General features: G+C 36.7%; 4 protein-coding genes and 1 pseudogene across 8 annotated transcripts; 3 read left to right on the forward strand and 2 right to left on the reverse strand.

The window, feature by feature from the left end:
• Window positions 1–3533: 3533 nt before the first annotated feature.
• LOC147556469 (AP2-like ethylene-responsive transcription factor AIL5) lies at window positions 3534–7632 on the forward strand. The gene is made up of 8 exons (XM_086664377.1): window positions 3534–4145; window positions 4562–4644; window positions 5015–5023; window positions 5129–5217; window positions 5550–5623; window positions 5760–5810; window positions 5925–6001; window positions 6678–7632. Exons 1-8 carry the CDS (start codon window positions 3613–3615, stop codon window positions 7289–7291), a joined length of 1530 nt encoding a protein of 509 aa, XP_086520503.1. The 5' UTR covers window positions 3534–3612; the 3' UTR covers window positions 7292–7632.
• Window positions 7633–19436: 11804 nt separating this feature from the next.
• LOC147556470 (uncharacterized) lies at window positions 19437–48000 on the reverse strand. Of its 5 annotated transcripts, none has more exons than XR_015235394.1 (17): window positions 47772–47984; window positions 47645–47676; window positions 47456–47567; window positions 47257–47354; window positions 39614–39710; window positions 39353–39442; window positions 39197–39259; window positions 38999–39073; window positions 38799–38864; window positions 38643–38720; window positions 38226–38336; window positions 38023–38100; window positions 37772–37891; window positions 36213–36256; window positions 36086–36140; window positions 21342–21401; window positions 19437–19912 (listed from the first exon to the last, which is right to left on the reverse strand). XR_015235394.1 is itself a non-coding variant. In XM_086664378.1 (16 exons), the coding sequence occupies exons 1-15, from the start codon at window positions 47808–47810 to the stop codon at window positions 36098–36100; spliced, it is 1149 nt and encodes a 382-aa protein (XP_086520504.1). In that variant the 5' UTR covers window positions 47811–48000; the 3' UTR covers window positions 21166–21401; window positions 36086–36097. The 5 variants fall into 5 exon arrangements, 2 of the variants coding, with proteins under 2 accessions (XP_086520504.1, XP_086520506.1); XR_015235393.1 differs by having other exon boundaries at window positions 19437–19899; window positions 36086–36143; XR_015235392.1 differs by having other exon boundaries at window positions 36086–36143.
• Window positions 19519–21034, forward strand: LOC147556471 (uncharacterized). The gene is made up of 2 exons (XM_086664381.1): window positions 19519–20189; window positions 20281–21034. The coding sequence occupies exons 1-2, from the start codon at window positions 19629–19631 to the stop codon at window positions 20854–20856; spliced, it is 1137 nt and encodes a 378-aa protein (XP_086520507.1). The 5' UTR covers window positions 19519–19628; the 3' UTR covers window positions 20857–21034.
• On the forward strand, window positions 29431–31847 carry LOC147556472 (uncharacterized). Its single transcript, XM_086664382.1, has 4 exons — window positions 29431–31087; window positions 31166–31293; window positions 31372–31447; window positions 31534–31847. Exons 1-4 carry the CDS (start codon window positions 30295–30297, stop codon window positions 31845–31847), a joined length of 1311 nt encoding a protein of 436 aa, XP_086520508.1. The 5' UTR covers window positions 29431–30294.
• A 6489-nt stretch (window positions 48001–54489) lies between the features above and the next one.
• Window positions 54490–55305, reverse strand: LOC147556473 (replication protein A 70 kDa DNA-binding subunit A pseudogene; annotated as a pseudogene).
• Window positions 55306–72089: the final 16784 nt, after the last annotated feature.

The following is a 72089-nucleotide window of genomic DNA, read 5'->3' on the forward strand; positions in this document are numbered from 1 at the left end:
ATCAAAAACATAAATGAAATTTTAAGAGAGAAAAAGAAAATAAACATCAAACATTCGATTGATGATTGATAATGTGATCTTACGAAATATCAGAAACAACAGAAGATTAAACATAGATCTAAAGAAATATGATATTATCACTGGATGCAAACATAACATACTAACTTTGAAGGAATCATTGAATAAGGAATAAACATAAAAATTTTAAACAGTTATGAAAATTTTAGAGAGAGAAAATAAACATCATACATTCGAAGTTAATGATTTAGTAAACAGATCTTATAGATATGTATCATAAATCTGATACGTTTTATAATAGAGCGAAATAATTAGGGTTTTAGTTATAAGAAGAAATATTAGATATTAACAATGGTGTTTATAAAGATTTCGAAAGTATTAAACCTGATAAATGATGAATGTGGACAACAATATAATGTAGAAGAAGAAAATTTTCTGAGTTTAATGGAGGTTTGTCAACTGAATCGGTTTTAGAGAGATCAAATAAAGAGTTTCCGTTACTGAAAATAATGAAGATATCCTTACTTTGAATAGAAACATGATTGGAGAGAAATAATATGAAATAATATTTATTGTAGATATTTGTGTTTTCTCTCTAGATGAGACCAAATGGACTAGATATCCATTTATATTATTTTTTTGGTTTTAAAACCCTTTATAGGATTAGAGAGGATTATATCTACTATTAGGACCCGTTTTTTGGGGTATAAGCCCAAAAATTCTATTTTTAAAGGCTTGATTTATATTTTTTAAATTGAGTTATTCAATCATTGTGCGTAATTATGTCTATAAATTGATTTTGTTTTTAATTAATATTTTTTTGCTAATACAAATTAAAAAATTAAGTGTTTTTTTAGTGCATATAATTAAGGAACTCGCCAACAACTAGTAGTCCAGTTGGTAAGTGTATATACTCTGCAATGTGGAGGCCCCAGGTTCGAGTCCATGGAAGCACACATCGAATTTGAGTATAAATAAAGTAGCTTTTTTAGTTCCATTTCATGGAAGCAAATATTGAATTTGGGTATAAATATAGTAGTTTCTTTGGACTTTATACCATTTAATTCGTCAGGTTTTAGACCATCTAATTTTGTCAGCCCTAGATTAGTAATATTTTGACAATTATCGAGCCTATCAGATCGTATCAATGGATTAATGTCTTTATAATGACCATTATGGTCAATATCCAAAAAGAAAAAAAAAAATTAAGAACTCAAATAAGTTTTGCTTTAGGCCTACGTAAACTTGGTCTATATTAGAGTGGCTGAGTGAGGGGGTACATAAAAACTCTTTCTATTTACGATCATGTCTTCTTGTTGTTCTCCTCATCTTTGGCCGTCAAAGTGGTCAACTCACCTTTGATAAATCAATCAAGAGAGAGAGAGAGAGACAAAGAGGAACCGTTGAGTCGTCCCGTAAAAGGCTTCCACCACCTGCTTTGCTATTTTGTTTTCTTTAGCAGATGATCAGGTACATTATTATGTATTCTATTATTGTGCTCCTCAATTTAATCACAACACTTCAATTACCAAGGGATCACTAGATTCTCACCATCATTGCTCAATTATCCTCTTATCCTGCATTCAAATTTTAAATTATATTATTATTTTTTTCCATTTTCTTTAAATGGAATACACTAGTTTATTGAATTTGGAATCTAAGGCCAAAATCCCAAAGAACGTCCAATATATTTCCGCTAACAAAGAAAAAATGCTAGTGGGAGGGTGAGAAACCTCTGAGTCTCAAAAATGAGTCGAGACTTACGAGATCTTTTAACAAGAAATATTTGTAAGGTGTGGTCAAAGAGAGTGAGGCATCCTCGACACAACAATGATTTACATAATAGTTAGATTGTGGAAAGAGCAAAAAAGAGAATGGTCGGATGAGTAAAACCCTTAGCATGTAATTCAACGGAAAACTTGGTAAATCATTGTCAAAATGTCTGCTTTAAACCGTACAATGAATTGTTAGACCGACAAACTTAGTTATCTCCGGATTTTTGAAAATCAAGAGAAATCGCCATATATATTTCCTCATCCAAGTCACCTTGTTAATTTTTAACTTAATGCAAAGCCTATCCTTTAATGGAAGCAAGAAAGAGAAGGGCACGCACTGTGCAAGTTTATCAATAGGAACAAGTGTCTTGACTGTAGTCGACGCTTTTTAATTGGGTAAAACTTTTAGCAGCAAGTCGCGCCTTATATCATTCAATAGAATCATCAGGGCGATATTTGATTTCGTAGACCTACTTACTACCAAAGGGTCTTTGTCAAGTTACAAAGAAGTCAAAGTCCAAGTATTAATTATTAGCATCAAGAGCAGAAATCTCTTTAGCCACTCGGTATCACGTCAAATGGGAAAGAGAAAACAGTCTTATGAGACATTGGTTCTTCAGTGTGATGATAGAAGTGTGAGAGGTCTGAACCTCCCATTAGAAGGTCTGAGATTGGCGAAGATGATATAATCAACCAACAGATTCCAAATTGTGTAAATCAAAGCGTCAAAACTATGTGGGTTTCTTCTTTGGTGTCATTTCTTCTCTGGAATAAATTTATCCCATCAAAGGTGTCATTTCTTCTCTGGACTATTATGTTAGATGGTGTCCCAACTATGGATATGATTATAAAAAGAGGATCCATTATGTCAAACAGATGTACGATGTGTAAGTTAAACTGTGAAACCTCTTCTCACCTTTTTCTTCTTTGCCCATTCACATCTAAAGTGTGGGATTCTACATATCCTTATCGTCCTTTCGGCATTAATGTCCATACCATTTCTCAAGTTCTTAGTAACTGGAAAGTTTCAAAGATTACAGATAGAAAGTCTTTTATTCAGTTGTGTATCCCTCCAGCCATCATATGGACAATCTGGCTCGAGAGGAATCACCGAGTTTTGGAGGAAGAAGACGATACTGAACAATCCGTAGAGAATAAAATCGTCAAGGTGCAGAGCATAATTTACTTTTGGGCCTCGAATTAGGATTGGATTAACAATACTCAGTTCAGTCAATTTGTTACTAATTGGGATGTCATGGTCAGGTTATAAGCCAGTTCAATTGTAATCTTTTGCTTTTTTTTGTTGTCTTAGGGATGGTTAGCTTCCTTAGCTACCACTCTGCTTTTCTTTGATCAATGAAACTATTTTGCATTCTCTAAAAAAAAAAAGGCTAATGTAGTCGGCTACGCAGACGTTGATCCCGAATAGACCAAGAGGAGATAGAGGTGGGTGGATCGAGTAACTAGGTGGGTTAATTTGCATACTCTTTCCTTTTTTTGAATACTCTCTCATAAAGTATAAAAAAAATTGCCCCGTATGATAAGCGGTCACAAAGATGAACACAATACACTTTAATCATTTTTGTATATTTTTTTTTTTGTTAAAGGGCTCATTTTTGTATATGTTACTAGTATTTTTCTACAAACCTCGAAATTTGTGCAGGTCTGTGTTCTTACTCTCTTACCTCTATAACTGTGTCCCCTCCCTCTCTTTCTCCCTTCTCTCCCTCTTCACATTCATCTCTCTCCAAACCCTCCCTCTCATCACTTACAAATTTCCCAAATTGCTTTCCCACTTCATCTCAAAACTTCACCTCAAATGGATTCTTCACAAAACTGGCTAGGGTTTTCTCTCTCAAATAACAACACTCATCACTACCAACTTGAATCTTTCAATGACACCCCAACTACTAATACTTCTCATTCTAGTACTACTGATCTATCTATATTTAACTTTGGTCCTAAACTTGAAGATTTTCTTGGTGTTTGTGATACTAATACTACTACAAGAAGTCCTGCTGATATTTATCAGTTTTCCGGTGATCAGAGTACTACTACTACTACTCAATCTGACACACCTACCACCGGAACCACATCACTCTGTTATGATTCTGAGCTCAAAAATATTGCTGCTAGTTTATTCTTACATGGGTATTCTATGAATGAACTCAATCATAACCCTAATATTAGTACTAATACTCTTGATCATCATCATCATCATCATATGGAGACTATAAGCACTACCCTCCCCACCACAGCGGTGGTGGCTGCACCGGTTGCCACTTCGCCGGTTTCCAAAAAAGCTGTTGATAATTTCGGACAACGAACTTCGATTTACCGTGGAGTTACAAGGTAAGATAATTTTGTTGAGTCGACTCAGCCATATAACCGGTTCAACTCAGTGAGTTATTTTGAGAGTTTTGGATCGGAATCAGAAGTCTCGTGGGTTTTTTTGGGGCTAAAATAAGACATGAAACTTTGTTGTTTTGAGAAATGATATTTGGGACGAAAATGAAACCCACTTGAGTCTGATAGCTAATGCGACTATTGATATGAGTGTTTTTTCTTCATACGAACGAGTCAATGAGAGCCGATCACATCAATTTTTAGAAGAATTCTGTCTTATTTTCAGGCTTAAAATCATTTTTTTATCTGTCATAAGGAGAATTAAGAATTGAAGTCCACAAAACTCGTTCATGTACCGAGTCAACTCGGATGGAATGAATCAAGCTAACATGCGCCGTTTGTATAATATTTGTTGTTTTCAGGCATAGATGGACGGGTAGATATGAAGCTCATTTATGGGACAATAGTTGTAGAAGAGAAGGGCAAAGTCGGAAAGGACGTCAAGGTAATTTTCAAATTTTAATTTAGACTTTATCATTTTTTGCTAATGTGCGCCTTTGAGGTGAGCAACGGTTGACATTTAAGGATATGAATGTCAATCTGAGCAAGAATTGAATGAAAAATAATGTACGATAAGGAATGTAAGGATTTCAAATCCCTAGACAAAATAAAGAGTACGAAAAGTTCAATCTAACGGTTAATATTGACTGTCAAGCTTAGTCATGGACACCCTAGGGCTCGCATTAGATTTTGTCACAGTTATTTGACTATAATGCGCATTCAATGTTTTCCTTTTTCTGATTTCTTTTTATTTCTACTTTTGATTGAATGTTGGTGGTGAATTGACGGATATACCCTTGGATTTATCTCTACAGTTTATCTTGGTAAGTCTTTTAATTTGAAGTAAATCATCAAATTTTGACTGTCTTATATTGAATTGAGAAATTGATTAGTAATTAATTTTTTTTTATCATTTTGAATTAATTTAGGTGGTTATGATAAAGAAGATAAAGCGGCTAGAGCTTACGATCTCGCAGCTCTTAAGTACTGGGGTCCAACCACAACTACTAACTTTCCGGTAAGTGTAGGATATATTTCCGAGATTTTAGTGACCTGAAGCGAATATAACATGATATACGTAGATAAGAATATGGCGGCACTGAGGTTCTTGAAATAAATAAAATGTTAACGTTCGAGGCCATTACAAATGGACTCAATCTTTTCTTGTAATTCTTATAAACATATTATTTCATTAGTTGCTAGGTTGACGATAAATAAGCAAACGTGACAATTTATTCGAGAAATATCAAGCTATCTTATTAACATTTCTAACATTTCGATAAATATCAAGCTATCTTATTAACATTTCTAACATTTTACTAATTATTAAACAAATGTGATGATTTTTAGGTTTCAAATTATGAGAAAGAACTTGAGGATATGACAAATATGACAAGGCAGGAATTTGTTGCTTCACTTAGAAGGTACACACAACACACTCTCTATGTTTGTATTTCTATGTAAAGCAATGGATGAATGGTGGTGGGTAGATGAAATTTAATGGGTTAATGAAGGACTTGAGATTAATATGAATCTATTGGTACTTCTTCTTTTTGACAGAAAAAGTAGTGGGTTTTCTAGAGGAGCTTCAATTTATAGAGGAGTGACAAGGTATACTACCCATTTTGTTTCAATTTGCTTGAGTTAATATGAATTAGCTTCTTGTGTGTTTTTTTGAATTGGTTGTAATGGGTCTTCTCTTGTTCTCTCCTTCTCCTTCTCTAGACACCATCAACATGGAAGATGGCAAGCAAGAATTGGAAGAGTTGCAGGAAATAAAGATCTTTATTTGGGAACTTTCAGTAAGTTATTCTCGATGATTAGCCAATTTCAATAACTTTAGAAAAAAAAATTTCTTTTTAAACTTAGCATTTCCGATTCATTAATATACCACCCTTATACAACAAATTCTATTTGTGGGGTCCAACAATTAGATAACCTAATGGAAGATGAGTTTGATGACAACCTAGTTATTCTATGATTTTATAAATCTAAAAGTATAAGTAATTGAGAAAAGTAAAGTTGTATAATTTGTTGACCATAAAGTTTGTCAAAGTACAATAAAATGCATTTGCATAAAAAAAGAAGAGAGAGTTGTCTCCTTTGATTCACTCTCTTAAATCTTATAAGGAGATATCATTTCTTTTTGAGGAAGTACTTAGGGTAGGGGATCTAGTAACATTTTTTCGATGGTTGTCGTAAACCCTAGTGAGTTCAAGCGGAACTAAACCGGTGACCGACCTGTAAGGAGTAAACTTACCGCCACTGAAATTGGTACTTAGAGGGTGACATATTTCCTCATTTAGAAACAAAAGCGGTCCCCACCGTAGTCAAACTTTGAAAAACTCTTTTCTTTTAGTGATTCCACATCAGCTGGGCATTAAAATGCCCAAAAATTTGGGCCCTCTAGCATCTCCCTATCGTATAAATTCCTAAACATCAAATTAATTAATTTTTTTGTTTTTGTTAATTAAACAGGCACCCAAGAAGAGGCAGCAGAAGCTTATGATATCGCAGCAATAAAATTCAGAGGACTTAACGCAGTCACCAACTTCGATATGAGTAGATACGACGTAAAAAGTATAGCTATCAGCAATCTTCCAATAGGAGGTATCACAGGAAAAACCAAATCAACTACTTCCGAATCGATTACAGATACTAGAACTAATGAGTTTGATCAAGATTTCTCTTCCATATCAACAACAACCTTAAGTTTTGGTATTCCCATTAAACAAGATCCATCATCTGATTATTGGTCTAATCTTGTTAATGGTGCTTCTCAAAATAACACTAGTTTCCACCATTATCAACAATCTTCATTTGCAAATGGGTCAGCCATGGATTTATCTTCATCATTTGAAAGTAGTTCTGATCCAAATAATTATCATAACAGTAACAACAACAACAGTTTGTTCTTTAATGGTACTAGTGGATGTCTTCAGAATCACCAAGAACAAGAACAAGAACAAGAACAAGAGGGTTATAGTACAAATGGTTATGGAAGTTGGGTAACACAATCTACTCCTGTATGTCAAAATGGTAAACCTAATAATCTTTCAGTGTTTCAGACACCCATTTTTGGGATGGAATGATAAGAAGAGTGACTGAGTGAGAGAGAGAATTTTCATTGATGAAGAATCTGACACTAGTACACTCTTTAGTAGGACAGTACTGTTGCTAATGTAAGCAGGTTAGCTTAGGTTAAGGGTTTTAATTACTTGAAATAGATCTGATGAAAGAGTGATAAACTGACAAAAGGAAAAGAAAGAAATGGGTTGATTATTAGGGCAAACTAGCAGAGATAGCTGACAGACTAACAGAAATCTTTAAGTTTATTCAGAGTACTACTGTTCTTGTTGTATTCTTTTTGTCTTTCTTAAGTTTTACTTTGCTCACATGATCAGTATATTATGGTTATAGTTAAATTGGAAAAGTAATCTTTTTTTTTTTTCTTTGTAAGATTATCACCATGTTAGTATCAGATTGGAACTCGGAGATTTGTTGTTTGGAGTATAACTGACTTGCTGTTTGGACTCTCTTTTTTCAAAGTTGCACTTTGGACTTCCTATTGACGGATGAAAATATTCCGTTTTTGAAGTTATGCTTAAGAAAATTCCCACTTTACCCTTAGGAAAGTTCTACTTACAAAAATTCATCACACTGTAAGATCTGTCGCACACTCTTTCAACAGAAAAATAAAATAAAAATAAGATGGGTGCTTCTAAAGGCACCGGATCAAAAGGCTGTTAGCATCCAGAAATTTTGTTGACTCGAGTCAACGGTTCTTTACTTGAGTTCTCTATAAGCACCAGTTTTTAATGTGGGTGACGTTCACCTCTTCTTCCATCTTCTTCATCCAAAACAGAAGTAATCTCAATTCATCTTCTAGTTAAACTAGAGGAATCAATTATTGGTATAGTTCATAATCATCATCGCCAACGAGACGCTGTGGATTCTCAGTGAGTTATTGTATTTGCCATTGCTCCCCCAAGTCTATTTCTCTCTTCATCGCGACAACCAACAACCATTACTGCACCTCTAAGCCACAGAGCAAGTAAGTAGAGCTTAACCCTTTCCTATCTTCATTAGATTTAATGATTAGGGTTGGTTTTTTTGTTTCAAAATTAGGGTTTGTTTATTCTTAGTTCCGTTCTTCATTTTTTCAGATTTAAAACACAAATCTGTAGGAAGATGGAGAAAAGAGAAGAAGAGGCTTTAATTGATTTGGCTAGTCCCATTGTCCAAATACAGTAACTGTTAGAAGAAGCCCTATGAGAAGAACAAGGAAAACCCCTGCTACAAATGCCCCAATTGGGATGACTCCATCTTCAAAATATTTTGCCCTAAAGAAGTATCTAGATTGCCTATTGAAGATATCCTTCAATGTGAAGTTGTTTCTCAAAACCCTATTCCTTCTCCACCTTCAAATAGACAGACTTCTGAAAGCATAAGAGTTTTTATTAAAATAAGACCCACTTCATCTCTCTCCTCGCCTATCAATGGTTAGAACTCTTTTCCTTTCTCCCTCATCATCAAGAAGAACTTCTTCTTGTTCATTAGACAGTAAGTTCACTGCAACAACTTCTTCATCAGCTAGAGATTCAACTGGTAGTTCATCAACTGATTGTGATTCATCTAGACCTAGTTTTGTTGTTGATCTTTAAGATGAGTTTAAGAAAATCAAGAATCTCACTTACCCATGTCCACAAAATCAAAATCAAACCAAAATGAAAATCAATTTCAGAATCAAAACCATCAAGTTAAGAAACCCAAGTATTTTTCTCTTTCTAGATTCTCCTCTGTTTTTAAAAAAGATCAAACAAAAAACAGAGACCAAGAAAATCTTATTACTGATCAATCTTCAATTAATAAGACGAATTCATCATCATCAGCAAAAGAAGTTATCAGCAAGTATCTGAAAAAAGTGAAACCTTTATATGAGAAATTAGCCAATCCGTAAGTATGTGAAGAGTAACGGATTGGCTAATCCGTGACTTAATGAAAATGGGTGGATTGGTCCAGTCCGTCTTAGGGTACCATTGTTCGGCCCGAAATTCTAGTTGGATTTTGTGAGAGATGAATGGAGGGGTTAGGGTTAACTCCACTTGACCGGTGCCTACATAATTGGACGGTGTTAATAGAGAAAGGAACGGTTGGGCTTGGTGCTAACAGAGATGGATGCTAACAGCCTTTTGGCTCGGTGCCTTTAGAAGCACCCAAATAAGATTTGTCACGCCCACTAATATTACTTTATTAAACACGTTAATCACCTCTTACCCCTTTCTCTCTCTAACTTCTTCTTCTTAAAAAAAAAATGGTTATTTCCCTAATGGCCCCCTACTTTGTGACCAGCTTCCCGCCTGACCCCCTACTTTACGAGAAATACCCATATGGCCCCCTTCCGTTATAACACCGTTACTCTCTCTTTTTCTCTCTCTGCCATGTCACGCCACATCATATGTTACGCCACCTCATCACCTTCTCCGGCAGAAGTCGCCGGCCGGCGACCTTCAAACTAAAAATAAATTTTTTTTTTTTATTCTCTTCTTCTTCTCTCTCTCCTATTTTCTCTCTCTTCTTCTTCTTCTTCCTCTCTCTCTCTCATCTTCTTCCTCTCTCTCTACACACTCCGGCGAAGTGTTTCCCTTCGCCGGAGTACCTCGATCTGTTCAAAGAACAGACCTACTCCGGCGAAGGGTTTCCCTTCGCCGGAGTGTGGAGAGAGAGAGAGATGATATTAAAAAAAAAAATTAAAGAGAGAGAGAGAGGGGAGGGAGAAAATAAAAAAAAATGTTTTTTTTTTTAAATATTTTTGAAGGTCGCCGGTCGGAAATTGGCCGGCCGGCGACCTTGCCGGGGAAGATGATGATGTGTCGTGCTAAGATGATGTGGCAGAGAGAGAAAATGAGATGGAGGAGAGAGAGTAACGGAATGTTAAAGATAACGGAAAAAGGGGGCCATACGGGAATTATTGCTAAAGTAGGGGGCCAGGCAGGAAGCTGGTCACAAAGTAGGGGGCCATTAGGGAAATAACCTTCTTTCCCTTTAGTTGATTGAAGGGGATAAAGAATTGGAAATGAGCAAGCACTATGATGCAGCAGCTTCAGGATACTGCCGTGACAACGTATTCTTTTGATGATGACGAAAAGAGGCAAAAGTTAATACACAGTTAATTGTCCTGATTAGTTCTACATCTGCTACCATTCTTTTTAGGGTCTTCCCTAATAGCCCCCAATTTTGTGACCGGTTTCCTGCCTAACCCCTACTTTATCAAAAATACCCAGATAGCCCATTTTTTAGATTCCGTTATAACACCGTTACCTAGTCATCATTTCTCTCTCTTCCATCTCATTACCTCTCTCTGCCACCTCACCTTATCGCCACCTCATCATCTTCACCGGCGAACGTCGTCGGACAGCCAATTTTCCCGCTGGCGACCTTCATTAAAAAAAAATATTTTTTCCTCTCTCCTCTCTCTCTCAAAATTTTTTTTCTCTCTCTAGATCTGGTTCATATACCTAGTCATCATTTCTCTCTCTTCCATCTCATTACCTCTCTCTGCCACCTCACCTTATCGCCACCTCATCATCTTCACCGGCGAACGTCGCCGACCGGTCAATTTTCCCGCTGGCGACCTTCATTAAAAAAAATATTTTTTCCTCTCTCCTCTCTCTCTCTCAAATTTTTTTTTTCAGAGACCTTCAAGAAGGTCTTAGCCATCTACCGTGACTATTCAACTGACTAAGTGTTGTTGTCGATCTATTCGTTGAACGAGTTTGGATATCCAGAGAGGCATCTTCATCATTTCTACTACCCATTTCTACTATAACCCACTTTCACAAAATGGGCATTTGATCTCTAATCCCATTACTTTTTTTTTTAGAAACCGATTACATTGTCGTACAATTTGCATTGAATACATCAAAGATGTGATAAGCTTGCTACCCGCCCACTCAAACTCTAACATGACCTGGCCTATAGCCCACTCAAACATAACCTGGCCTATAGCCCAACTAGATAATGGCCTAAAGCCCAACTACACTACCTTATTTATACCCTAATAATTCCAATTCAAATAACCAAAGAATCCACCTTCTCTGGGATTCGAACCTGAGACCTCCAGGGATTTCTAGAGTTTATGTCAACATCTTGGAACCACTTGGGCTACCAACTGTTGACTTCTAATCCCATTACTTGATTCACCATTTCTGAACAAACATAACACCAATACCTAGTAGCTGGATGTTCACTCATTTTTACCTTTGAAACCTTTGTTTGCAACTTCAAGTACCCAAGAACAAAATCAACAAATAACCCTAGATTCTATCTTAACAGGTGATATAATCTTTGAAAATCAACCCAAAAATATAACAGAAACTATTCAACAATAATATATAGTCAAACCAGTTCCAATTAAAGAATCAAAGATCAAATATTTAACAAAGATCTAAGTACCAGAAAGGCTGAAGCTAAGAAATGCAGAGAGAGATGTCAGAGCTGTGAAAAGAAATCAACAAGCAGAGATGAACAGATGATATTGTTTGAGAGGAAATAGAGAAAACCGAGATATGGATTATAGGTATGATTTTTTTAATCGAAGTCAATAGGGGATTCATAGCTTAGGGATGAAAAGAATAAGGTCCGAACCAGATTTAGAGAGAGAATTTTTTTCTTTTTAGAGAGAGAGAGAGGAGAGAGGAAAAAAAGTTTTTTTTTTTTTAATGAAGGTCGCCGGTCGGAAAATTCGCCGCCCGGCGACCTTCGCCAGTGAAGATGATGAGGTGGCAGAGAGAGTTAATGAGATGGAAGAGAGAGAAATGATGACTAGGTAACTGTGTTGTAACGGAATTTAAAAAAGGGGGCCATCTGGGTATTTTTGATAAAGTAGGGGGCTAGGCAGGAAACCGGTCACAAAGTTGGAGGCTATTAGGGAAATAACCCTTCTTTTTATTTAGGACCCTTTCAATTTTATCTCAATGAGGGGTCCCTGAAACTCAATTCTCATGAAACAGAAGGTAGATCTTCTATTTATCCATCACCCAACATGCCTGGGACGTTTAATGTCATGGTACAAGATAAAAGGAGAAAGACGCACAAATATAACTGCCGTAAGCAACAACTTGAAGATCATATCCTTCGCTAAGATTACCGAAAAAATAAAAAGATATTTCTCCCCTTCAATCAACTAGAAGGAAAGAATTTAGAGAGAGAGAAAGAGCTTTAGAGGGAGAAAGGTAAGAGGTGATTAACACCTCTAATAAGATAAGTTTAGTCTAATAAGGGTAAAGTGGGAACTTTTTTGAGCATAACTCCAAAAACGGAATATTCTTATGAGATTCCGTCAAAAGGGAGTCCAAAGTGCAACTTTGGAAAAATGGAGTCCAAAAAGCAAGTCAATTATACGAAAGGGGGTCCAAACAGCAAATCTCCCTTTGGAGTTCCCCCAATTTTTTTCTTGTATTTGTCCTAAGTGCATCGCTGACACAGTTGCTTACTCTTATAAATTAAATGAGTAAAATGGTTTCCTATTTTTGTGTTTTCTAAAACGTTTCTCTCCGCAGCGGAGCGAATTTGTATTTGGTGGCGCCGCGCTCCCCTTTTTGGTACTTCATCGTTTCAATCTGGTAAAACCCTTGCCGGATCCAGCGAGGGTTTCATCTCTCTCCCTCTCTACCTCAGTTGGTGGTGGTGTGATCGGATCCTATAGCCCTCAATCCCCAAAATCTCATTCATTTCTCCTTCTTTTTATCCCAATCCAGTCGGAACCCTTAATCCCCAAATTCCTGACATAATCTATCTGATTGTGATATTTAAGTACCAAATCCGAAACCCATTTCAGTTCCACTGATTACAAATTCAGAGGTTTTAATTCTTATCCAAGTTATTCGAAAACCTAGATATGTACCTTCCCTGAATTCAGAACCCTGAAATCAGAACAAAAAACCCTTACCCAATTGAATCATAACCATCTATAAGTTGATAATCCTTCTGCACTAACAAAACCATAACTGTTTAGTGGTGGTGGGCTCGTTTGGTGGTGTGTTTAGTGGTGGCGTGTTCTGTGATTCGGTGGTAGTGGTAGTGGTAGTGGTAGTGGTGGCGGTGGTGGTGATGGTGGTTTGAAGAAATTAAGAGGGACGTGCTTAATGGTGGTGGTGTGTTCGCGGCCTTACAAAGGAAAATCATTCTACTACAACAATGACAGTCAAGAGGGATGTATATTAGTATTTTCTCTATTATAAGTTAACATAAAATTAGTCTTATTTTGTCGACCTTTAGGGTCTTTTCATTCTCGATCTTTAGGATCTCTTTGTCGACCTTCAGAGTCTTTTCTTTGAGTCTGTGTCTAGTCAATTTCTTTCTCTTCATGAAACACTTTACATTTAAAGGTATGTAACTCTCATGAAGTTTTCAGAGGAGAGAAATAAGAATTATCATCCATGTAACAATGTGATTTTATCACTTATGAACGAAATATGGTTTCACTTGGTTTAAAAAAAATGACAGTTTTTTCAAAACTAACCTTGATCATTCTTTTACCACTATGACTCATCAAGTTAAGAATATTGTTAAAAATCCTTTGCGCCTTTAGCAATTCTCTTTGTTTATCACGTCGTGGCATGTAAGTTTGCTTTTATAAGGGAAAAATTCCGAGGGGGGGGGGGGTGGCGGTAGTAAAAAATACACAACATTTTTGTGTAATTCAATTGTGTTTAAAGTAGTAAAATAGAAGGGTATATATTACTGCATGGACGAAGTTACGTGCTTATCACATCTTTATGATGTATCCCCCTTCTAAAGGCCAAAATCTGGAAGAGTTTTTTTACGTAGAACGGTGTGCTTAGAACCCCCTCCCCTCATTTTTTTTTTTTGAGTTAAACCACAATTTTCATTCATATGTAGGAATTCAATCCAATACATTACATGGTGTGGAGACTTTTGACTCCTTTGAGTACAATATGAGATTTACAAAAGTAAATGATAACATTAAAGTAAATGAGGGTTTCTCGCCTCACTTCTATAAGACTAATTGGGAAACGGTCAAAGCTGATCTTATTGCTCTAGTGTCTGATTTCTTTCTTCATGCTACGATTCCTGAGCAGGTTAATCATACCCATATTTGCCTCATTCCCAAAACCAAATCTCCCCAGTCAACGTCGGATTATAGACCTATCAGCCATATGAACACTACTTATAAAATCATTACTAAAATTCTGGCTAATCGTGTCTCAAAACTATTCTTCCTGATATCATTTCTCCTTTTCAGTCGGCCTATGTTCCAGGTAGGCAAATTACTGATAATGTTATTATCAGTCAGGAAATTACTCACTCTTTTAAGCGTATTAAGGGTTCTAAAAGTTATTTTGCTCTTAAATTCGATATGTCCAAAGCTTTCGATCGCATAGAGTGGCATTTTCTGGATTCTATTATGAGTCGGCTGGGTTTTTCTACTCACTGGATCAATCTTATTCACACCTGTATTTCTACCTCCACCATGGCGGTTCTCATTAATGGTCGTCCTGGTCCGACTTTCAACGTCAGCAGAGGCATTAGACAAGGTGATCCTCTTTCTCCCTTCTTGTTTACCCTGGTTATGGAAGGCCTTAGTCGCCTTCTAGAAACTCAGGATTTGTCTGTTCCTTTCAAAGGCTTTCCTATACCGCGAACCAACATTAACCTTAAGCATCTCCTGTTTGCCGACGATTGCATCATCTTTGGGCAAAATTCTCTGGAGAACATTTCTGCGCTTCAGCACATCCTGGATATTTTCTGTTCTTCTTCTGGCCAAATGATTAACTTTGACAAATCAACTATCTTCTTTTCGAAAAACACTCATCCGAAATTCAAGCGTATTATTATTCGGAATTTGAAAGTTCGTCAGTCCTCGAATCTTGATAAATATCTGGGTACTCATCTTTTCATAGGAGCTAATAAACAGAAACTTTTTTCTTCCCTGGTTAACCAAATCCAGAATAAGTTGTCTAAATGACAAACTTCTCTTCTCTCTCAGGCTGGTCGTTCTATTGTCATCAACACAATAACAGCGGCTGTTCCCCGATACCAAATGCAATGCTTTGCCATTCCTAAAGGTATAAGTAATCGCATTGAAGCTCTTCAAAGAGCCTTCTGGTGGGGAAAACCCAAATCTATCCACACTATTAACTGGTCTGCCATATGCCTTCCAAAAAAGTTGAGAGGTCTTGGTTTCCGTTACCCAATTCTTGATAATCAAGCTTTTTTGTGTAAGCTTGTCTGGCGTCTCAATAAGAATCCCAGTTCTCCTTGGGCTTCTATTCTCAAAGCCAAGTATTTCAACAAAGATCATAAACCTAAGTTGGCTAAAAACCATCACTCTTGGCTTTGGAAATCCATATCTAATTATGTTGAGAAAGTGTCCAATTTGACCTTTTGGGATATTAATAAAGGTACGAATATTAATATTTGGCAGGACTATTGGATTCCTAATCACCCTCCCCCCCTAACCAATAATCTTAATAGTAATCTTACGAAAGTTCATCAACTTATCAGAAATAATCAATGGGATACAAATACTTTATACCAATGCTTTAATCGTAATATTTGCAATGCAATTTTAAGCATTAATATACAGGATCAGCAGGATGACATTGCGAGATGGTCTCTTACGAAATCGGGTAAGTTCACAATTAAATCCATGTACTACTATTTACGTACAGAGCACTATCCTTACGAAATGAAAGAATGGGCTTTTATTTGGCATTTGCCAATTTTACCTAAAATCAAACTATTCCTCTGGAAATGTTGTACCAACAGTTTACCTGTGAGAGATAAAATTGGCAAATATATTGGGCATATTTATAATTGTGAATTCTGTCAAAATCAAGAAACTATGATTCATGTTCTTCTTCATTGCGATTTAGCTAAGGTGATTTGGCTACACTTCAATGTTATTACGAGTAATATCAGTAACCTTGTAGACTGGATCATCTCATGGAAAGATATAGAAGACCACATAAGTAGTCGTTTTGCGATTATACTATGGAATATATGGAAAGCACGATGCGATAAATGTTTTGAGTCTAAAGATCCGGTACCGATGATAATCATTGATGCTATCAAAAGTAGTACTTATCTTCAGCAAACACAGAATACTCATAAGAAAATTGAAAAGGTGAATGGTTGGTCGCCACCTGTCTACCCTTTTATTAAAATTAATGTAGATGCTTCCTTTATAGCAGCACAGGATGAGGCGGGGATAGGGTGTATTATGCACGATGACCAGGCAACTTTCCTTGCAGCAGCAGCTTTCACTTTTCGGGGACAAAACGCTGAAGAGTGTGAATGCGGAGCAATCTTCAAAGCTCTTCAATGGGCACTTAAAAAGAAGATAGTTTACATTCATATTGAAAGTGATAACCTTAATATAGTTCAAAAACTCAACAAGGAAAAAGTAGAAATATCTTGGCAGTCGGAAAAGATTATAGAGAAAGTGCAACAGCTGGAGGTCAATTTTACAAAGGTGATATATACTCATACCCCCAGAGAAGGCAATTATAAGGCAGATCAATTGGCTAAATGGAGTAGAAGAAACAAAGGAACATGGATGTGGCTTTCCTTATTAGATCTTCCGCAGGATTTGTATGAGTTGTTTTAGTTTCTCGTTTTGTATCTCAACAAAAAAAAAAAAAAAAAAAAAAAAAACATAAAGCTAAATGAGTTCAACATTACAATAAAAAATGAAAAGATCCTAAATATCACAAATTAGAAGACCCTAAATGTCTTAAACTTTATTATGCTTAAATATATGTTGGAACGATGAGGTTGTTGATTGAATAAGATGTTGTCATTTTTTTTTGAGAGCAAACCATTCTATTAGATGGAAAAAACGATTACAACAGATATCAACAAAAAGATAATCCATCTCCCACAATCCAAATTACATTAGCTTGCATAGTTGGTCTGGTTTTCAGAATAGACTGCCAAAAAGGTGACGAAGAGGCAGGTTTTGGTGATGTCCAAAAATTTTCATTCTTAATATACTTTGCTCTAAGTAGTCTACACCACATTGCTGAAGTCTTGGTTATAATTTTCCATGTCGCTTTGGCTATTAGAGCTTCATTGGCTTCTGCTAGCATTCTAATACCAAGACCCCCATGTTATTTTGGGCTGCATATAATTTCCCATCCTATGAAGTGCATTTTCCTTTCTTCTTTAGAATGACCCCACTAAAAGTTACGTTCCATTAGCTCTAGTTGTAGATCTGTATGTTTGGGTACTAATTGGTAGTTGAAAGGATATGTGCAACATGCATTGAGGACAGATTTAAGTAGAATCGCCCTCCGGACCTGAGAAATAAGCTTTTGTTTCCAACCAGACAAAGTTTTTGATATTTTTCTAGTAACCACTCATGACTTTGAATCCTATTGCCTGGTTTAAGAATTAATGTACCCAAATATTTAGCTTGATTTTGTTACCACCACAGATATTGTCCTCTTCATTTAATTGATGTTCTTTAATCTTCTTTTTTTGTTCTCGCGATTGAAACGTGTTTCTTTGTCAGCCTTAACCACACATCCATGGCCATCATCATTCCTCATCAAACTGTTTCTAGAGGGAGAAAGTCTCATATACAACAAATCGAAAATATAGAAAAATTAGATTACGAGGAATTGGGATCTAATTTTTGTTTTCTGTGTGCCTCACTAAGATCAAGTCCTGACACGAATTTCTCCTGCTCTCTGATGACGAACACACCGAAAATGAAATTGTTATTATTGGATCCATCATCTTTAAGCGGAGAATAACCTTTTTAGTTTTTTAGAGATTGATGATGAAGAAACTAGTCACGAGAGTAATGAAGGTGACAAAATCAAGTCGGATCGCACCCAACTGTCTCTCTCGCACTCTCTACTAAAGATTATGTATCTCTAGCCAACCATACTCGTGGTATTGGTTTCTCTTGTCAAGAAATAAAAGATGATTGCTCAACATCGAGGAACCCGCTACCCATACTAACTTCCTCGTCCATTCTCCGCAACACTGGGAGATCTCGTTCTCTCCCTACGGAGGAATTCCCTCCCCTCATTTTAAAACAGTAATTTCATTGCCTAAACTAATTTTTAACGGATGATCCCTTCTAATGCTGCAATACCTTTTGTTATTGGTTCCAATTTTAAAACAATGTTAGAATAACACTAATTAGTATTGTCCTCTCCGCGATTAAATCCTATTCCTGTTCCAAATTCCGTCTGGTTTAGGAGTTTTTGTTGGAAAAAAGTTAGCGTTTAAGTTGAAATGGAAGGTGGAAGATAACCGATGCATCAAATTCCTGTTCCAAATTATGGCTAAAAGACATTTTAACACAACATGATTAATAAAAGATATCAAATCTACTTCATTTTATCACATACAATCATGCATCAAATTTAACTGAAATACTTACAAGTGTTCCGCTTATTTTATTTACTGGGTTCACGTGATCATATGGCGAGATGTTAATTGAAATGACTTCCATTTCAACTACAAAGTTACTGTCTAAAAATTGTTCGAAAAAGTTGGCGTTTAAGTTGAAATGGAAGGTGGAAGATAATCGATGAATAAAATAATGTTGATCACTAGACTTCAAAGCTCGATGAATCGATTCTTTTAGACAGTAATTCGCCCCCTTCTGGTATGAAACCACGAGTACACAACGGGTCAGGAATTATGCCTTCAGGATACGATGAAGTCCTTCAACAAGTGCTTGGTTCAAAGTATGTACGCTTTGACCAAGACCAAGAATATTCTATATTAATAAACTGATAATGCCAAACAACCGACTCCGAAATTCGACAAATCACTTATTATAGAAAACCCAAGAATACAACCTTGATTATGAGACAAAAAGTGCAAGAAAAATGGAGAGAGAGAATTTCGTTGTATACTGTTGGATTAATTTGCAACCTATTTATAGGTATTTAAGAGATGCCAATGAATGAGGTATATCCCTTCACATGGTATATATATGCCAAATTGGATGAAGGGATGTCCCCCTGAAATGAGAATGTCACCTTCTTGGTTGATGCTCATTCACCATAAAGGCATCAATTTTGAAAATTACCAACACTTTTTAAACAAATCCCCGTTCCGTTTGTTAAAACGGGTGATCTATACCCAGCCTTTATGTAGCTAGGAGCCTGAACTTGAGTACAAAGTACCAAATTTGCCATGACTAACGGTGGGATACTCTTATGTCTGCCCTAGACTCAGTCCTCTATGGACCGTTCAGAAGAAATTTTAAATTTAAAATAAAACAAGTCGTTTCCCCCTCAAACCCCCCTAACAAACCCCTGAAAAAACTCAATTCAACAAATACAAATATAAATTCCCACACTTCTAAACAACCCATATTAACAAATTCTCTCTCTCTCTCTCTCTCTCTCTCTCTCTCTCTCTCATCTCTCTATAGAAATGCAGACATCCAACAAGAGCAAGAACTCTGACCTCTCTTCTCCATCACTAGTTCCAACAGACAGTTCAAGATTTAAATCCTTCTATCTTACTTGTCGTCGTCGCCTTCTGTGTAAATCGAAATCATCTGCCCTAGTCTCATCTTCCATCAATCCAATCCCACATAACAAAACTTCTCTTATTAAAAGTACTTCCAACAATAAACCCACACATAATCTCTGGTCTCCAATTAATCAACATCCTCCAGATTGCTTCAAAGATAGCAGAGAAGCTGCAAAAGCTTACTGGAAAAGAGCCCGGAAATTAGAATTAGAACTCGAACTTATTCAGCTCAATAAATGGATCCAAACAGAGAAGAATCTTAGAAACCACATTCATAGTACAAATGAAACACATTCTGATAAACTTGACACAAAAAGAACTGTGAAAACGAAGCTTCTTAGACTTGTTAATGGAGGTTATATCTATATAACAAATAAAAATAAGCCTTGGGGAAGACTTGTAATGCAGATTTCTACACCGAAACTCGTCCAAGCAGATACTAGAGCAAATGCTTTACAGGTTATATGAAATATCATTTCAATTTTGAACTAATCAAACCTTCAAGAGGAGTTTTTCATTATGATATTGTTTTTTTTTTTGTTATGAACAGGTCTTAAATAGAATGGCATCGATGTCGGCAAGTGAACTAAGCGAATGGTTGCTCAAATCAATGCCGATGGGCGATATCAAGCATGGTATAGAAGAAACAGTTTCGACCGGATTTGAAAAAGGGTTCATGGAAACTATTGTTTCGGTCTCAGCTAAGAAGCTCGAACTTCTGGCTCAGGAAGGTCTTAGTATTCAAATGGGAGCGAAGGGAATGACGAAAGAGACGGTTTCGGAGAAGACAGAGGAGAGAGAAGAATGTCTTATCTTTGCAGTGATGATACAAATGAGAGATCCAGAGGAAGGGTATGTAGCTTTTGGGGAGAATATGATTGGGTTAGTTGAGGCTTATGCTTCAGAGATGGATGGAAATGGATACCTTCACATTAAAGGAGTTCATCTTGCAGGGATTTGGAATGGTTTTAAGAGATTTAATGGAAGTATTACAGATAAGAGAAAGCATGTAAAGGATGAAGATAATTTTATTTGGAGTGTTTCTCTTAGAGGTTGTGGAAGGAGATGCAACTCTAACTGTCCTAAACCTGTCAGAAACCCTAATCTTTCTTTTGTTTCTTCATAAAAATTAAGAACTCAGCTTCTAATCCAATAATAAGAGCCGACGATGATATTGTTCTAATTTCCGTTGTATGGTTTATTATGAGTTAAGTTGATCACTATTTTTGGAGAACAATTATTTCTTGTAGTCAATCTATTGTCTATCATCTTGAATCTAAATGAAAGAGATTTTCCATCACAAACACCATCTTAGGTTTCTAAACATAAGTATATAACTTCATAATATGAAATAGTCAAAGAGGTGAGTCTTGTAACTAGTATATATTGATGCGTGTCTAATGGTGAAATAGTTAAATAAGTAGATCAAATTACATACTCTGAAAGTCTGAATATCATATATAAACAACTATTCTCCCTAACGAGCAGTTCGAGAACAATCAGACTAGTTTTCATGATACACAAACACTAATAGTACATAATGTTACAAAGGTCTAAGTCTGAATCTTTGTTGTATTCAAATATCATTTAGAACGTGTATACAATGCTTACAGTTTTATGCATGACTTCCATATCTTCTGAAGAAATCTTATCTGATGTTTCCTCGACTCCCTGGAACACCAAGTATGCAAGAACATCAGTACAAGTACATCACCCATTGATTATAGTTTGATTATTTTAAAAAGCTTTTTAATGTTCTTCGTGTGTTCAAAGAGGGTGTTCATGGCATAGGGTATTTTCAGGATTTTTCTCAAAAATGTATGTTTTATCAGAGCAGCCAAAGTTGAGATTTTGATGGTTACTTGTTCCTAAGCAAATGGCCTTGACGTATGTTCTCGAGGAAGAAGTAAACAAATTTCAAAAGAGAAAGTTAGTTAAGAATATATTAAGGATTCTTAACAAACTTTCGTCTTGGGTAGTTATAGGAAGTTATAACGACACCTCTTATTCTAGCGCACCCCTCTTCCAATCCTTAATTCTTTACACCTTGTGTACACCTTCATCATCATTTATATTCGTTCACATGCCCCCTCAAGATGATGAAGTTGAAAGAACCATCAGTTCGTTTCCGAGAGGAATAAAAATAGCCTTAGATAAACCCTTTGTAAGAAGATATGCTGGTTGCCCAAGAATTGGAATATGGCGAATTTGGAGACAGCCAGCAACAACCAAATCTCGAACAAAGTGGTACTCGACTTCAATGTGTTTGGTTAACAACATGACAAGTAGGATTAGCTGCAATGTTCTTAGCACCTAAATTGTCACAGTAGAATACCAAGGGATCAGAAATGGGGTGATGCAACTCCTGTACTACATTAGAAGTCCAAAGCATATCTGCAGCAGCAATGAAAATGCTCTGTACTTTGCTAAATTGAAGGACTTAGCAACTACAGGTTGTTTCGTGGAGCATTAGGAGACAAGAGAACGAGCACGAACTAAGCAATACCCATTAGTAGATCTTCTTGTGTCTGAGCAACCTGCCCCAATCAGAATCAGAGTATCCCACCAATTTGGAAACATCTCCTTTTGTAATTGAGATACCGCAGTCGATTGTGCCTTTGATGTATCTAGGGATATTCTTAACTAGCTGCAAGTGAGTGGACCAAGGAGTTTGCATGAATTGAGTTGCATAATTAACAGCAAAATGCACATCTAGTCGTGTCATTGTTAATTATATAAGACCTCCAACAAGGCATCTACAAAGAGGGATCAGGCAATATGTTTTCATCAAGCTTAGAGAGTCTACTGCCCCCTCAAATTGGTGGAGTGCTCGTCGCCTTGGAGTCCAAAGATCAACTTTTTTTAAAAGCTCTAATGCATGTCTTCTGTGTCAAAATGAGTTCGAGTGAACGACTACTTCAGGCCTCAAGGTTCCAGCTCCTTCATTGCAAGCTCTGAATTCAGAGTACTAGTGAGAGACGTAAGGTCTTGGGAGCTGTTGTCAGTGAGATCAATGTATCTACATAAAGCAGGTAGAACCCTGGGTTTTCACAAACATTGAGTGATCATTGATGCTCCTATGGAAACCCCAAGGTAAATAGAAATGAGCCAAATCGGTTAGACTATACCTAGGAGCTTGTTTTAAGCCATATAGACTCTTCTAAAATTTGTGCACATAAGAAGGATAAGAAATATCAACAAAACCAGGTCGTTGTGTCATGAACACCTATTCCTCCAAAATGCCATGGAGAAAAGCATTAGATACATCAAGTTGCTCAAAATCCTAGCCATTTGAAACAACCAAAGTAAGCACAATCCTTTTTGTAGTTGCTTTGACAGCTGGACTGAAGGTCCCGGGTAACCAAGTCCATTTTGAATTTGTCATATGGCTAATAGCTCAGTGTTCGCGGCCCACACCTTTGAATTTGACTATTTAGTGCTTTAGACACAATAGAAACCATATGTGCTTCTTCAATATCATAAGTTTCTTGAGAGAAGCCAACCTGAGCTTTATAAGCATCTTTTGCTCTAAGTTTTTCTTTATTTGATTTAGAGGACTCTCCTTCTTCATAAAGGTGAAGTCCTGCGAAGCTTGGTCGGCTGTGATCGTTAAGTCTTGTTGCAGCTCCCAACTTAAAGTGGTCTGGAAATAAAATTTCTTTTAGAACACCCTCAACCCTACGTCCACTTCCTCACTTCCCTTTTCTCTTCTTAGTTGTTGCAGCCGTGTGCTAGAGAGAGAGAGAGAGAGAGAGAGAGAGGAATTTGGGTGTTTCAGAGAGAGAAAGCTAAGGAGGGGGAGGAGAGATCGGAAGTTTGTGGCTTTCTTTGTTGATTCTTTGCGTGGGGTTTGCTTTGCTTTGACATCGAGGTAAGTTTCTACTTTCCTGTGCCTTTTTCATAGGGAAATTAAGTAATTAGATAGATTTTCGGTATTCCAAACTCGGTCACATATCAACTGCCAGGTTCGGTTTGAAGTAACGAATACATCATATGTTATTTTTGAGCATGAAAACTATATTTGTATAATATGATTTGTATGCGTGATGGGATGAGTTGGTGGGAAGTTGATGAATTTGGTGGCTGGTTTGACGCTCTCTTCTGATTGTTTGTTGCGATGACTGACATGTTCGTATGGTAAGGCCTACTGAGGTACGACCTCGGTATGGAGCATATGCATCAGCGCTAACAGAAGAGTAGCTTTGTGGACCCACTCTAATGCAACGTAGGTTATGGGAGGGTTTAGATGATGAATCTGATTTCCTTAGATGAACACCAGCTTAGCAAACCACTTGTGTCTTGTTGATCGTTACTTACCTATACCTCTATTGCCACAGTTAAATATATATATACATATATATAATATATATCATGTGCCCCTAGGGCACGAACAGTTGTATCAATCAAATGTGATATAATTTTAGCCCAGTGCTTCTATAGGCGCCCCATAGTATCGCTCTAGGCGTTCTCCTCAAACATGCCACTCGATTTTCCATATTTATTGTTGTTATATTCTGGATACCCTAACTTTTTGGCATTTTACTTATTGAGAGATTTATTTGTTTAACTATGAGCCGTGATTGAATGAGCTCGAGCTCATACGCGGAGGTATGAGCTCGCTCGAACTATCAACCATAGAATTTCCTTGAGATTCGTTAGCATCATCCCCTCAAGTAAAGGCACCTTCCTTTACGTTCTCCAAGTTTTAAGGCAATTAAACATAACCCGCTAAAACTACCATATTCACAGAATTGCCATTAATGTTAATATACCGCTCAATTCCCCTGCAACTCATTTGTTTCTCTTTTATTTCTCCCGACTTTATTGTCATAAAACATGGTTAGCGCTTTGGGAAAGTACGAACAAAAATTCGGGATAGAAAACTTCCGCCAGCGCTTTGGAGATCCGGAATAGAAAATGAAACAACACATTTTTTCTTCTTCATCTCCTACTACCACCACCATCAAATTCGGCCACCACCATCACACCACTATTTTCCCCACCTTTTTCTTCTTCTCTCCGTCCACCACCACTCCATGTATCTTTCTCTCTATTCCTTATCCTCCTATTTTGTCTTTCTTCATTATTCTCTCTTCATCTAATCCGACAAAGGAGGGAAACTTCTTTGCAGGAAAACCGATCTGGTTTGGGGAAATCCCCGAACCAATATGAACTGGTTGAGAGAATTCCTTGCTGAAAAACGGCTAGAAAGCGAAAAGGAAGAAAAGAGATAGGGAAGAGGAAAGAAGAGAGAAAAATAATGGTAGTGAGGGTGGTCAAAACTCGAAAGTGTTGGATGGAAAAGAAGAAAAATTCTAAAAAAAAAAAATTGAAGGTGCTAGGAATGGTCGTTTGCAGCGACTATTGCCAGAATGCATAAGATATGGCGATGTAGTTGTGGAGAATAAGAAAGAAAACAAAAATATTTTACTCAAAATGGTTTCCCTCTGACCATTAGAAAAAATCAGTCAACTAAAGTTGACCAATTTTTAACAAAATTTTTGCATCCCAGAATTCTTTTATTTCCCCAAAACGTCGGGCTTAAACATAACCAATCACTTCCAAATTATTTATATAATTGTCATCCAACTACTTCTAAGCCTCACTTTTTGTTTTTGCAAAACAATGAGTATAATCTTTTATGGAACCTTTAGATTTTATTTTCTTTTAGTTATAGAATTTCTTTTTTTCTTTTTTTTTTCAGTTTTATTTTTTGGTTAAAGAACAACAAATGAGTATAGTAATTATTTACATTATTTTATTTTCTCTCTTTCACTATTTGTTGTTCTTTAACCAAAAAATAGAACTCTCTAATGTAATGAAAAAGTAAAACAAAAACTCTATAATTAAAGAGAAAATAAAATATAAAAGTTCCAGACAAAATTATACTCATTTTTTTTTGCAAAATAGAAACAAAAAGTGACACATAGAATTAGTTTGGTGACAATTATATAAATAATTTGGTTTTAATAGATTACGCTTAAGTGGAGTAATGTTGTGAGGAATAAAAACAAATGAGTTTTCAAGGGAAATTAGACAATAAATTGGCATTTGTGGCAATTATGTGAAAATTGTAGTTTCAAATTGGTTATGTTTAATTACCTTAAAACTTGGAGAAACTAAAGGAATGTGAGATGTCCTCCTTTGCACGTGAAGGAAGATCTTAACAAATTGATAGCTCAAGCTCATACCTTCTGTGAGCTTGAGCTCATTCAATCACGTGAGGGAAGACCCTAACATATTTATTTGCTTCTTTTTTCTTAAATTAGTTATTTTATTATGAGAGAGATTTCAATTCCTTTTTTTTAACCTTTGCAATTTATTTTGTTTTTTTTTTTTTTAAATTAGTTATTTTATGTCTAACAAAGAAACGGTATTTTTTTTTAAATAGATTATTTTATTTCTAAAAAGGACTATATTCTAAATTTTGGGAAGGACTTCTAGACAATATATATAATATATAATATATATATATATATATATATATATATATATATATATATGTATAACACCTGTAAATGTGATGGAAAATCTAGTTGACTTATAGATCTTGAAATTGTCTATTAAGGTTATAGGGATTTAGAAATTTATTTGTTGGGTTTTGAACCAGCCTATTATTTTTCAAGGCAAGAAGTGTCTCGTGGTCTTAATTAGCCCTTGTAGGAGTTGCATCTCCTAAGAAGTTATTTCATTTATTTATCTTTGTCCGACCTACGCGTTGATGATTTAAAGACATCAGTACGGTTATTGAAGACTTAATAAAGTTTCGTTTAGTCGATTTATTGTTGCTTATGAGCTTCATATTTGATGTTATTTGTCTCTTAGGATGAGTGCATCGATTGTGTTTACTGTTCTGTCAGGAAATGCTTTAAGTTTAGGTTTTCATGGCAATCGACTTGGAAATTTGCGCTCGGGGCATTACAAGTCCTTTGGTAGGTATACAATTGTTGTTGTTATTGACATTGATGTTGGAGCCTTAATTTAATAAAGTATAAAAGGGCATCCGTTGCGCGTTAGCGCATACCTTTTCTTGGTGGGTCTCTATAGTATACAATAGCGAGACAATGTTGAATCTAGAAATCAATGCAACCTATCCCACCCTCCCCTAGTACTGAAGCTTCAGGATCAACAGAATCTAGTCTTGAAGATGCTACTTTCACCTAGGGCTGGGAAAATGGTCCGGGAACCCGAGATCCGCCCGATCCGTAGGAACCCGTTGACCGAAAGAAGTCCGAGCCGGGCTTACCCGGCCCGTTAAATCGAGCTATACGGGCGGGACGGGCAGAGCCACTTACCTGACGCCCGACCCGATAGGCCCGACCAATAACCGCCCGAAGTAACCCGCCCGAAGGAACCCACATGAAATTAATTTATAGGGCTGAGATTATATTGTTAAGAGTGAATCTCAGCCGTTGTATAGAAAACCCTAAAGGACCACATATATATAGTGTTGTCCTCTCTTCTCTTTGAGGAAAACTCTGTTTAAAGATGAGCAGAGCTTATAAACCAATTGATAACCAAGCTTCCTTCTTTGTTCTCCATTGTTCAACCTTATTTTTCGTTCTATGTTCTCCTCTTTCCTTTGTTCTACTTTTCTTGGTTTGGAAATAGTGTCAGTTGAAATGGTAGCAAGGATAAATCACTACTATCTCGGCCGAAACCCTTGCATGATATAAGTTTGTTCTCTTCTTCCGGTTCTTCTTCACCATTAACCCAAAGAAATGAAGTGTTACTGTGTTATCAACAAAAAGAGAGTGAAACGAAAAGATCTCTAGCTAGAATTTTTATGTCTTGTAGAGAAGTATTTTAATTTATGTTTTCTTTTTTATCTCTCTATATTTTTTTTCTTTAGAAGTCATGTATATATTGATTTCCAGAGCATATTTGGTCATGTATATATCTCTTCATATCAGATCTATTCTTTCTCTTTCTCTCTCTGTTATCTCTGATCTCTTTCTATGTCTTCATCTTTGTGGGAGACAAATAGAAGTTTATGATCTATCATGTTGATTTGTGTATTGGAAATTCTATTGATTGATATCTCCATTTACTCAAGTTTGGAAAAAATCCTAGATTTTTTTTTCTAAAAATATTTCTAAAAGAAACCCTAAAAAACCCTAAAACCGGTTCTAGAAAACCCTAAAAAAACGTTTCAAAAAGAACTAAAAAACGTTTCACTGATGTGATTTCTGATATGTAAATTTCTTCTTTTCTTTTTTCCTTTTTTAATAAAGTAACCCAAGCCCGTCCGGCCCGCAACCGCCAGAGCCCGCTTGGGCAGGCGGGCACGGGCGGGCTTCGGGCAGTCAACAAGGTGGATATGTCCGGCCCGATCCGCCCGACTAACTGTAGTGGGCTCGAAATTTTAGTGCCCGATCCGCCCGAGTCCAACTATATTATGCCCGAGCCCGTTCGATTCCCACCCTACTTCCGCCTATGGTGGTGAATAAATGGCTAGTGGGGGCGGCCCTTGCAAGGAGAGAGCGTAACACCTACCTTTGCAGGCCCAAAAGCTCTGAAAGTGTAGCTAAGTGTTCCTTCCTTGGTTTATGTTGATCGCAAGGTGTTGATTGATCGATTGCTTAGCAGTGTTACTCTTTTGCCTATCTTAAGTAGGAATGGAGGCAAAGATGGCAACAGGGGGGAATGAAGGAACAAAGTTTAACGAAGTCTTTCCGGCTGGAACAGGCGGGGTTCTCATTAAATATCTATCTTTGGATCTTGATCTGAGCCAAGTGGTGGCTCTCGAAAAGGCTTTGTCCTCGATGCACGGTCAACTATTCGATCTGTATCCACCGGTGAAACAACTGGTACCGTCTCCTCTCCTGCTCCTGCCTATACCCTCGCAACGGGGCTGTATTTAAAACGGGTTATGGGCAAGGAATGAAATTTCGAAAAATTTCGGCCGACATGGCCGAAATTTTTCGGTTTTTCACCCTACCGACGTGAAAATACACTTACACATCTTTCGTGTCAGATTTCGGTCGAAATCTGACCGAAATTTCGAAAATTGAAAAAAAAAAACAGAAACCCTAGTGGATCTACTGTACCCTTTAAAGAAAAGCAGAAATTATTGAGGGAACAAGATAAGATTCGAATTTATTGTCATGACTGATGAGTTCTATTTATAAAAAAAACTATTGAACTCGTACCTTAGTTTTTCTTCTTCATCTTCTCTGGTTTACACTTTTTACTTGTTCTTGATTTCTTCATTTGGTTCTTCATTTGATTGTTTGGAGGAAAATCTAGAGAGAGAGGAAATAGGTTTTGTTGAAGAAAATCTATAGAGAGAGAGGAAAGAAGTTTGGTTGAAGAAAATCTAGAGAGAGAGAGAGGAATAAGGTTCGGTTGAAGCTGCTAATTCTAGAGAGAGAGAGTCGTTTGAACTTTGAACAGAAGAAATAGGAAGAAGACGATAGAAATTGGGATTTAAGGGATCTGATATTTTATTGTTTAACAGGTATATCAAAATTGATGGCTCATTTATTTTGACCCCCTGATTTTTATTTTGTTTTATTTTAACCCCTGAAATAACTGATATTATTGCAGATTAGTCCTTAAATTAACATTTTATTGCAGATTAACCTTATTATTGCAAATTGCCCCTCTAACTAACCGACTTTGTTACAGATTAGCCCTCTAACTAACATAATCTATTGCCAATTAGCCCTATTATTGACATTTTTTGTTATTTATTTCTCAAGAATGTCACGTAAAAAAAGATCAGACGACATAGGATGGCAGCATGGGTCGCAAGTAGACAACGACCGACAAAAATCTCAGTGCAATTATTGCGCTAAAGTTATAAGATCCGGAGGGGTCACTCGTTTGAAACAACATCTAGCTGGCGGTTTTGGTAATGTCGCTCAATGCCCGATGTGTCCAAAAGAAGTTAGACTTCAAATGAACAGGATTTTAAAACACGGTGTTGAAGAGAAAAATAAGAGAAACAAAATAAATTTGGAGTTTCGAGAGTCTGTTATGGACCTTCCAGAAAGACAAAATGAAACAGTTGATCTTGATAGCGACGATGACGATGTCGAGAATCAACAATACAGGGAAGCAGTTAAAAGGTCATTGCACGATAGTCGCAGTGGTGACAAAAGACGTTCGTTTAGTCAATCCACTTACGACGTAGGAGGTGGCTCTAATGTCAACATGGGTTCAACGTCACGACAACGGGGTTTCGCAAGAACACAGAGTGTCAGACAACCATCTACTTACAATCCAAGAGATGAGTTACCAATCGACCCACATTCAGTGAAACCTCAAGGTGGAAGACAAAAAAGGATAAAAGAGGCATTTGGGTTCGGAAATATTAGAAAGAAGATGGGAAAAGCAATTTCGAAGTTCATACATTTTAACGGAATTCCACCACATGTTGCTAACAATGTTTATTACGATAACATGGTTGATGCTATTGCTAGAGCTGGACCAGGTGTAAAGCCTCCTACTGCATATGAGTTGAGGGGACCATTTCTCGATGACGAGGTTGAAGAATTAAATGAGTATATGGATGGTCTAAAGAAGAATTGGAAGACGTACGGCGTCACCATCATGTGTGATGGGTGGACAGGACCAACTCGATTGTCTATCATTAATTTCATGGTTTATTGTGACGGAAAATCGATGTTCCACAAATCCATCGATACATCAAAAGACAAAAAAGATTCGGATTACATCGAAAAACTTATGGAAGAAGTTGTACGGTCCCGTAGGAGAACAGAATGTCGTGGAAATTGTGACTGATAACGGAAGCAGTTACGTTAAGGCCGGCAGAAAGTTAATGCGGCGTTACAACCTTTTCTGGACACCATGTGCAGCTCATTCCATCGATCTAATTCTAAAGGATATCGGAGAGACGAAGACGGTACAAAAAGTTGTGCAACGTGCAAGACAAATAACAAAATTTATATATAACCATTCGATAATCCTTGCATTGATGAGAGATAAGTGTGGAGGCGATATAATTCGTCCAGGGCTAACACGATTTGCCACAAATTATATTGCTTTGGAGTCTCTCCAACAAAAAAAACATTCTTTGAAAGAAATGGTTGCTTCTCCACAGTGGCGTGCTTTTCAGGGTGTTAATAGTTCAGAAGGAAGAGTAGTAGAAGGACTAATAAACAAACACACATTTTGGGATTCGGTTCATATTGTCGTCAATATACTAGAGCCAATCGCAAAAGTCCTTCGAATGGTAGATGGCGACAAAAAGCCTACTATGGGATACATCTACTATGCTATGGAACTAATGAAAACCCAAGTTGAAAAAGCTGCTCGTTCTCCTAGGGCGTATCTGAAGATCATTGACGAGCGATGGACAAAGCATCTCACACACCCTCTCCATCTAGCTGGTAATTATGCGTTCTTCTCATTTTTTTTAATATTAATTACACTTAATGTTTAATGAAATTTATTAAACTGAAATGTAGCCTATTACCTTAACCCAAGCTACCAATACGAACATGGTCTTTCGATTCGAGGGGATCTGTTAAACGCTGTTGAGGAAGTGGTAGAAAAACTGGTACTACCGGAAGAACAAGCAACTTGTCTACTAGAGGTTAGTGCACATATATTTTGAAATGTTTTTAACATGAGGGAAAAAAGAATTCATTTTGTTTGAGTCATTAAATTACAGCTAAAGACTTTTAGAGAAGCATCGGGTTCCTTCGGTAAGACAACTGCAATAAATGGAAGGAAAATAACTCAACCAGGTAAAACATTTGTAGTGAATGGAACAAACATTTACAATTCATTATAATTCAATTAATGAAACCTAAATAAGTACGTGTGTTTGCAGCTGAGTGGTGGCTCTTGTATGGAAATGATGCTCCAAACTTAAGATCAGTTGCTATAAAGGTTTTAGCTCAGACCGCATCTTCATCCGGATGCGAAAGAAATTGGAGCACGTTTGGACTTATACATAGCCAAAGAAGAAATCGTCTTGGCCATGAACAACTTCACAAACATGTGTTTGTGCATTACAACATGCGACTAAGACTTAAGCACCAAAAAGAAGACTACCAAGATTCGGGTCCTATAGACCTAACAGATATATTCTGTGAAGAAGGTGAAGAAGACCCCTTATATGAATGGGTTAGAGAAGTGGGCTGACCTGAAATGGATGAGCCAAACAATAGACCAAGCTCTCAAATTGCTTCTACACTAGGGTTAAATACTGATTCCTACACGAGCAACTCACATGCTGAAAATGTTAATCGTTTGATGGACACAAGTTCGTCAAGTACTAATTCACCTTCTAGGTCGTCGGGAGATAGTGGAAACGGGGATGAAAGACAGAATAATGAGAGTAACGATGTTGAGGAAGATAGTAACGAGAGAAATGAAGGATATGTCCCTTTCACGGAGGAACACAACTTTGATCATGCAACGCAAGATCATGATCACGGAATCCCACCGAGACCAGCTGAACCTGTATCATATTCTCGTCGAAGGAAAAACCAATTGACTGGTATGAATGTCGCAGATACTTCTTGGGCCAATAATGTTGACGATGTTACAAATACTTTTAGTAGTATGGGTATCGACAATAGCTCTTATGGTTATGATAGTTCATCTGCATCAGTTTGATATAACTACCCAAGTCATATTTCTTGGCACAGTAGTGAAGATGAACGACCATCAATGTTTATACCTCAACAACCAAGTTTTCCTGTTTACCATCAATATCCCTTAATTGGACCACTATGCGGAATTCGTCAAGAGCAATACATGACACACATTGAACAATATCGGAATTGGTTCCGAAGCCGAATGTCATGGGATGAATATTGCAATGCTATGGGAAATGAATCTCATGTACGTCCAAATGACGGTGATGAAGGGGGTAGGAGGTCATTTTGGTTTTAATGTCTTATGTAACAAAATGGAGGTAATTTACAATTCTACATTATAAATTGTTGTTCAAATGAAGATTACATCTTTTTATGCTTAGTTATGGTTAAAGAGACTTGTTATATACAATTTCATCATATTTCTAACATTTAGGCAAAAATGTAAAATTTCCACACAGACCGAAACGTTTCCACGAAACGTTTCCACATTTGGACCCACCGAAACTTCCACCGAAACCGAAGTTTCATTCCTTGGTTATGGGTCAACAAGATCAACCTATTCTTCTGTCTCCCTTGCCTCCGCCTTTGCTACTTTCTATAAAACTGGTCTTAAGTGTTTTCTTTCCGCCAAACGCATTTGTCTTATTATACGATGCAATGCGCTTCGATCGTGAAATGGATCTATTTAATTCATGAAGTGAATATTTGAAACACATTTAGATGCTAAGTGTTCCCATTTTCTGCATATGCCACAGGGTATGCTTGTAAAGTCGAAAACAAATTTTTGAACCTTTATCACCAGATAGAAAATTGGCAGACCCACATATTATTGTTTGTGCTATTTTATGATATCTAATCTCAATCAATTCTAAGTCCCACTAGTCGAAAGGAGGTAATAACAGATGTGAAGAGATCTCCTAAATTAACAACATACGTGAATTAAATACGGTTGCTTTTTTCTAACAAGGAGGTCATCAAAGTACTGGGTCTGGTTTCTCATCCAGTCACATAACAGAGTTAGTAGCTACATCAATTCTACTTATGTCGTTATTTGTGAAGTATGACTATGGCTCTTGGGAAGCAAAATGATGGGTCCTCTTTACAGAAGGAATTATATGCAGTAACCAATAGTCAAATATTAGATATGACTGCCAATTGAAGTTAATACATACTCGATCCTCCTTCTGAAAAAAAGACATACTCGCTCCTAGTTCGTAATACATTACAGTTCACAGAACACAGACTTTGATTTTTGGTTCATAGACAATGGGTATTTAACAAAAGCATTAAATTTGTTCTATAATATGCTAGGTTCTTATTTTAAACTAATGAAACAGCTATTTGGAATCCCCTTATAACTCGTTTATAAGCCCACAAGACCACAAGGTTATTTTTGGATTCGGAATGCACTACTTTGCAATTAAACAGGTCTAGATAATTGTCTTTCTATTGGAAACTTTAAAATGCATGCAGACTTTCGATATGTCAAGTGGGCACCAATCATCTTCGAAAGATTGTACTCGTTTGGACTGCAATGGTCTCGATTCTTACTTAAGAACTCGGGCAAATCACACTCTGAGGCAGTATTTTCCAACTATGGTGATGACATATGATGTTTGAGAAGTTTGACATATCTACAGCTAATGGTGTGAAGGATTTATCCGTTCGGTCTGAAGGAGATGTCCTTCCGAAGGAGTGTCCTTCGACCAAGGTGGCAATGCGATCAATTTGTCAGTTAGGACAACGATGACCACACGTGAAGATCATCCAGTCCGGTCCAATTAGGGGTCGTAATGCTTTGCTAGAAGTCAACTACGATCGTCGGATCAAGGAGTTGATTCGCGGCTAACATAGACCGGATCCTACAACGGGTTACACATAAGAGTGGTAGCTTGATCGGAGAGACTTGACTAGACGGGAACAGGCTAAAGATGGATGGGATCCAACTGGAAAGGCCGAAAGGGTCCGAATGGAGATTCGGGACAAGATAGAAAGGAAGGCTCATAAGGCCGGCCATGTGATGGCCGACCAGAGTAAGTGGGCCGGCCATATAAATCCCATGGTGGGCTGCCCTGGCCGGCCACACTTAAGGGATTGTCAAAATACCCCAAAAGGGTATTTTGGTAATTATCTTTTCTGTGACCCGAAAATAGAAAACCTAATCTGAATGGGATTCTAATTAGGGTTTGTCTATATATTGGGTCAGTTGAGAACAGAAAAGGTGTGGATTTTTCTCTAGAAGAAAAATATACAGCTCTCTCTCTCTCAATATACAGCTAGTGGAGAGAGAGGAATATAGAGGAAAAGCTCCCCTTCTATCAATCTAGTCAAGAAGAAGAGTTCTTCTCAACCTTCTAGTAAGTCCTAGCAGTCTGAAAGGAAGGGAGATCAAGTCTATTCACTCGATGTCTCAAGTAGAGGAGCTACAATTGGAGCTCTCGATCTTTACATGCGATTGGAATGGTTCGAGGGAAAAACGCGTTAAGGTATTTATCCCTCTTCTAGTTCATTGATTAGTTTATGCATATGATCCTGGGAAATCTAGTGTTAACATATGATGTTTGAGATTCCGCTTAGAACACTAGATAGTGTATAGGATACACAAAACCCTACATGGTGTTCTTTGATCATCTAGACTGCGACTCGACTACATCTCACCACTATGGGTGGGATTAAGAATCATCAAGTTTGTGGGCTATTTTCATTCTTTTTGAACCAAGCAGGTTAGATCCTTTTCAGAAAACAGTTAAAGGCGAACTGCCTGAAAGTAGGGAGGCTGATGTAGTCGAATTATATATATATATATATATATATATATATATATATATATATATATATATATATAATACTTCTCTAAGAATAAATCCAGCCAACGGTTTCTACAAACTCTGAGTTTTCATTAGTAATGAATTACTGAGAAATATAAACTGCACTTCAAAAAAGTGATTCAATTATACTAAAGCCGTGAGTAATAATTAATGAGGAACGAAAACAATGAAGAAGAAGGAAGAAGAAAGAAGATTAATGGATCGAAAGCAAAGAGAAAAAACCTTGTGTTTCAGCTGACGAAGTGAAAGCAAATAGAGCTGCTTGGAGGAGAAAACCGTAGTTTTAGTTGAAAAAAAATATCTGTTGCGCTTAGCCGATTAACTCGGCACCAGCGACTGAGTCCAGTCGAGGTAATCGGTTGACTAGGTGTCGTCCCAATCGGGTTCACGAATGACTAGAGGCCAAGCCTCTAGTCGAGCCGTCTAAGTGGCGCCTAGTCGCTTTAAAAAGCGACTAGGCCGGCCTAGTCGAGGACTTTTAAAGCTTAGCTTAATTGTTTATTTTCTTTAGTTTGGTATTTGTTTTACAATCTGCTGCATTTACATCAATTTCCCAACTCAATATCAAATTGCAGATGTGTTTTACAAAAAGGGTTGGTGAAAGCTCATCATCATTTATTGTGTTCCAAGCTTTCACTCCATGAACCAGCCGTTCAACTTGAGGGGAAATGATTAGGATAAAGCATACGATTCTATAACTTAGGAACTTTTGATATTTTTTATTTTGATTTAAAGCTGTAAATCTACTTTCATGTAAATCATATCTTGTTTTGATCAATTTTTTTAACCAATTCACTTGATTATTATAGAATATAGATACACTCTGAATAGAATCCCTTTGAATGGGACAACAGAGAATTGGATTATTTTCAGTTCTTTCATATATAAGATTATAAAAGACAAGACAGAAAAACGAAAAGAAAGCAAAATTGAAGTACATAACGGATACCTTTGCTGCTGGTTAAAAGGTTGATTCCCTGTCAGAGTCCAGATGGCCACTCAGTCTTCTGCATAAATAAATATGAGTGCATAAATATGCATTTAGAGAACCGCCAAAGACAAATTTGAAGGGCTACCTCGGCCTCTCAGATTTTGAGATGCGCTTGGACATTATTGACGCCTGCATCAGAAAACTGTGCATTAAAAACTGAAAAAAAGTAGGAAATTTTTACAAGTTTAAATTGTAGTATATTTGCACTAGCTCATGGTTCAGTTGTGTTTAATACTGGAACTCCTATTTTTTTTTTACAGTCTCTCTCTTTCTTTTACTTCTCTCTGGTTCCTGCTCTGAATAGAGATTAATTCAGAAGTTATATCAGAGGTCCCAAACTTTTTCGTTACAAGTTGTATTTTTATCGCCAGCTACAAGTATGCCATATTATTTTTTAGAATACCAGCATTCAAATGTAATTTAAAGCATCATATTAGTACTGGTATAACAATCCATGTCTTTCGAATAGCATGGACTACCACAAAAGGATGAGAAACGACATATTACATGTAGTAACAGCAAGGTAAAGAAAAGTTCATTGATATAACCAACTTACAACATTTATACAACAGATTCCATTTCTGACATCAAGTTCTTTTTCAATAAGTTTTGAAACAACAAAATGAATAAATTAAAATGAGGTGGAACGACTGTATCTACAAGAAAAGTAATCTTGTTGTATATTTGCCGCAAGCATAGATACTTTTTTGAAAGAAAAATATTTTGACACAAACAACTAAAGAAGGTACTAGTTAAAACAACAGTAGAAAAACTAGAAAATAAGACTCTCCTGACCAATAATGAATAAATAACAAGTAATGGGAGAAAGTAACTTGAGAACCAATGGTAACGCTTGCATTTCGTATCAATAATTTTACCCAAGAAATGCTTTTTTACCTGGTCTAAGTTCTAGGCAACAACCGCTACCTAATCTACTCACGTAGGGAAAACTATGCGAGGGGCACCAGTAGAAAAGCAGAACCATAACTATTTCTGGCTTCTTTTCTTTTCTAACAGATGACCTTCTCTCTAAAAGATTGTTTCTCTTCTCAACGGATGTGGTTGTCACTAGTGAATTTAGATTAAATATGATTTGAAAATGCAACATCAACCAACTAGGAATAGTTGACATAATACCTCATATGGTAAGAAATTGTGTAAGCTTACGAAGATAATTACAAAGAAAAGGATTTGAAGGATATGAAATTAACGATATGTTCCAACAAAACTTTGGGATTGATCCTTATTTTGGTGAAGCCGCTGAAGTGTTAATAGGAAATAAATGGATTCCAACAACAAATGAGAAGAACACTTCTATAATATTTTAAGTCCATGAAGGTGCGGAAATTAACAAGCAACTATTCATCAGAACTGACAAACAAAAAGATCTCAAAATGAAAATGACGATGAAGCAGCAGAAACAAGAAATAGCTAATATAGTGATTTGCGTTCAAGACGACAAAAGCTATTTGAGCACCATAGTGAGGCAATGTAACATCTGCAATACTGGGCAAGACCTTTGGAAATTTTTTCAAATTTAACCCAATCACATGATGCTAGTTATTCAGTTAAACTCGACAAGTTACTAAGGACAATCTATGGTCAATTTTAAACTGTAACTCAATAACCAAAGAATTACACCACCTGCTCCTGGATAATACTCCTCGCTTCAACAAGTTGAGCTTCAAGCTCCAGCTCCCTCTCAGTTGCTTCAGAAGTAACCTCTGCTCCTTTTTGTGCATCTTGTAGTTCGACCATGCGCTCCTTCAAAAATAAAAATGTTGATTATGAGAATATTAAAAACAATTAACATCTGGAAGTGGCCCCCAGAATTCATGAAAAAAGGAACCAATAAGCCACGAGCATAGATATGTGTAGAAAAACGTAGAACTCGCCTTAATAGAAGCCATTTTTGTGCGTAGGCTCTCTTCTATTTGATCTCTAGCCATGGGAAACGGAAGGTCAAAGACATCCTATGTTACAAAGTAAAAGCAAATTAGAAAGTCATCGTGTCATATTAAATGCGAAAACCAAATAACCATTGACCTAAAACAATTATATAATTAGTGAAAAGAGAATTTGATTGTTTCAATCTTACCGTCTTACCACCCAGTGGAGACTGTGGTGGGTCAGCATCAAGTCCTTCATTGACAGCTAAAGTATGTTTTGATATTCCATTTGGAGCATTCAAGAACTCACGCATATCCATCTGCAAAACACAATATCCAGAAGTTACTAGTAGTTAATACCAAAATGAAGAATACTCATAAGCACTAAGAAGGTGGCAAAAGAACAATTACTATAGACCAAGAGTTATATCTACACTCGATGTATATTAAGTACGGATGGCAAAAGGAAGCATGACAGAAAATTTAAGGTGCAATATATACACTTGGTGTAGGAAATGAGAAATCCCAGATTCAATTAGGACAAGAAAAATGTCAAACTGCTTGAAAGACTAACATTTGATTTTTTTAACCCGTAAGAACCTTACAAGCTTATCACTCTCTAGTACCTGCATTGACCGTAATAGAGCCCTTAAATCCGCATTCTCTGCCATAAGCTCTTGTTTCTTCACCTCGTAGGCATCTACCTGCCAATTGCACAAAGGGTATCAAAGTACGTTATAACCGATATAAATTAATATATTCTTATTCACATTCTTTCTTACAATCATTTTGGAAAAATCACTATCAGCTTTCTTTCCATTCCATGTTCCACGTTGACGGCCTTCTTTCTGTAAACAAATCCCAGAGTATAACCATTAGACATGTTCCATATAGAAGCTCTCTTTTAGAATGTCCCGATTACCCAACTAATGATTGAGGCTTTTGTTTCTTTGTTTATAAGCACTACTGCTAGAGCAACAACCTGAAGTAAATTCATTATCTCCATTCCTGACTTAGATTCCTTTTTCTTCTCCATCAATACCTGGTTTAACTTCTCCTATAACACAAAAACTACGTATGTTAATAGCTTTAATACCATATCTCCCACTGTATTTCATTAACGGATTATTCAGATATATCTATCTAAATTTTTCCAAAGCTAGACCACGGCATGGCTCACCTGCAGTTTGATATACTCCTTCTCTTTTTTCTTCATTTCGTGTATTTGCTGAGTGCGGACTTGCTTTTGGGTAGCATACGATCAACAGTAATACCCGTCAGGGATAATTCACCTGGTGAAACCAACAAAAGCATAACGAAACTGAAGTGTTCTAACCTGATTACCTATTACCATCCTTTGAAATTCATCCCGCTCCTGCTGCAGTTTTTCAATTTGGGTCTTGAAAGTGGCTGCAGCTTTAGCTTCCTGGTCACACAAAAGTCGCAAGACAAGTGAACTTTAGCCTTCTGCCATTCAATGACTGATGATTGATCGACTGATAGCACTGGAATAAATTTAACTAGTTGTTTTTTTTTATTCAGTTTAAATTAACGTTAAGCTAAGTTGCTTTAGAAAATCAGAATTCAGAGTTCAAACTTTTCTGGTTATTGTCGCTAACTCCCGGTCTTTGGCTACTAACTGTGCTTCAAGCCTCTCAAGTTTGGCCTCTAATCTCGACATGTCTGACAGCAGTCTGTACGATGCAAGACAGAGCATATTACAAAACTGAATCCAAGTATAAATTATTGTATATCAAACAAAATAAGAAATAGCAAGCTCAAAGGTGTTATCCTTATTGAAAGGAAAATAAATGCTGACATTGAATTGGAAAAGATTTACAATAAGGTACTTGTACAAAAAGGGGATTATAAATTTGTAGAAACAGTGTTCCAATTAAGTTTGAAATCCCCATATGACAGTGAAAGATGTCAATTCTTTCTCTTGGCCCAAAAGAAAACAAAAGAAGGAATTGAAGTTAGAATGTTATTCATTCTTGAATGTAGCTTGAATCCTAGCTTTTCAAACACCCCAACGAATGGCATGAGGTACAAACATAGGTTGCTCCATCGCTTTTTGCGGTTACTATGATTTGAGAGTGACTCCTGACAATCCAAAAATCCGTTAATGTCATTTAGTGGTAGCCACTGAATGGATTGCTTGAGCGAAAAACTTCAGTATCTTTGAACATGGTTCGAAATGGAGCATAATCAATGCTGCCTGACTGATGTACGCTCCGGTAAGGGTACGTTGGTATACCTCTTCGGTGTCACTTGGCACGTAATTCTCTAAGAACCCTTATTCGATATGCTATGCCGGTACACTCATTAATCCAAATTTATGTATTATTATACATTTATCCATGAAGTAAAACATCAAAAAGTTTATTCTGAAGTTATTTATTCTATAATTCAAGTTGTTGAAAAACAAAGAGCTAGCCAAATACCTTATCTTTAAGACATAAAATTGCATGAAACTTGAAAAAGTAATAGGCTAAAAACTCAAAACAAATAACTAATTCATTACTCCTTTTCCCTTGTCTTGGAACTTGAACTTCTATTACTGTTAGGTTGTATGCCAATACCTTCTTCATTATCATCATCGACACCATCATCTTCTAAAGACCTATAATGCATATCCTCTAGTCTCATAACAGAATCATCTATATATGTGTACTATGAATTAATGCCCCATTTTTTAAAAGGATCATTCAAATAACTTTCGGTGAAACGTGATTGAAAACAAAAAAATTGGTATGAATATATACCAATTTACCAACTCTTAAAACTTGACATGTTTCTCTTTATATTGTCAAAAAATGAATAGTTACTCCAATTTCGTTCAGCAGATAAGCTAGTAATTGGTGGAGCCACTACCTTATAGATAGAAAAGGTAGACACTTCAAAATTTTGTTAAATATATTAATAGAAATATCAACAAAAATAAATAATTGCCATCTTTGCCACATCGGCAAGTTTTTTATCCATAAATCAACCACCAATCAAATAACGAAGATCATTAGCATCATTCACGTAGGACCCTTAAAATAACGAAGATCATTAGTAAATTGAAAAAAAAACTTTTGAATTACTGTAACTTAAAAGTATTGTTACCTGACTCACAATAATGTTGTCGCTTGTGCTAGAAATTATGTGTTTACCATTACCACAATGACATATAATACAATTTTTAAGTTAGTAAGATTTTTTCGTTGACTTTAATAAAATTTATACTATCTTATAATTTATACCTGATTGAGTGTTGTAATACTTCCGACTTTTGTTCTTTTGTATTATGAGGAATCCTTTTTGTTGTTGTGTGCATGTCATGTGAGTTACAAAAATTTCGAATAAAAGTTACCAATATTTTAACACACCATGTCAAGATAAATACTTTATTAGGACCATAAATTAACATTACCTCCTCGCAACCCCTTTAGATTGTTTTTGACAGTTTGAACAACATTCTTTTTCGGTAACTTATCAATCCAAGATTTTATTCTTTTCTTCCGGTCTGTGCTTGACAATAGGTGGTTCTAACAATTGCATTTTCTCCTTAGACGAATTGTTAATCATATTTTCTTTAGATATGTTACTGGTCTCATTCTTCATTGGACATTCGACTTCTTTCAAAGCATTATGTAAGTTATTCAATGCCACCATACACAATTCAATAGATGTTGCGCCCTTAGCTGCAATGTTGATTTCCTTTTGACAAAGTTTACCTTTTTCATCAATAACCGGTCCATATTTTGCATATTTTGAAATAACCTTGACAACCGATTATTGTTCTCTAAATTGTATCAACATTGCTTCCCAATTAGGGCGAAACTCTTCAATTGTCTCGTTTCCATACAAACAATGATTGAAGTCACGAGTAAAAGTGTAAAACTCTTGTGGTCATTAATAATATGAGGTAAATTCTTTACTGCATTTCTACATATATGCCACAAACAATAACGATGTCGTGTTACCGGGTAATACCCTCGCAATGGCTCCCCCAACTGCAGATTCTTGATCAATGAGAATCACTTTTGGTTGTTTACCATTAATTGATCTCATCCATGTTTCCATTACCCACATAAAAGATTATTTTGATTCATTATAAAGTAAAACACCACCAAATAATATTGTTTGGTGATGATGGTTGATGCCAACAATTGGGACAAAAGGCATGTCATACCTGTTAGTTCCATATGTAGGATCGAAACAAACAACATCTCCAAGGTAATGGTAATCCATCCTTAACCTAGCATCAGTCGAAAATATTTTTGTCATTTCACCTTCTTAATTAGCTTGGATAGAAGGAAAAAATGATGTGTTCGCCATATGTTAACGTTCAAAATAATCAAGTAAAGCTTCTGTGTGACTCTTTCCATGCTCTTTTTTCCTCTTTGCATTAACGAAATTTCTCACATCCCTTTCTGTAAATCCAACATTGCGGACACCTCCAGCTTCACGCGCCATATAATTCATAATAAGATTCATTCTCATAGCTGCTAAACGCATGTTACTCAAAAGTACTCCTTAACCTTCTGTTATCTTCATACGTGAACGAAACTTATGTATTTTGCTTAGAGTCACAAGATTGTGATTGTGCTCTTCTACAAATTGAGAGACTACCCATTTAGTTTCTTCTCTCAATCTTATAAAAATCATTGCTTTGCAATCCGTTCTTGTTTCACAATGTAACTTGTTTTTGTCTTGAATTTTCAGATGCAATAGAAGTACACAATCCTTATAGCGAACAACAATATTTTCGACCTATTGTTGTGTTCGTGCGACTAGACTTACATGCATATCGGTTGTAAAAGTTGTAAGCTTCATTGGGAGATTCGAATTCCATGCCAACATACGGCCTACATTCATTTATTTCATGTTCTTCTCGTCCATCTCTATCTAATTCTTCATGTTCTTCGTTGATTCTATGATTTAATTTACATTCATCATCCCTCTCATGTGTAATATAAATTTCATCGTTTTTCTAATGGTTCACCTCCATCAATATTGAGAAGCATACATTTGCGTGGAAGCATGTTCTCGAAGATAGAAGAATTTGTTTATTGAAAACACTAATTACTGTGAGAATCCATGAAGGAGAAGAATAAATCATTTTTGTATAGTTAAAGTTTGAAATCATGTTGCAATTTAATTTGTCATGATTTTTGGTTAAAGAAACTCTCCAAAATAATGAAAAAGAAGAAAAAAACTCTATTAATAAAAATGAAAATAAAATTTCAAGGTTCTTATACAGGAAAATACTCATGATTTTGTAAAATAAAAACAATTTGTTAAATAGAAACTTCAATATCTCCCCTCAATAAAGAATCTCTCTCCAACTATGACCCGTCCTTTGAAATTCACGTTCTTTAATAACTACTCAAAACCCAATGGGATTTTTTGTAATTATAAAGGTATAATATGCCTTATTATTTTGACATATTAGTAATCCCTTTAATTTAGGAAAGGTACAACTGTACTTTTACTCTCTTGATATAGATATTTTAACATCCAAAGGTTAATTAGCTCAGAGAGGTGATTTAATGAGCTCAAGCTCATACCCAAGAGTATGAGCTTGAGCTAATTAACCATTGGATTGTGAAGATATCAATGAGATAAAGGTACAGCTGTACCTTCCTAAATTAAAGGGGTGTTGTATGTGGCAAAATAATAAGGCACATTGTACATCCATAATTACAGAAAATGTCATCGAATTTTGCACAGATTAAAGAACAACGTGGATTTCAAAGATGGATCATAGTTCGAGAGAAATTTTTATTGGGGGAAGATAACCAATTAAACAAATTAATTCTAGAATTGCTACCTGTGCCAAACCACAATAAATTAGAAAAGAAAAAGACTATAGAAGTTGGTGATAAAAAAAAATTTAACAATATTAGACCATAATCATACAGTTCATAAATTAAAATTAGTTGAAAATTGAACTCATAAATTTAAATAAGTATTAGTGAAATTCTTGAGAAAATTAATTAGCTAGTAGAATATTCCATGCCTCACTTTTCAGTTCAACCCAATGTGCCATTCAAATGCACAAGGTAGACAATATCGATGTCAGTCTTTGTATGTATGTGGAATTGGAGCATTTTTCTTTTAGAATTGCCTTGCAAAGTGATTTTTCTTCTCGGATATTACAATTGCAATATTCTTTGGCTCTTCTGGAATACCTCCCCTAAGCGGTGGATATGTTACATATTGCGTTTCTGATAGCACATACAAAACACATTTTGAGTTTCTATGTGTAAAAGTACTCATGATTTTGTAAAATAGAAACAAACTGTTAAATAGAAACTTCAATATCTCCCCCAATAAAAATTTCTCTCCAACTATGACTCACCTTTGAAATCCACGTTGTTCTTTAATCTGTGCAAAATTCGATGGAATTTAATTATGGAAGTTCAACGTGCCTTATTATTTTGCCACACAAAGCACCCCTTTAATTTAGAAAGGTACAACTATCTCATTAATATCTTTTGAAGATATCTTCACAATCCAACGGTTAATTAGCTCGAGGGTATGAGCTTGAGCACATTAAATCACCTCTCATTAGCTCAAGGTATGAGCCTGATCTCATGAAATCACCTCTCAGAGTTATATCTTATCATCTATTGCAGAAGTTAGAAAACACTAAAAACTAAGTTTTTGATCTCATGGACAACATTCTATTTGTAGGATCCAACAGTTCAAAATTAACAAAAATTGAAAACCCTAAACATTCTCCTTTTTATAAGGTAGCCACCAACCTTTCTTTCATCCTATGTTGAAAAAGTCGGGGCTAGTCCCCAACTGCCACTTTTGGCGACTCGACTAGGGAAGAAAACCCTATTCGGGACTAATAATGAATAAAGCCCCGACTCGACCCGACTAAGGTCGAGTTGACTAGTCGGGCCAGTCAGGCTTTATAAGGCAGCAGGTCAGTTTTGTTCTTTGTTTTTTTTTTCCCATTTTTCCCAAACCGAGAAGGCTCATCTAGGGTTCCAATTTTTGGCTTTTTCCCTCGTTTTCTCTTCTTCAAACATCAATCAAACACCATTGAAGTATATTTTGAAGCCATCTTCTTCTCCAAACTAGATTTCTAGTAAGCTTCTCTCTCTATCTTCTTCATTTTTCTATTAACAACTCTTTCTCTTCTAGAAATCATAAGTTGATTTTTTTCTACATAAATACAAATTAATTTTAAGTTTTAGTTGTTTATACTCGATTAATGTTGTAGAATTTGTTGACAATCGGATTTGGCTTGCCATAGTTAAATTTTTAGTGTTTTATACTCATAATGTGAACAGATATTAGGGTTTAGGGTCTGATTTTTAGTGTTTTATACTCATACTGAACTGATTTTAGGGTTTAGGGTCTGATTTTTAGTGTTTTATACTTATAATGAACTGATTTTAGGGTTTAGGGTCTGATTTTGGTGATTTTATACTCATAATGAACTGATTTCTCATCATATTAATCTCAAATGTTTATATTTATGCCTATATATAATTATATATACAAAATAAATAAATTATTTATATTATAGGACTAGTACCGTGTAAATACGACTAATCTTTGTCGCGGGTCTGCCGACTAGTCCCTGTTGCCGCCTTTTTCAACAAAGCTTTCATCTTCTTGTTATCTCTCAGTCTCTCTTGTTGTACTCTCATTTCTCTTTCTTTATCCTCGTTACATAGAAGATGACGTTTGAATTTGCTTTCCCTTCTTTAAAAGGTTGTATAAGGTAATCTCTAGTTTTAGTTTGTATGAGGATGAAAACAGAAACTTTACAGTTATAACGTCGAAGATGGAGTATAGTTTATGGTATTGACATTTGAAGACATTAATCTCTACTTTATTATGTTAAAAGATTCCCCAAATTTAACGGTCTGGAATATAAACGCACTCTAAACGGATAAGCGTGTTCCAGTTCGCATGGGGTTGGATTGAATCTGGTAACATTGAGCAAAAGATGGTCCACTACTCTTCCTCCTTACATAATCACTTCTTTTGAGTTATAAACTTCAAAATAATCTCTTGACTGAGTTTGCAAAAATTAAATGTTCGCATTAGGAAGAATAGGCATATCGGTAGATAACTGAATATCCATTTCGCATTCAGATATTAAATACGAATACGGATATTTTTTGAATGTCGGATACGGTTACTGCAGTATCCGTATCCAAAATATTTCATATAAAAAAATATTATATATATATATCAAATGTTAGATAAGCATCTGATAATTATATTTCACTTCATATGGCCAAACTTTCATCAGAACATGTGGAATTAAGGTATAAAACTTATGAAAAAAATGTTTGTTGTTCCTTGAAAATAGAAATTTTAGATTAAGCTTCTTGGATCGGATGGTTTTTGGATATAAAACTTACATACAAAAACTTTAAGATGACGATACGGATAGCAAATGTTTTATCCGGTTGAGTATTGGATAATTTTTCAAATATTCAAAACCAATTTAGATACAGGTTCGGATATTCATTATCCACTCCATTAAGCATCGGCTGACACTCTTAAGGAAGAATGTTGTCGGTTTTTTGACATTGTTGTCCAAAGTGGCAAAAGAACAATTACCCTTACACATATTCAACATCGTAGTAGGCACTCAATGGCAGACACTGATCCTGTAGACCCACATAAAATGTGGGCAAAGAAGACATGCCTCATGGTTAGGACTTGCTGTAGACAAACAATTTGTTAAACCACCATTTTGGGCCAATTTGGAGTCTAGCAATGCCAATAGCTTGAGGGGTCTCCAAGACCCACCATTTTTGCGACCATTTGAACAACACCGATAGCTTGGAGTCTTCAAGACACACGTTAGACATGGGTCTACAAAACTGAACTCCATGAAACAAGTCTCAGTAAAATGTCGGTTTGTCGTGGTGCAACATGAAAGTAAGGAATGCTTACAGTTATTCCAAGTAGACATTTTGTGACTAAAAATTGACAGGCTTTACCACCAATTGGCAATTGAGAATCTCTTATATAAGATGAACAATCGAATCGAGCTATAACAGCCCACATTGCAAAAAATCAAGAAGGCAGTGAAGACATTTGTTATTTTGCACTAGACAATTTTTTGTGTCAAAGAAAGGAGGTTCATAATGCAATATCAAAAAGAATTATGTTTATCCTAAATTGTGTTTTACTTTCTAAAGTTGCCTAATTTTCAAATCTTTTATTAATGAAGAAGAAACTAATAAAATTAAAGGGTTTCAAATTTACCTCTGTCTCTGCTCATTTGTAGATTCTCTGAAATCAATATCTCGTTGCCTCTGTTGAAGAAGTGAATAAATACAATTGCAAGTACGAGCAATTGAGATCTACATCATAAACCCAAACCAAATCAAAAGTGAAATCAAAATGATCAAAAGATCCTAAAAATCAATATACACAAATCACTAGGAAATGAAGCTCAGCTCACTGGATCATCAGCAAATAGGTCAAGAGAAGCAGGATATCCAAATGTAACAAGTGTTTGGTTCAGATATTTTGCACAATGATCTAGATTTCCAGTGTTAGCAAATGCATATTCCCTGAAAAATTAAAAACATAAGCAACCCTAGAAATTTGATAGTCTGAAGAAATTGAAGCAAAAGGAAGAACTACAAACCCTAGTCCAGAACTTGACTGAGTTGATGATGCCTGCATTAAGTTTAAAATCCATTAAATGAGAAATTAGTAGCCATATAAGGTAAACTTGCTAAAGTGATTGGTCGAGATTTGATTTGTAATCTTACTCTATCTCTGAGATCGAAATCTGCTTCCATTGAAGCCATTTTGACGAAGCTTGACTATGCTTTTTCTAGAGAGAGAGAGAGAAGACTTGGTTCCTCTACAAATGCTAAATTTGAAATCATTCCGGGGGGTTATTTAAGTAGCGGCTACGCTATCATGCGCGCGTAGTAAAGAGAGGAGTCATCCGAATTCCTGAGTCAAAATTTCCCTTCCCTGTTATCTATGGCCTATGGGGGTGCTTGAAAACGCACCGGATTAAAATTAGGGTTAATTCCGTTTTGGCCCCCGATTTGTGACCAACTCGCCGTTTTGGCCCCTATAAGTGTCCGGCAGTTCGTTTTGGCCCCAATTTCCTGTTTGGCCCCAACATATTTTTGTAAGCTTCTCCATTCTACCCTTATGGCAATTTCGTAAATTAAATGTGTTTCTTTCTCTTTGTCCACCTCACCAAGCAATTTTCACATCACATTTGTCCACATAAGATCGGCGGAAAATGTGGTCGGAAAATGTCACCGGCGACATCATTTCCGGCGACCACCATTTTTTTTTTGGAACTTCTTCTTCTCCAATCATCTCCTCCACCTCCATTCTCTCTCTTCCATGTCTCTTTCTCCTTCGTCTTCTCTCTCTCTCCTTCCTCTTCTCTCTCTAAAAATGTTGGGTTTCTGGATCTGGGGAAAACCCAAAGAATGTCGAAAAAGACATTAATTTGACAAAGACAGCTTCGTTCAACAATGGGAATTTCAAATCCTTTTCATTGAAGATTTGACAAAGACAACTTCGTTCTCTAAAAATACCACCGTCTCAGTTTATTCCATAAAATTCCACAAAGAGAAAGAAATCCTCTCTTTCTCTCTCTCTCTCGAAAACTTACTTATTACAGTTAAATCATCAAACAGAAACAAAATTAGGGTTTATTTCGTCGTCTCCTCTAATGTCTCAAGCTCCTTCTATGCTGATGACGAATTTTTCCGATGGAAACATCACAAATTTACTGGACGGCAGAAACATCCACATTCACCATGTAGAGTTCAAGTTCAATTCAATTCTAGGTTTTCTTCTCATGACAAATAAAGTTTTTTTACTTGTTGATCTTATTTATGTAATCACTTGTATTGTCTTTTACTTGGATATGAAATTCTGATTTGTTTTGTTTCTTCTAGAGTTGAAGTAATCAGGATTTTTTAGTATGTTTGAAATTTCATAATGGATATGGAGTGATTAAGCATGGGTAGTAGTTGAGCTAAACATTATAGATGAAAAATCTTAGATAGATAAATATTAAGTCTTGGTGTTATTTGAAGATTTGAAATTCCCATTGTTGAAATTATGTCTGCCATTAATGGTTGATATGTCAACAATGGGATCTGTATGAATGGAGAAAAAGACAGCTTCGTACAAGAGATAACAGAACACCAACTCCTTTTTATACCTATAATTCCAAAAGAAAATGCCCTTTTCATTCCCCAATCCAATCCAATCCAATCCCCCCTTTTTCCCATTGATCACTTTCTCTCTCTAAAAAAAACCCCATATTTCCTTCTCTGCTTTTCTTCTCTCTGGTTGCTGAAGATCTTCTTCTTCTTCTTCTTATTCGAATTGATTCGATGAAAAGACTGGGTTTTTATTTATGAGCTGTTTAATGGCGTTATCTTCCTGTTCTTGTTCTATATAGTTGTGATCGGTTTCTATCTCTACTGTTTTTTTAGGTTTTATTTACTTACTGTTTGAAAGGTTTAATCGAATTGAGGAATTTTCGGATTGGAAATGGCTATGGAAACACAAACTACTTCATCGATTGACTTCCAGCTTCCTTCATCGATAATCACTCCTGAAACTCGAGGAAAACATTGTCTTATTGCAGATTTGAAACGCCTTCAACAGGAAACTAGATTCTTAGAGGTTAGTTCAATTTCAATTTTAAATGTCGCCCGGAAACCTAACAATTTTAGAGAGACAGAAGAGGGGGAGGGAGAGAGAAGAGGAAGGAGAGAGAGAGAATGGAGGTGGAAGAGAGAGAATGGAGGTGGAGGAGATGATTGGAGAAGAAGTTCCAAAAAAAAAAATGGTGGTTGCCGGAAATGATGTCGCCGTGACATTTTCCGGCGATCTTATGTGGACAAATGTGACGTGGAAATTGATTGGTGAGGTGGACAAAGTGAAAGAAAACACATTTAATTTACGAAATTGCCATAAGGGTAGAATGGAGAAGCCTACAAAAATATGTTGGGGCCAAACAGGAAATTGGGGCCAAAACGAACTGCCGGACACTTATAGGGGCCAAAACGGCGAGTTGGTCACAAATCGGGGGCCAAAACGGAATTAAGCCTAAAATTATTACAAAAATATTAGCGGATCGGTTCAAGTATACTCTGGATAACATAGTGTCCCCGTTCCAGGCGGCTTATGTCCCAGGGAGACAAATTACCGATAATATCATTATAGGCCAAGAGATTATCCATTCTTTCAAAAAAATGAAAGGAGCAAAAGAATACTTTGGTCTCAAACTTGACATGTCGAAAGCTTTCGACAAAATTGAGTGACCTTTCATTATCAGCATTATGCGGAAATTAGGTTACTCGGATAAATGGACCAATATGATTCACAATTGCATTTCGACTTCTTCCATGGCAGTTCTCATAAACGGGCGGCCCAGCAAGACGTTCACCCCCTCCAGAGGAATTAGACAGGGAGATCCTCTCTCCCCTTTCTTGTTTACTATTGCTATGGAAGGTTTGAGCCGTCTTCTTAACGCGGAGGATGAAAACGGAAATTTCATTGGCTTCCCTAGCAACGACAACAATTGTGATATCAACCATCTGCTGTTCGCAGATGATTGTATTATTTTTGGACGAAACTCTCTAGAAAATGTTGCCAATCTTAAAAATATACTCAAAACTTTCGGGTCAGCCTCCGGACAAATGATAAATTACTCTAAATCTAATATTTTCTACTCAAATAATTCTCACCCGAAATTCAAACGAATGATCATGAAATCTCTTAAAGTAAAATATGCGTCGACCTCGGAGAAATACTTGGGAGCACAACTATTCATAGGCCCTCAAAAAACCAGAGTGTTCAATGATTTAGTAGAAAAAATTAATCAGAAACTGTCTAAGTGGAACAATGCGTTCCTCTCTCAAGCAGGTCGCACGGTGGTCATATCGGCTATCGCAGCGGCAGTACCCCGATACCAGATGCAGTGCTTTGCCATCCCGAAAGGCGTAAGCAAGCGCATCTCGACTTTGCAAAAGTCATTCTGGTGGGGGTAAGTCAAAAGGAATCTGCACTAAAGCGTGGAAATCTATCTGTCTCCTGAAAGACCTGGGAGGCCTGGGTATTCATCTACCGGACATAGATAATATTGCTATGTTAAGCAAACAAGCTTGGAGAATTAAGACTAATCCTAATGCAGCTTGGGTGAAAGTTTTAAAAGCTAAATATTACCCAAACACAGACAATCCTGGAGCAGTCAAACAACACCACTCATGGATATGGAAAAACATTTGCAAAACGTTTCACCTTATTAACACTCTTAGTATTTGGGAAGTGCACAACGGAGAAAATATAAACATCTGGCAGGATAACTGGATCCCATCTTTGGAGAGTCCCATCCCTAACCACAATAATTCCAATCTCACGATTGTCGCTCAGCTTATCACAAACCACGAGAGGAATGATCATATACTCGAAGAAAATTTTGATGAAACCACGAGAAATTTAATTAAAGCAATTCCTATTTATAACGAAGGAAAAGACGAAATTAGATGGACTCTGACTGAGTCTGGAAATTTCACGATAAAATCTTTATACAATCATCTGAGAAGGGCTAATATGACCCCTAACCTCGAACAGTTAAACTGGAATTTCATCTGGAAACTCCCGGTCCTCCCTCGGGTTCAGCTATTTCTTTGGAAAATTTGTCACAACGCTTTACCAGTCAAAAACCGAATAGGTAAATATATAGGAAATAATTTGAACTGCCACTTATGCCCCTGCATTGAAACATTAGAGCACGCACTCCTACACTGCCCTGTTACAAAAAATATTTGGTTTCACTTTAATATCATAGTTGAAAATGTTAAATCTATCAAGGAATGGATTTTCTCGTGGAGTAACGAGCAACATAGATGTCATAATAAAAACAAAACTCATTTCGCTACTATTCTGTGGATCATTTGGAAAGCTAGATGTGACAGCTGCTTCAAGAATGTGAAGGCCGACACCAAAGAGATCATTAATACGATCAATAGTTACCCGGAAAAACAGCTAGAGATCTCCACTACAAAAAAGATTAAGGATGAAAAATGGAAACCCTCGAACGAATCATATCTGAAAATTAATGTAGATGCCTCTTACACCTCTATCAGTACCTCTATCGGAACGGGACTAGTAGTTCATGACTCAGAGTCTAAATTCATAAAAGCGGCAGCTTATGTTTCCAGGGCCAGAAATAGTGAAGAAAGTGAAGCAATCGCCATCCTCAACGGTATCAGATGGGCGATAGATCGAAAATATCAAAAGGTCATCATTGAAAGCGACAACCAAAGCATCATTAAGCATATCCAAGATCATCGTCAAGTTATTAAATGGCAATCCAAAATCCATGTCCACAACATTCGAAAGATGATTACAAAGCTCGACAGCATCATATTCTATCATACGAAGAGATCCCAAAACTCCCAGGCTGACCCTCTCGCCAAGTGGGCTAGGCGGAAGAACCGTGAGATGAAGTGGAAGCATGTTCCTTACTTTTTATCTAAGATTTATTGTAATGGATTTTTAGCTTAATTTAATATATCATTTTCAACAAAAAAAAAGGTTGTTAGCATCTGGAAATTTTATTGATTCGGATCAATGGTCATTGACCCGAGTTCTCCATAAGTACCGGTTTTTTACGTGAGTTAAGTTCACTTTCGTCATTTTTCTCTCTCTAAAACTAGATACACTGTTTAATGGCTGAAAGAATATCTCGTTTCTCTCTAAAACCATCAATCAAATTAACCCATAAGGTTTTATAGAGAACAGAAAAAGATAATGAAAAGAAAGATGCTTAAATATCAACTAGAAGTAAATAATATCATAGATCCATCGTATAATTATTATTGAAGTGGGTTTTGTCTAAAATTGAAGTGGGTTTTGATTATTATTAGTAATAGATGATGGGATATTTCACTAATTAGTTCTAAGAATTAGTCATATCTTTCAATTCAAAGCAATTGAAAGATGATGGAAGGGTTTTCCTTTACGTGAATTAGGGTTTTCAGGGAGTTTTTCCTTCGACCTTGTATTAGAAAGAAATTGGAATCTTGGGTTCTGAATTGATGAGGAAGAAGAAGATGAAATGAGAGAAAATGAATGTTTGGGTGATTGGGAGACAGTTGCAGCTGCCTTAACCATGGAACATATTCAGGTAAAAAACCTAACTTTGAACCTCTGCTTGAAACAGAACTTTCCTATTGATTCATATGATTCTCCTCAAAAATGGCTTCTTAGATTAGATCTTTTAGCCCTAAAGTTTGAATCGTTATTTTCATGGAACTGTTACCTGTTCTTGTTTTAGAATAATTTCTAGGCCTTCATCTTGTTCGATTTTCTATGAACATATTGTCATATTGATTGAACGGATTCGACTTTCTCCGAATGTTCATGTGGGTATAGCAAAGCTCTTCTTCTATTGGAGGATGACGATATCGGCTTTCACCATTAGGTTTAGTGTCAACTAAACTGTTAGAGGATTGATGTTTCTGCTTACCGAACTTAGAGAGAGAGGGAGAGAAAAAGTAGAGAGAGAAACAGATGGAGCTGATCCGTTTGGTCTCGGATCAGTTGATCCGTTTTGTCCTCTTTGGACCCGGATCAACTGATCTGTTTGGTCCTCTTTGGTCCCGGATCAGCTGATCCTTTTGGTACTATTAGGACTCGGACTGGTCTAGTCCGTCCGATAGATTTCGTCTAGTTTTGTGATAAACGGATTGAGGCGTTAGGGTTAACTCATTTGGACCGGTGCTCACAGATTTGGACGGTGCTAATAGAGAAAGGAGGAGTTGGGCCTGGTGCTAATAGAGATGGATGCCAAATTTTCCATCTTCATCCTTCCATACTAAAATGATGAACTTTAAAAGTACGCTTATCACCATAGAGCTGTAGAAAAAATAAATTAAAGATTCCGGACGGCAAAAAATATACCATCCATATAAGAAAACATGAGCTTAGAAATCCAAAATCCGAAATCTAACATCAGTTATTTCATTCAATACCCAGAAAGACAGAAATCCAAAATGCAATAATCATTTCATCAACGGGAAGTAAGAGGTAGTGAGAACTAAACTTTAAAGGATTGTTAAAGCTTTTAGGTTACTTTCCTCTTCATCATGAAAGCAATTGAATCGAGAAGTAACTTGGTTTTTCCGAGTAGTTTAATTTTTCAGACGTCACAACTATGGCCTGCACCCTTTCTTCATCATTGTAAGTTTCAACTTTTACTCTCAAATTAAAGATATAATGATTGTACATAACACCACTAATGGTGCCCATAAATTTTTCATCATTTTCTTCTTTCAAAGAATACAAATCCTCAGTTGAAATGCCCATTATCTCTTCTCCGGCCTCTTGAAATATCGTGACGTATGTTTTACCAATGGAGTCTTGAAGTTGTAATTGTAGAATATACCTAAAACTATACTCAGGAAATGATTTAGCACAATTCTGGCAATGACACTAACAATCTTCAACCATTATAACATTTTTGTTGCACTGACAGTCTCCAATCATTAGTGGGCAAGCAGGATATGCAAAGTTTTCAGTTTTCACATTTGAAATAATAGCGGTAATAGTGATGAAGTCAGGTTTATCAGAGGGCCCCAATTGATCGTCTTTGATTTGGGAAATAAGAGTACGCTCTTTGCTAAACATACTTGACGAACCTAAAGAAATCGGTTTGGTAAGGGCAGTGATTCTCGTTGTGTTGAACCATGTTTTTAACTCTCGCACCTCAGGAATGTCTGCTTCAACAAATAATTGACTTGAAGAAAGTGTTCCTACTAATCTTCTGTCAAAATCACTTACTCTTGCGGCTTTGACACATAACACTGAATTTACTTCAGAATATAGCATATCGTGAATCTTATCCCCTTCTTCATTGCAAATATTTCCCCACAACGTCAGTTTTACACTAAAACCTGACACGTCTCTCGGTTGAAGAGTTCTTTTTTGTGTTTGAGTACCATCTTTTTTTGTGATAGTTGTAGTCACATTTAATTTTGAAACTACCCTTATTATATCAACAAAAGAATTAGGTTGCATGGTTTCAATCTGGCTTATGGGTTGAAACTTAAATTTGTAAGTGGATATATAGTCATCGCCCTCTAAACATAATTGAACTGTAGAGTACCTCTCCAGATACATTTCGTAGTCATTGTCTAGGTGGTTAAAGCTCTTTGAGGCTGATTTCGTGATTCCATTAGATATCATATACACTTTCTCGATCTCAACGTCATCATAAAATTTGTCGACTAACTCGTTAAAACACGTCATATGCATTTCTCCACCCTCAGAATCAAGAACATCAAATGAAAATAATTTACCCGCCCCCTTTGCATGTAAGTAGGTTATAATTGTATTTTTTAACCACCCTAGCTTTAATTGTCCATTTTTTTAGGTACGAACTCAGAGCCTTAATAGGTATCTCTTTGACAACAACATTTCTCTTATAAATAATTAACTCATTGCTTTGGGTTGAACAAATTGACCTCTTCATTTTGCTACATAATATTTGATGCAGGTAATTATTATAAGAAACCAGGAAACATAAAGGTACGTCTAAAATCAACACTAATTTATCAAATATGGAAATGAGCATCCCACCGTGATAAATTACATACTAAAATTATCACTAAGTTATCAATAACTACCCATCATGACAAATTACCAACTAAAAAACCAAAATAGGTTATAAGAGTGTTGATTTTATACATCTAGAAGAAGCATCGAACTCGATTTGAGTTTGTCTCTTTTTTGTTAAGCTCTTATACTGGCAAGAAAAACTACATGATGTTCGTCTAAGAGATGGAGGACGATTCCTATACTAAAGTAAAGATGAACCTAGTATCGCTTTTATCTAATAATAAATAAAAATGATTCAGCATCTCAAAATTAATTAATAAATGAGATTCAGATATATTACTAACCTATAAGAAGATTACAATCCGATATATAAGTGATGTGAGTTCCCTTTAGCGCAACAAATAAGAACAAATGTTAAATCTGAAAAAGAAAAGAAATATACAATGAGAGAGAGGCCATTAGATCCATACTAAAACTACCCATTCATAAAAAATCAGATTTGCAATCAATTTATTGATTTCTTTCAAAGTAATTTATAACCAGTTTCATCTTAAACATACCTAATTTATTGATTTACACTGAACTAAGCTCTTTTGGATTCAACTCTTTTTTGTTAAGCTCTTATATTGAACAACGGGTGTATGTGTGATATGGAAGATGATTCATGTCAGTCAAATACAATAACTAAAAACAGTTAAAAAAAGTTTGAAACAACAATAGTTAAACTAATATCAACTTAGAACTAGAGCAAAAGTAAAAAAAAAATATAGACTTTGGTTATGTTAATTAGTCTATTTTATTACAAGAACAACTCTAATAGATGTTAACAAATATTTTTGCAACTTATTAATGTCTGAAATAGATGATAAGGTAAGTATATATGGTACCGCACCATGGGTGGGCAGCTAATCACTGCTATTGCTTGCTAAATTAAGGAAAATGGTTTTGTATATAGTATATATGGTAACTGGTTTGATAACTCGTTTTGTCATGATGTTTACAACTTATTAAATGAAATTTTGAAAACGTGATGGGTTTTGGATTGGTCTTCTACCAGAATAACTCGTGTCCGTGAGTATTCTGACCCCCTACCAGCTGTTAGTGTGCAGGTGCTTTGTCGTAGCCTCGAGGCGGAGTTGTATTCCAGCCGGTGATCTTGTTTGACGAGGCTAGAGGTGTTGCGTCGTTTTCTTTGGTTTTCGGTTTATTGGATTTCAATTATTTTAAAGTTATGTAGTTATTGCAGAACTGAACTCTAATATGTATATACGTAACAGTTAGAGTTGTTTATAAGTTGTATCGGTGTTTTATGAGGCGTTTGTATTTTATGGTTCGGGTTTCGACCCGAAACTGAGTTAAGTTTGTTTAGCTTTCGCTCAATAGTTTATGTTTTTGTGTATGCGAATGTATGGTTTGCATGACAGGTTTTACAGGTGCGACCGGTTCGATTTACAGAGGAGACTCTGTCGGATTTTTTGTCTCTTCTGTGAATTGCCGGGGCGTGGTCGTGTCTATTTTCGGAGACACGGGGCGTCACAGATCATTACATATTCAAAGCAAGTGTCTTCTGCCTTATCCTAGGTCTACGGTTCTTGCTGCAAGAGTCTTGATGTACTTTATCACCTTTACCGCCGGTTTCTGCTAATTTCAATTCTCCAATCTTCACTCTGCATTCATCTGCCTTCGAGTATCACTGAATCAAACATCTCAACATCTTGAAGATCTTCTAGATGTTCGTCATCATAAATTATTTCTAGTACATTCTCACATCCTTCCATGAAAAGAACATATAAATTTATGAGGGGATAATATACTTCAGTTGCATAGCTCACACAAATACTCCTTCCATTGAGTTCCTACAACAGTCGGTTAATGAGTATCCTGATACAATTTGTCAAGGACCATAGAGTAATATCTATAGTTCATATCCAGACCTGACCATCCATTGCAGCTACAGCTGAGCTCGCGCATTCGTCAGTTTCATAGTTCACAACTTCAAAGCCACTTGACGTTCCCGTGTCTCTGTCGGTGATGACCTATTCTGTATATAATATACTTCATTACTTCGGCCGGAAATCAACACTAAAAGAGACAATTAAAATTAACCCAGTCTGTTTTTCTCAAACGAAATTAATATAATCTGTCAAAAAGTACCGACAATATTTATAACTAACCTTCTTTAATTGTGTATATTATATGCTTTTTGACAGATTAGAATTGTCATCGCCCTAATGAAGACCTTATCGACCTTGCATCAAAATGTTTTGCATTAAAACGATCTATTATCGAAAAACATGAGAAAGTAGTCAAAACTAAAACATGTTACGACCGTTCTGATTGCTAAGAATGAAGAATTTGAAATCCAAAACTATCACACTACTTGTTGAAAGTGAAAAAATGGCTCCCGTTCATCCTACAGAAACTGCAATTTAAGTCTCTCACTCACCTGACGTACAAATCAATAGTGTGTGACTTGTCTGCACCATAATTGGTTATTCTCATGTCTCATCTAGAGAAGAGACTTGGTTTCTTATCCCAATATCGTTGAAGCGAAGAAACCGATATTATCTGCCACAAGAAAAGTACTATTGATTTCCACGAAATTTTACCCAGCTATGGGAACGCGAGTTTTTCCCTTATTTGCTCGTAACCTCTCCATGAACTCAGGGCTCGCCTTGAGTTTTTCCTTGACATAAGACACACGAGTTTCCTCCACATATTTATCTGCTTTCATGGCTGCCTCGATTAAGGAGTTTAAGTGCTACTGTGAGTCTACCCGACAAATTAAAATCGAGGAAACTATTATTGTGTTTCTTCTTCTCTATACATTTTGAAAGTAGACATAACTTAAATGGGCGAGTTCAGAAAGTGGAATCCACAATTTGGTCTTGCAAGCGTGAAATTCTGACTCCAATTTTATCCCAAATTAGCGTTGCTTGAATAAGAAAATGATTCTACTAACGATTATTACTAACATATGTTACTAAGGAATTGATAGTTTTTTCATTTTATACTGCAATAAGTCCATAACTCGTAATTTTCGAGCTTTCAAGGTATTTTGTAAAATAAAAACCTAAATAGATTTAACCTTCTTGAACTCGCCAACTGCAGAAATGTCTCTTTAAGCGACTGATCATAGGTACCCCATGATAGGCCTGAAAGAAAAAAATGCTTCTTTAAGCAACTTATCATCAGCAGAGTTTAATAGTTTCTTGTCAATTCATGGCGACCAATAGAATCGAGTAAGTTCGTAACTCCAATGGAGAGCTCTAAACATTTATCGACATACATCAAATAACATTGAGCATAAAAGCTGAAGGAGCATTAAATGCTTCTTTCTCCTAAGTTGTTCATTGGGTTGCTTGGAATCCAAAATCCGAGCTTCATTCTTTTATCAAAAAGTTCTGACAGTGGTTCTACAATCATCTTGTAATGCATATAAGCATTTATCGACATTACTATTCATACTTAATGAAAATACCCCCATTATTTAGTGGAGGCGGATTCGAACTCCATCCAATCGAAATAAGCAAAGTTCTTGCTCAGACCACACCATAACACAGCAGAACTCCTAAAAATGATTATTCTAATCATAGATGAAGATGCAAGAGACGAAAGATCGGTAATGTCGCCCATGGAAACATACCTATAAGCAAAGATCATATGCAAATAGTTTATATCTGTAAAGTGAAAATGAAATTGGGACAAACTTAACCTCAAAACATATTATACACACTCAAAAATAAGCATTTAACTGACATGACACTTGATTGAAAGTCAACCCCATATGAAATAACCCTAATATAAACAAACAACAATTTCTCTTTCGACTAATCAAGCATGATAAAAGATTGATCTAAATTACACAAACCGTAAATCATAATCCCTATACCTTAAACCCAACCTTGAGCAAGGAATAACTTGTTAGCAACACATAAACCCAACAGTACACAGTACCAACTTTTACAATAAAGTTAAAACTCAGCTTCCAAACACAACGAATACTATCTAAAACTACCCCAAGAAGAAACAACGAATACTATCTTAAAGGGAGATTTGTTGTTTGGACCCCCTTTCATATAATTGACTTGCTGTTTGGACTCTTTTTTTCCAGTGTTGCACTTTGGACTCCCTTTTTTGAAAAAAAATGTTAAATATAACAGTTCATATATAAATGGGTATGAAATTACCATTTTATCCTTTACTTAACCTAACTCAATCCAAGTGGTTAACCCACAAGTTAACTCGACCCAAGTAACCCACGGGCTGACCCTGTATATTCTAAACGAGCTTCTTCTTCTTCCATACGAAAGGGAGTTTTTTCCCTAAAATGGTATCTCCATCGGTTGGATTGCAGATGATTTCATCTGCAATTCTTTTCCCTAAAATCTTCTTCATTTATCACCACAAAAAACCCTAAATCAGGAACAATAGCAATGACCGACCTTCATTTCTTAAGCTTTTTACTCTCCCTTTCTAGTTTCTCTCTCTAGAAGTTGAGGAGACGAAAATATATAAAGGAGATAAACTTATGTTATTCAGGTAGTGATATTTACTGTAATCAACAACTTTCATCTTCTTCAACCCAAATCCATGAAGAAATCCCTAATCCCTTATGTGGGTGGTTAGGTGTTTGATTGGAAGACATTGAACCAGGAACTTGGAAATGGTGTAGGAGCATCTTCTTCTTCTTCTATTCTCATTTTGAAATAACTTAAATCTTGATGTTGAGGTGAGTTTGAAGAACTTCTGAAAATTGTATCTATTTTTTTTAATGGAAATTCAATTTCAACCTTGAAATGGGATTGTTTTAATGGTGCGGGATAAGCCTAATCTCAAACCTCCATGGCCTTTAGAATACTTCTTATTCATCTTAGCTTGATTTGCTCTTATTCATCCAGTGAATCCTACTCGTGGGTCGATACCAAATGTTTGGACTCAGCCATCATTGTGTTGAGTTAACAAAATAGGGGTCCAAAATGTTACATAAGGATAAAGTGAGAATTTTCTAAATTATAACTTTAAAGACAGAATATTCCCGGATGATTCCGTCAAAAGGGAGTCCAAAGTGCAACACTGGAACAAGGGAGTCCAAACAGCAAGTCAATTATATGAAAGGGGGTCCAAACAGCAAATCTCCCTATCTTAAACCCAGACATAAAGATTGATCTTCCAAAACTACCCAAGAAGAAACAACTCTATGACAATAAGTTAATCATATATGGCATAGAAAAATAACAAAATAAACACAAATTATGTAAAATGTGAGAAATTACTGAAATGGAAACACGAACAAGAATGAAAGTGAATGACCTAATGAACGTCATTGAGGGTGATATATCAAGACATAAGATAAAATATAGTTGTATAAAGGGTTGAATTCATTCATTATTTAAAGAACATACATATAAACGGGGTAGCGTAACAATGCAACCGATTGAAAACGACGAAAATCAAGGCATGAGTGTGTTTCTCACGACGCCTTTTAGATGCAGCAGGACCTGAAACTGCCGCCGAAAAGTAGATAAGTTTGCGGCTAATGGCATTGACACCCAGCAAAGTGAATTTTCGGTGGCATGGTGCGCAATAGACTCTCAGGTACGACATGTTAACTGAAGGAGTTGAAGGAGATGTCCTTCGACCAAGGTGACAATGCGAACAATTTGTCGGATAGGACAATTGATGTGGAAGATCATCAAGTCCGATTGATTTAGGGATCGTAGAGTTGTAGCTAGAGACCAACTACGATCGTCGAATTACGAAGTAATTCGCGGCTAACTTCGATCGGATCCTACAACGGGTTACACATAAGAGTGACAAATTGATCTAGGATATGACTAGTGGGAGTGAGATATAATCATGGGAGTGTCCCATAAACATATCTCATAGGCCTAAAAAGGAATTAGGCAAAGATAGTACAAAAAGGCCAAAAACAGGGTTTTTGGGCCTAGACCGGTTCGGGTACTTCTAAGACTCGGATTGGGCTGAATTTTGGAGGGTTAGTTGCTGATATAATAAACATTATATCTGCCAATTTTAGTGGTGTTTGGGCACCTCCTCCTTAGGGAATTGAGAAAATATCAATAGTTGTTATTTTTGACTATTTCCCTAAATCTTATTCTAAAGGGTGTTTTAGGAAACCTAAAAGGAGGTGGATTCTTATTAGGGTTCTATATAAACACTCTTAGGGCATAGAATAAGGTGTGGAATTTCTCTCTAAGCTTTCTTACTCTACCACATCAAGTAGAGAGGAGAAAGTGAGCTAATTCCCATTAACTATCTATCTAGTCAAGAAGAAAGGAGTTCTTCTTTTCAACCACCATTGGTGTGCTAGCTATACAACAAGGTGGGAGATCAAATTGTTTGCTCGTGTCCCAAGTAGAGGAGCTACACTTGAAGCTCTTGATCTTCTCATAAGCAATTGGAAAGGTTCGAGGGAAAACTAGCGAACAAGGTATTTATCTTTCTAGTTTTAATTAATGATTATCATAGGTTTATGCATGTGATCCTGGGAATACTAGTGTAGACATTAGATGTCTTAATTCCGCTATAAACACTAGTAGAAGGGTGTAAAACCCAACAGTGGCGTCAGAGCCTCTTGCAATTAGCCTATCTTATCTAAGTTTTGGACCAATTCCATGCTTTTCTAGATAGATTATTGTGTTTAAAAGTGTTTAAAACACAAAATTTTTGATTAATTTTGAATAAGATTCAAGTATTTGTCAAAAGATTTCAAAATTTGTTCTTGAAAAGAATTTCAAAACCTAAAATTTTGATCCAAATTGGTTTGATTAAAAGAGTTGTTTTAAGTTTTTTGGAAACTTGTGAAAAACAAAATTTGGAAATTTAGAATAGTTCTAAAAAGAATTTGAAATATTTTAGAAGTGTTTCAAATTTTGGAAAAAGCAATTTAAAATTGCAACAAAAAAAAAAAAAGGAAACTATTGAGTTTTTTAGAAACTCAATAGGTCCGGCCAGGAAGCTTCCTGGCCATCCCAGATTACTGTTGGATGCGTCTGAGGACGCGTCCAGCTGCTCCAGGTCGCGTCTTCCAGACGCGACCAGTAGCTTAACCAGGACGCGTCTTCCAGACGCGTCCAATAGCTACTACCAGACGCGTCTTGGAGACGCGTCTGGGGTCCTGGGTGTCTCGGACTAAGTCCGAGACACCTAGTGCTGGTCTGGTCCAGCACCAGATGCGTCTAGGACGCGTCTGGTGCTTGGACTAGCGTCCTGGCTCCGGCCAGGACGAGATCAGGCCTATTGGCCTCGGCTCGGACATGCCGGCCCAATGGGCCGTGCCATATCCGGACCTTGTCCAAGCCCTTTTGTGGGCTTGGGCCGGGACTTGTCTAGGACTTGTCCCGGGTCTTTTCAAGGCTTTTCGGACCACGAAAAGGGACCACTATTCGAGTGGAATTTTATCCAAATTTTCTTCCAATTCCAATCCAAATATTTCCGAAATTAACCCGGGCCATTCAAGGCCCAAACGGAATTTCTCTTTAAAATCAAATTTTAAAATCAAACCAAGACACACCATTAGTCTAATCTTTTGATGTAGACTTAAGGTGCGTACATGACATACGGATGTCGACAAAAGTATCTCCCGGATATACATGCATATATAATTGATAGCCTTGAAATATATTATATGATTGCATGTGATGTGAATGCGGAAACTAGTATGGCCATAGAATTTATTTCTTATTCTTGTTTTGAGCACGGATGGGTGCATGTTTTGTAATAATTTTAATTTCAAGTTTACACGATCTGCGAATCGTTTGAGTCTTGTAATTAGAGTTTAGGGTTTATGAGTCCATTGATGAAACTCAAGGAAGAAATTCAAAGGTGAGTGGGAGAAATCAATGGAGGTTCAAAGACGGAGATCTAGACGAACTAAAAAGGCGAAACAAGAAGCAAACCAAAGGAGATTAGATCTTCTAGGTTAGGGGCCATACTAGGATCCATATGTGCTTGATTTACTTTCTCGCGCGCATTTACTTACTTATTTACGCTTTATGTCGTGGATGTTAGTTAGGCTAATTAGTTCACTAAAACGAACGCCAGACTAGCGTAAAAGTCCCTAAAAGTAATTTTGAGTACAGTGCCTATCCAAATTAAGACACTCCTTGCGCCCTTGTTCGAGGAAGGTGGGTCGGCCTTCGCAGAGTACCTCCTCTACCCTGGGACATTGCGGGTAGGCCTATAGAAGAGGCCTACATGTCTAAATGGTTCTACTCAACGAGATCAGCAAGAGAGTCTTGGATACTCGAGGCAAAAGGATGGATTTTACACTAAACATGTAATCCATCAACCGAGAATCATATGGTATGATCAGTGAAAGTATTCACTCACCTAAATCAATAGGAATTAAGGGCAGGGCCCCAGTCCGCTTAATCCTTGAGAGATGGGATCTCGGAATCGCATTATTCATCTAGGGACACGTTTTATCTTGAATAATGTGGCAAAAACTTAGGACTTTTTGCAAAAATTATCGAATGTAATACTTAGCAAAATCCTTTTTTCTGTTTCATGTAGTTTTACTATGGCAAAAATCAATCTTTTCAACCTATGTTCAATCCTTGATGAGGACAAATTGAACATGGATAACTTCCTTGATTGGGAAAAGAGATTGAGAAGTGTTCTCAAATCTACAAACAAAGAAAGCGTACTGGATACCCCTATTCCAAGAATAACTGCGAACTCAAAGATTGAGGAACAAAAGCAGGCCAAAAGTATCCGGATGAAATCAATTTCAGTAACTTGCCTTATGTTGGCAACCATGGAGCCTAATCTTCAAAAGAGATTCAGGAAAATGGATGCGCACACAATCATCCGTCGATTAAGGAACATGTCCCGAAACAAATCACGGTTGAGGAAGTACGGAACTTCTAAGGCAATCCGGAGAGGCATTGGAATGTCTGAATCAAAGAAAGAACTTCAACTGATTCAGAAGAACAAAAGGAAAAAGGAAGGAACTCACAATTCCGACCAAGGTATCTATGTTATCGAAGTTAACTTAGCAAATACATTTGATTCTCAATCCTGGGTATTCGATACCGGATGTGGTGCTCATATCATTTATGATGTGCAGGGCCTTAAGGGAATCAAGTATTTATCTGGAAGGGAGCTTGTCCTACGAGTAGCAAATAGAGCAACGGTTGCTGCGAAAGCTGTAGGAACTTTCAGTCTACCTTTGGAAACTGGTCTAGTTTTAGAACTTCATAATTGCTATTATGTACCCTCTATTTCTAGAAACATTATCTCAGTCTCAGAATTAGACAAAGAGGGATATCACCTATTAATAAAAAACCAGCGTTGTTCTTTATACAAAGGTGAAATGTTTTATACCAGTGCTAAGCTATACAACGGTCTCTATATTACGAATATTGAGAACGAAGTCTTCAACATAGAAACCAATAGGCTACGGTCAGATGATTCAAATCCAAGTTACCTTTGGCATTGTCGTTTGGGTCACATTAACATGACACGCATGAAGAAGCTCCATGAACATGGACTTCTAGGTTCGTATAATTTAGAATCATATGACACATGCGAATCATGTTTAATGGGTAAAATGACGAGGTCTTCTTTTAAAGGAAAAGGAGACCGAGCCAAAGAACCCTTGGAACTCATACATACGGATGTATGCGGACCAATGAGTACTCCGGCGAGAGGTAACTATGGCTACTTCATCACGTTCACGGATGACTTCACTCGTTATGGTTACATATACTTGATGAGGCATAAGTCCGAATCGTTTGACATGTTCAAATAATTTCAGAACGAAGTAGAGAATCAACTTGGCAAGAAAATAAAAGCCATTCGATCCGATCGAGGTGGTGAATATTTGAGTCAAGAATTTGACGATCATCTTAGGAGTTGTGGTATAGTATCTCAACTCACTCCACCAGGAACACCCCAGATGAATGGTGTTTCTAAAAGGAGAAATCGCACCTTGTTAGACATGGTTCGATCTATGATGAGCTTAGCAAATCTTCCAAACACGTTCTGGGGGTATGCTCTAGAAACGGCTGCTTTCACACTTAACCGAGCTCCGTCAAAAGCTGTAGAAAAGACGCCATATGAGTTATGGTTTGGAAAGATTCCAAAGCTGTCTTTTCTCAAAGTCTGGGGATGCGAAGTTTATGTAAAACGCTTACAAGGAGACAAACTCGCACCTAAATCAGACAAATGTCTCTTTGTGGGCTATCCAAAAGAGACAAGGGGTTACTACTTCTACCACGAATCTGAGAACAAAGTGTTTGTTGCTCGAGATGGTGTCTTCCTTGAAAAGGAATTCCTTTCCAAACAGACAAGTGGGAGAAATGTAGATATCGATGAAATTCGATATGAGCAACAAATAAACACAGATATAGAAATATCAAGAGGTTTAGCGGCTCCTATCTATACACAAAGTATGGAAGAGGAAAATGAGGTCGAGAGAGTACCTCCCGCTTAAGTCGAATCAAATTCGCAGGAGACATCTCAACTAGTTGAGAACACTCCAAAAGTTGCTCAGGCCCCTCGTAGATGTCAAAGGCTCCAGGAATTATCTCAGAAAACAGATATCCTACTGTTAGAAGATAATGAGCCGAGTACCTACAACCAAGCTATGACGAGCCCCGACTCCGAAAAATGGCTAAAAGCCATGAGATCGGAAATGGATTCCATGTCAGAAAATCAAGTATGGAACTTGATCGATTTGCCCGATGGAGCAAAACCAATCGGATGGAAATGGGTTTTCAAAGTAAAAACTGACAAGGATGGAAACGTTAGCGTTTTCAAAGCTAGACTCGTGGCAAAAGGATACAAACAGATTCATGGCATAGACTATGATGAAACCTTTTCACCTGTCGCAATGCTTAAATCCATTCGGATCATTCTAGCAATTGCAGCTCATTATGATTATGAGATTTGGCAAATGGATGTCAAAACCGCCTTCCTGAACGGACACTTGGAAGAGGATGTGTACATGACACAACCCGAAGGTTTTGTAGATTCCAAAAATGCTGGAAAAGTTTGCAAGCTTAAGAAATCCATTTATGGACTCAAGCAAGCAAGCCGGAGTTGGAATCTTCGATTCGACGAGAAAATCAAAGAATTTGGATTTCTCAAGAATGCAGAAGAATCTTGTGTTTACAAGAAGGTTAGTGGGAGCGACCTAGTTTTCTTAGTCCTTTATGTCGATGACATATTAATCATAGGAAACAATATTCCGATGTTGGAATCAGTTAAAGACTGGCTTCGGAAATGCTTCTCTATGAAGGACTTAGGGGAAGCAGAATACATATTGGGAATCAAGATCTATAGAGATAGATCAAGGAGGATGATCGGACTAAGTCAAGAAACTTATATAGATAAGATTCTTCAACGGTTCGAGATGACAAACTCCAAAAGAGGATTCCTTCCCATGTCACATGGTATGGTGCTTAGCAAAGATCAGTGTCCTAAGAGTCCTGATGAGCTAGCACACATGATGAAAGTACCCTATGCTTCGGCAATAGGATCAATCATGTACGCCATGATCTGCACTCGCCCAGACGTCTCATATGCTTTGAGCATGTGTAGCCGTTACCAATCAAATCCAGGCCAAGCGCACTGGCACGCCGCCAAGAATATCCTAAAGTACCTGAAAAGGACTAAGGATCATTTCCTGGTATATGGCGGGGAAGATACACTAAAAGTTGTAGGCCATGTGGATGCAAGCTTTCAAACGGATAGAGACGACTTCAAATCACAATCTGGGTTCGTCTACTGTCTGAATGGAGGAGTGGTATGTTGGAAAAGTTCCAAGCAGAGCACAGTTGCAGACTCTACCACTGAAGCAGAATACCTAGCGGCCTCGAAAGCTGCAAAGGAAGGAGTCTGGATCAAGAAGTTCATGATAGAACTTGGTGTCGTACCTGGCATGGAAGAGGGCGTAACTCTCTATTGTGACAACAACGGAGCTATAGCTCAAGCCAAGGAACCAAGAGCACACCAAAAATCCAAACATATCCAAAGGAAGTACCACTTGATTAGAGAAATCATAGAGAGAAAAGATGTGGTAATTTGCCAGGTTCATACGGATGATAACGTTGCAGATCCGTTAACCAAACCGTTACCTCAGCCCAAACATGATTCACACATAAGGGACATTGGTATAAAGCGCATTGGGGAATGGCAACAAATGTAATTTGGATTCATAATAGAGTTTATGTGCCTAATTACTTACATTCGATAAATAAAATAAAAGAAATTTTATTTTGTCCTTAAAATTTGGTTTGGTATTTTAAGAGACAGTCCACACGATAAAGAAAACGCTCCGAGTAGGCTTGTCAGATACGTGATCTGATGAATGAAACCCTACTAAGTGAACTTGGAGTGATTCATTATCAATTCCCTAGTCCAGGTCATTGCATGGACAACAATGAGTCACGAAGACTAGTACGAGAGTCGATGGGATAGCGCAGTTTCATGGGCTATAGAAATAGTGTATTCGATTCGACTACGTGAGTGCATAATAGGGATTATACACTGGAATAACCCTCAACGTGAGAAGTTCATCCAAAAAATGATGAAATCGTCAAACTTCTCACAAAGACAAGATTGAAGAGATTCCTCAAAACATGAGTGCTCAGCTCATCTTATGTAAGGAATGTCTGACTTTGGTTCCGTTAAATGCCGCGCCGTAAAAGGAGGTTATAAAGGCGGATACTGGGAAGGACAGGATAGACATGAAGTTGAGTGGGAGCGCAAGAATGGATTATGTCCTCCTAACCATGTTAGGGTACAGTGTCCTCGGGCCACTTGACGAGCAACAACTGAAAATGCATGGCCGTGCTCAAATGGATTAAAAGTTAATCATTTGTTTTGACAGTTGTACTCGAGATCAAGAAAGTCTGAATGACGTGACGTATCAGATGGGATACTAAGTGACATGGGAATCGAGCATTGTACTTGTTCTAAGTCCAAGTGGGAGTCTGAAGGAGTTGAAGGAGATGTCCTTCGACCAAGGTGACAATGCGAACAATTTGTCGGATAGGACAATTGATGTGGAAGATCATCAAGTCCGATTGATTTAGGGATCGTAGAGTTGTAGCTAGAGACCAACTACGATCGTCGAATTACGAAGTAATTCGCGGCTAACTTCGATCGGATCCTACAACGGGTTACACATAAGAGTGACAAATTGATCTAGGATATGACTAGTGGGAGTGAGATATAATCATGGGAGTGTCCCATTAACATATCTCATAGGCCTAAAAAGGAATTAGGCAAAGGTAGTACAAAAAGGCCAAAAATAGGGTTTTTGGGCCTAGACCGGTTCGGGTACTTCTAGGACTCGGATTGGGCTGAATTTTGGAGGGTTAGTTGCTGATATAATAAACATTATATCTGCAAATTTTCGTGGTGTTTGGGCACCTCCTCCTTAGGGAATTGAGAAAATATCAATAGTTGCTATTTTCGACTATTTCCCTAAATCTTATTCTAAAGGGTGTTTTAGGAAACCTAAAAGGAGGTGGATTCTTATTAGGGTTCTATATAAACACTCTTAGGGCAGAGAATAAGGTGTGGAATTTCTCTCTAAGCTTTCTTACTCTACCACATCAAGTAGAGAGGAGAAAGTGAGCTAATTCCCATTAACTATCTATCTAGTCAAGAAGAAAGGAGTTCTTCTTTTCAACCACCATTGGTGTGCTAGCTATACAACAAGGTGGGAGATCAAATTGTTTGCTCGTGTCCCAAGTAGAGGAGCTACACTTGAAGCTCTTGATCTTCTCATAAGCAATTGGAAAGGTTCGAGGGAAAACTAGCGAACAAGGTATTTATCTTTCTAGTTTTAATTAATGATTATCATAGGTTTATGCATGTGATCCTGGGAATACTAGTGTAGACATTAGATGTCTTAATTCCGCTATAAACACTAGTAGAAGGGTGTAAAACCCAACATTAACACCTTTCACGCTTTCGGTGTTGGGACAATGTCTACGGCAACGGGGGCAGTCAGGTCGTCTGTAAACAGGTATATTTGGTACAAGTGCATCACATGATCATGGTAAAGGTGGACGGGTGGCAGATTGCGAGGATGATGTTGATGAAGAAGGGGAAGGTGGATTGTTAACAAATAGGGACAACAAACGAATTAAAACTTGAACTTCAAATTATGAAACATGATATGAAATGAAAACTATGACATGAAATTGACAAAGACAAAGACATATCCTACCTGACAATTAACCCCCAAAGATTGAAGTTGTAGAGAGGTGGACAATCTTTTTTTCTGAACAATCTTAATAGAGAGGCAGACCGAAATTTATTCGGTAAGAATATCTTATCCTATATCTTACCTTGAGAAGTTTGATTCTTTGTTGAAGATTAGGGAGAACCATGAAGATTTTTTTTTCTGATGATCTGGTTGCTGAAGATTATGGATAACCATGAAGATTTCTTTTTTTTTTTGAAGATCTAGGTCAGTGATTGCTGAAGATTAGGGAGATGATTTGTGCCATGATCTGGGTGTGTAATTTCTGCCATGAAGATTTGGGGAAGAACGAAGAGCTAAGAGTCTGAAATCCAACCATGATTTTGTAACATCCCAAGAGGCTGAAATTCTTCTGCCATGATTCACCATCATTAACTTATAATAAGCATGGGCTGAACTAGGGGTGGCAAGAGAGGGCAATGGCCCGTCTGGAATTGGGATAAGTAAAGAGTAGTGACAAAAAAGTAGATTGATCTCAGTTGTGCCTTGTTGGTTGGTATCTTAATTCCCATGTCAAAGACCCAGACTTGAACCTCCTTCACTACACCTTCCTTTTGATTTTTGACTAATTATTATTTTTGGCCGTAATTCCTCTATTGGATCCTACCTTTGCCCTCCCTAGCGCTAATTTCTGGTTCCGCCCCTGCTTATAAGGAATTATTTTTACTATCAATCTAGGCAAGCAACAAGATATTTATTTATTTATTTTTTTTTTTGTTGAAGAGTAATATATTAAGATAAAGAGTCTATTACAACATACAAAGTAGAAAAACAAAATTACAATAAGTAAAGTAGAAATACAAAATAGTAGAACTGAAGAAATTCATAAGATAACGTCGATTTTTCGAGCATTCTTCATTCTGTAGCTTGCAATTCTGGCGGCTCCTCTTGGGAATGATGTGCAATTTGATCTTAAAAGTCCTTCTGGTTGGTTGAGAGATGAAACTTCTATCTAACTTCCTGTAACATTGAAGATGGATTGAACATACATCCACAGTTTCAAGAAGAAACGAGGATGTCTGCAAGATGGAACCATTAGATGGTTCCGAGTTATCCCGCCAGTATTCTCCATATAAAGAGACCATATCCACTCGAGTTCTACATTGTAAAAACAAGTTAGATACCTGGAAAATGGGATTGCCGACATAGCCCGAGTATAAATACCCAGCTAATCCGACAAACGATCGCAAATGAATTGCGACAAGGGGTGGAAGTGAAAATGTTACGGAACTTTGATAAAGAGTTAAGTCTATTATATAACCAGATACAAAGGTAATCATCAAAAAGTGAGCAGGAAGATAAGAAACAAAAACAACATGGCAGAGGTGGAGATTGATGTTCGAAATATTGTGTCGTCCATGATCGAAGGGAAAGTTGAGATGAATGCTTTTTATTTCTGGTTTGGTTGAGAGACAGAAGTGCCCAGCAATTGTACGAATAATGTTCCTAAACTGCATAGGGTTAAAGATGGGTGAAACTAGGATGGATAGCCGTTCAACTTGATCGTCAGTATGTCGACTACAAGTTAACACTATGTAACTAGCAAAAATGCTAAGATTGAGGTAGGCGTAAAGGTTCAACATGACTTGAAGACAGATGGAATCGAAATTCAGAAACTAGATTTTTTCTCCATCTCTATTGTTCTCAAGAGATGGTGTAAAATAGAGATGTAAAGGTTGGAAGGGGTCTCCCCTTAGAGATTGATTTAAGTTCTATAAACAAGAAGTGATAGAAGAACTAAAGAGATTCAACAATATGATGCCCAAAAGAAACTATGAAACCAGGCTAATATCAAGCTTCTAAAATGCCCCTAAACTATAAATTCTAAGGTACCACCAAGGATTAGTAATAAAAGCCCAAATCTGGAAAACTAAAGCAAAGCTTTCATTTATCTAAACCAAAAGCCAGCAAGAGCAAATCAAAACCAGACTAAGGGATTTCTACTTCTAGAGAAACAAACATGCAAGAGATTTAAACTTCAAATCAGAAAATAGGGTAAAGGGAGTTTCTTCCCTGGATTGGAAGGGTTTGTTGTTTCTTCCCTGGATTGGAAGAGGCGTTGCTAGCAGTGTCTTCTTCGCTGGCTTTCTTGATCGATCAGGGTTGTGTCTCAAAGAGCATGTCTTTACTGATTCGTCTCGATTAGTGATTGAGAACTAAGGTGTTGAAACCCGATCTGATCACCTTAGGTTAGTGTTTTCTAGATAACACTAATTGATGATTCTAA

Source organism: Eschscholzia californica, unplaced genomic scaffold (assembly GCF_041429995.1).
Source record: "Eschscholzia californica isolate CP2 unplaced genomic scaffold, dmEscCali1.0.p SCAF_2, whole genome shotgun sequence".
NCBI classification, from domain to species: Eukaryota; Viridiplantae; Streptophyta; class Magnoliopsida; order Ranunculales; family Papaveraceae; genus Eschscholzia; species Eschscholzia californica.

Coding starts and splice junctions, on each gene's coding strand:
- LOC147556469 (XM_086664377.1), top strand. CDS start 3,613: ATGGATTCTTCACAAAACTGGCTAGGGTTTTCTCTCTCAAATAACAAC. Junction 4,146..4,561: donor ATTTACCGTGGAGTTACAAG/GTAAGATAATTT, acceptor TGTTGTTTTCAG/GCATAGATGGACGGGTAGAT. Junction 5,624..5,759: donor TTTGTTGCTTCACTTAGAAG/GTACACACAACA, acceptor TCTTTTTGACAG/AAAAAGTAGTGGGTTTTCTA.
- LOC147556471 (XM_086664381.1), top strand. CDS start 19,629: ATGCAGACATCCAACAAGAGCAAGAACTCTGACCTCTCTTCTCCATCA. Junction 20,190..20,280: donor CTAGAGCAAATGCTTTACAG/GTTATATGAAAT, acceptor TGTTATGAACAG/GTCTTAAATAGAATGGCATC.
- LOC147556472 (XM_086664382.1), top strand. CDS start 30,295: ATGGGTGGACAGGACCAACTCGATTGTCTATCATTAATTTCATGGTTT. Junction 31,088..31,165: donor ACACCCTCTCCATCTAGCTG/GTAATTATGCGT, acceptor ACTGAAATGTAG/CCTATTACCTTAACCCAAGC. Junction 31,448..31,533: donor AAGGAAAATAACTCAACCAG/GTAAAACATTTG, acceptor GTGTGTTTGCAG/CTGAGTGGTGGCTCTTGTAT.
- LOC147556470 (XM_086664378.1), bottom strand. CDS start 47,810: ATGGCTTCAATGGAAGCAGATTTCGATCTCAGAGATAGA. Junction 47,677..47,771: donor ATTTCGATCTCAGAGATAGA/GTAAGATTACAA, acceptor AACTTAATGCAG/GCATCATCAACTCAGTCAAG. Junction 38,865..38,998: donor AGATAATGAATTTACTTCAG/GTTGTTGCTCTA, acceptor ATTTGTTTACAG/AAAGAAGGCCGTCAACGTGG.